At 33.8% G+C, this 72,089-nt stretch overlaps 3 protein-coding genes and 1 long non-coding RNA gene across 4 annotated transcripts; 1 reads left to right on the plus strand and 3 right to left on the minus strand.

Moving 5' to 3' along the window:
* Positions 1-20,958: 20,958 nt before the first annotated feature.
* On the minus strand, positions 20,959-22,295 carry LOC136807510 (uncharacterized). The gene is made up of 3 exons (XR_010846684.1): positions 22,090-22,295; positions 21,576-21,718; positions 20,959-21,317 (listed from the first exon to the last, which is right to left on the minus strand). It is a non-coding gene; the product is annotated as an uncharacterized lncRNA (long non-coding RNA).
* Positions 22,296-24,016: 1,721 nt separating this feature from the next.
* Positions 24,017-26,815, minus strand: LOC136807498 (recQ-like DNA helicase blm-1). Its single transcript, XM_067064082.1, has 3 exons — positions 26,795-26,815; positions 25,220-25,362; positions 24,017-25,007 (listed from the first exon to the last, which is right to left on the minus strand). Exons 1-3 carry the CDS (start codon positions 26,813-26,815, stop codon positions 24,017-24,019), a joined length of 1,155 nt encoding a protein of 384 aa, XP_066920183.1.
* Positions 26,816-36,035: 9,220 nt separating this feature from the next.
* LOC136807500 (uncharacterized) lies at positions 36,036-39,936 on the minus strand. The gene is made up of 5 exons (XM_067064083.1): positions 39,780-39,936; positions 37,322-38,311; positions 37,064-37,119; positions 36,627-36,834; positions 36,036-36,202 (listed from the first exon to the last, which is right to left on the minus strand). Exons 1-5 carry the CDS (start codon positions 39,934-39,936, stop codon positions 36,036-36,038), a joined length of 1,578 nt encoding a protein of 525 aa, XP_066920184.1.
* A 459-nt stretch (positions 39,937-40,395) lies between these two features.
* On the plus strand, positions 40,396-46,100 carry LOC136807501 (uncharacterized). The gene is made up of 5 exons (XM_067064084.1): positions 40,396-41,123; positions 41,901-42,172; positions 42,454-42,718; positions 43,208-43,320; positions 44,301-46,100. Exons 1-5 carry the CDS (start codon positions 40,396-40,398, stop codon positions 45,839-45,841), a joined length of 2,919 nt encoding a protein of 972 aa, XP_066920185.1. The 3' UTR covers positions 45,842-46,100.
* Positions 46,101-72,089: the final 25,989 nt, after the last annotated feature.

Raw genomic sequence — 72,089 nt, forward strand, 5'->3', positions numbered from 1 at the left:
TGCAATTTCAATATTCAGAATTACAATAACCATGCCTAATTAGGAGTATCATTGCATCATAAATTCTGAAAAATGTAACAAAGTTCTGAAATTATATTAAAACTATTATATAGGGCTGTAAAATCCTGATATGAAAATAAAGAAAATTCAGATAAAAAGAACTGAGATCAAAAAGCTGAGATTAAGAAAGAATTCTCCAACGGTTCTAGTCTAACTCAGGAAAGCATCTAAATTTTCCTAGCTGTGTATTTTTTCAAAGTTGGCAAATCTAAAGGCTCTTAATCTTAAGTCTGCTAGGCTACGTCATATCTTCCTTCGTTTCGAGCGTAAAACTCTTACTCTTGTAACACAGAAATTTTAAACAGTTAAAGTGCATCATAAAAATAATGTCAAGTTTTGTCGATGTATTTTGACATTTTACAAGTCATTACCATTACCAATAATGAAATCCTTTGTAATACAATCACATGTTATTGTTCTATTTCTCTCTGACCACTAATGCGTATTCATAAACAACAAACAACAACCACATGGATGTGGCCACATCATCGAGGGTTTGCCAAGCTAAAATTTCAAAAACAAAGACAAATGAACAGTTCTCCTTCCACTGAATGAGGGGTGAAATAAATTCTTCCAGGCTAGCCATATATCCAAAATATTTTTCTTCCCATTTCAAAACATACGAAAAGTCCGAATTCGTGTTGTGCTAAAAGGAATGGTTTTCCAACCATATTTATACAGTTCATTTTTCAGCATTGATCCTCTTCTTACAAAGAAGCAACAACTCTGTTGAGCCTTGTCTGTTGATGAAAGAATAAAAATTCCATCTTCTTTCTTCTCATTCCGCAAGTTCATGGTTCAGCTGCCTTCTTCGTTTCTTTTCAAGCACCACCTCTTTTTCTGTTTTTCTTTTCAAAACACCAACGTCTCTTTTCAAAACACCAACGTCTCTTTTCAAAACAACAATGTTTTTGTAACATTCGAATTTGGAAAAGTTCGAAAGCCTTTGCTCGAGTCAGTGCAATGACTTCTTAAAAAATGAGCGCCATTTGAGCGTTTTGAACGCTTCTTGAACGCGCTGATTTTCCGATCTCTTCTTTAGATATTCTAATTTAAACCTTAGGGAGATAAAAACAAGGCTTATCTAGTAGCGGCGACCGCGTGTATTATCCCGTAGCTTTTAAGAATTGGTATATTTAAACGCCCGAGGCGACACTATTTGAAAAAAACGAATTTAACCATCCGTAATTCCAGGTATCTCCGCCGCGATTCTAGGTTTGATCTAAGGAAGGGCGGATGGCTTCCTCAATTATTTCTGGGTTTGAAAGATTGGATATATTTAGTAATTTTTCATTTGCGCTCCCCAGCGTAGGTGAGATTTAAAGGTACATATACACGATAGCAAAACTGCTTCGCTCATGTATATTCGCTTCGCAAAAATGTTAAGCATAGATAAAATATCTAGCTAGAAACGTTTTAAAAGCGTTAATAAAGGAAATCAAACGGAAAAAACCAGCTATTATAAAATTCCAATACATTCTAATAGCAACCACCTTTATTTTAGGTATGTGACGAGAGAGCAGATATTAAAGCAGATAAAGTCCGCATTCGCTTACAAGGTGCCTTGTCCGATATTCATGCTGTCAATGGAAGGTATGTAGTTGCTTTTTGTTATTTTGTTAGCTCTCCAGCACTGCAATTTTTCTCATTATATTAACTTAGCCACTTACTTTCTCAAAACTGTCCAATCAGAATAAAAATCTTTTTTTTTTCAATTTCTATATTGTTTTTTTTAGGTACCACAAAAATTGCTATCGTGATTTCGCGAACAGAAGAAAAATAGAATCTGCCAAAAATCAAGCAGTGACAAAGATCCATTTAACTACCTCTTGAGAAGTATGAGGAGTGAAGACGAGAAAGTATGGACTTCAAAAGAGCTGCTCGGGTGAAACAAGGCATGTCCCAAATATATTTTGCGTGGCGCGCACCGCTTCCAAGTATTCCTTAACGTTCATATATAGCTCAAAAGAATCATATCAACGAGCGGATTTCAAAAAGTGCTGGGTCAAAAATTTGCATTAAACCAATCTTGATTGATTTTGACGTTATAAAATACATCGAAAAAACACGTCATAAGTAAGATTCAAATGACGTCATTATTGAAAAACAGCGATAACTTCAATTTCATTAATGCAATCAACACCAAATTTTGACTGGATTTGTAAATTAATGATTCTGAAATATTTGTTCAAAAATGTTCAGAAAATTTAAATGACGTCATTTGTTGTCGGGAAAAATTAAAATACGTCAAAAAATGCTGACGTCATCATTATTTTTCAAATTTTTTTTCATGAAATATTTTAGAATCGTTAATTTACATCTTCAGTCAAAATTTTGCTTTGATTGTAGTAAGTCAATCGAAATTATCGCCTTTTTTTAATAATGACGTCATTTAAATTGTCTTTTTGACGTCTTTTTTCGATGTATTTTATAACGTCAAAATCAGTTTTTGGCCGATATCTTGAGATTGGCTTGATGTAAATTTTTGACCCAGCACTTTTCGAAATCCCCTTGTTGATACGATTCTTTTGGGCTATATATGAAAGTTAATGAATAATGGGAAGCGGTGTGCGTCACGCAAAATATATTTGGGACATGCCTTGTTTCACCCGAGTTTGATGAACGCATACAGAAACAAAGGAGGATCTGAAACAAATAGTACCCGACTTGTTGATCGCATAAAGGAAAAGATGAACGATGAAATTTATTGCTTCAAAGCTCCTGGACTATCTACGATCATAATGCACAAACGCAAAGCATCCACTATTCTTGAGCTTGTTTCAGCAAATGAAGAAGAAGAGGAATTCCTTGAAATCTCCAAGATATCCAAGAAAGTGAAAGGCGAGTTGAAAAACATGACAGGTATTAAGGAGAATTACCCTGTGCTCGATGAAAAGACAATCGAAGAATCAATCATACCAACGAGACGAGACGAAATTCTTGTGGGAATATCTCCAGACTTTGCAACAAACCGACTGGCTACTGCTGTTATTAGTAATATTGTGACTTACATAGCTACTAGCAAAGTCTCAATGTTACAGGTTGCACTTGGACTATTTCTGAAAGAACAGAAAATTATAAATTGTTTTCAAGAGTTGGGGGTGTCTTCCTCGTATATGACGAAGTGAGGAGATTCAAAATATCAGCTGCCCATTACGCTAGCAAAGATGAAAATGTAAAACTTAACGCTAAGGATGGGCTAGTTCAAGGATCGTCGGACAACTTTGATGCTAATCTCTCAACCCAGAATGGCTTAAAACAAACGCACTCCCTGGCAACAGTGATTCTTCAAAACTCAAATTCCAAGCAAGAGACAAAAAGAGACCCGATACCTCGACTTGACAAAAAAGAACTCTCTTCAGTACAGATCCAAGAACCAAAAACTCAAATCTTCAAAGGAGAGAAGAAACCCCCAATGCCAAATGACTTAGCAAAAAGGGAAGTTCCTCGACTGATGTTGTTATGTAATCAGCTGTTGACGTCTTCGAGAAGTGATGTCAAAGATTTTGATTTCATGAAAGATACATTAACAAAACCAAATATTCCCGACTTTGGAGGGTATAATACAAAGCAGATGAGAGAAAATGGAGTATCAAAAAAAAATATGACAGCAGTGAATTACAAACCATTAATCAACAAGACACCATCAGATCCATCCACGATTCTAACAGCCATGTGTGATGTCGAAAGTGTTTCCAACAAAGCAGGTCAGAAGGAAACTGTGCTCACCTGTGATCAGCAGCTGTATAGGGTCACAATGGACATCATCTGGAATGACCCGGCAAGATGGGCAAATTTCTACCCAAGAATTGGTGGGATGCACTGGCTCATGAGCTTCGTTGGGTCGGTTGGAAAACTCATGAAGAATAGTGGACTTGACAAGCTACTGAAATCAGGTTTTGCAGGCGTTGAAAAGATGTTGACCGGCAAAAAATATCCCATGAATGTACGAGCACTCCGGATTGTTGCTTTTGAGCTCCTAAAGCATTTAGTCGACGAAAGTACTACCCGAGAAGACCTAGTCAAGTCCTTAGATGATCTATCAAAAAACAACAAGCTGGCACAACATTGGATAACGAATCTCATTGATCCAGTGTTCCTCATGATGAAATACCTACGTGCAGAGAGAGAAGGAGAATTTGGATTGCATTTGTACTGCTGTCAAAAGATGATCCCGTACTTCTTTGCTGCTGGCCATCTGAACTATGCGCGTGATGGAATCGTCTACCTCAGATCAATGCACAGGATGCCAAGCGATCTACTGAAACAGTTTATGAAGGGAGAGCATATCGTAAGACTCAAAGACGGAAGATTCAATGGTATATGGAGTGATATGGCAATCGAATCAACCTACATGAAAGTAGGAAAAGGTAAATACATTTTTATCTCAAACATCATAAACTACACGAATCTGATCTGGTACTGTTTAGTTAGTATCTCAAATTCTTGTTATCATATTTTCAAATGTTGCTGATTCAGGCTAGGCTGGTCAAACTACTTATCCTTGATAAATTTAACATTTGTAAATTTTACCTTCTTTATTTTCATCAGGACCAACTGGGATGATTGGTGTCACCACAAGTGAAAGGACAGTGGCAATCTGGGCAAATAGTCATCATATCTGTGGAGAGCTCTTGACAGAGCTTGGTGAGCAAAGGGATAAAAGGCAACCAGACAATAACAAACACAAGGATGAAGGAAATGGAAGAATCAAATCAGATAACAACGATCGTATGAAAATCAGAAAAGCTCTAGAGAAATGCATCCACCCACTTCAAATTCACACCCATGCCTCTAATACACTCGTCAACATCTACAGTGGAGAAGAATCTGACTCTTCTGTAAATGTCAATTAGGCTCGCGAGACTGGTGAGAAGTAGATGATCACCTTCGAAAATGATCTTCCGGATTCGTTTAGAGCCACTATCAGCTCAAAGGTGATACTCATGCAATCTGTGAACGACAAACGGTCAAAGAAAAAGAATGAAAAAAATGGATACAACACAGACGTCATTTTCTCCCGTGTTCTTTATCTTCTTGGAACAAATCAAATGGAATTCGAAGACATCTTCAATTACGAGCTCGCTTCTATTCCAACTGCACTATTCAAGGAATCTGGAGAGCCCAGGTACCCAAATTGCAAATCGGTCTTAATGAAAAATCTTAGGTGCCAGGAGAGTTCTCGTGGAATCAAACCTGAGGCAGTAGTTGTTGATGGAGGAGGAATGCTGCACAACATTTATTGGCCCTCGACTGGTACTGTAAAGGATTTGGTTGACAATGTCGAGCATTATCTCCAAAAAGCATCACCTTCGACAGATATAAGGCTGGTAGTATTAAAGGAGATACGCGAAATGCAAGAATCGGCATTTTCAGGAGGAATCATCAATTAACTTTGGAGATGGAATTGCCCCCAAAGGAAATTTGTATGTCGTCATCAAAAACGAAAGAAAATCTCATTGAGATCATTTCGGAGGAGCTGTGCAAACGGTTTGAACAATTGAAGACGAAGCGATTCATTGTTACATCAAAAAGTGATGTTCCCACTGAGGTAAGAAAACTATTTGTGTATTTCCAAGACCTCTTGTGCTAAGGATTCCTTTTACCGTGCCTGTTAGAATCTATTTTACCGGGCACACTGGACAAGTCATAACATTAAAACGATTGAGTTACAAATGTTCTGTCTATTAATTATTCCAGAATGTATTTTTATTTCCTTTCCTATACAGGTTTACAAAGGTGTCCGCATCAAACGTCACGATTTGACTTCGTACTACGATGAAGCCGACTACATAATACCCCAACAAGTTGACTGCATCAATAACGAAGAGAAAAAGGTGATCAAAGTTTTGAGTGCAGACACAGATGTTTTCGTTCTTCTATGTGGTCATTTCTTTGAGAGAAAGTGGTCTTCAAAGATCTACATGGATCCATTCACAAAAGAAAACAAAATTATTAACATCAACAATTCGGTTAAACGTAGCGGAAATCTTACCCAACATCTAATTGCACTCCACGCTCTCTCTGGTTGTGATACAGTCCTGATGCTGTTCAATATTGGAAAATCAAAAGCAATCAACGCCGCTAAGAATGTCCCTCTTTTGCATATTGGTGACATCAACTCTCCAATAAAATTGGTGGTCAAAGAAGGAAAGCAGTTTGTTGCAAAGTGTTATGGCCAAACTCACGAATCTTCATCTACAAATAGACGTAACATCTGGGTGAGCAAGACTGATGGTTCGAATTAGTCAACCAAACCACCCGCACTCAAATATTTGCCACCAACCGACGAAGCTCTCGAATTGAACATCATGAGAGGGCATTTTGTTGCAATCATGGGGAAAAATTGTGTCAGTGGCATTCCCCCAGACCTGGATCCTTGTGACTATGGCTATGAAAAACGTGAAGATGGAGTGTCGTTGACGCCGACCATGCTTCCAGACGGTGTCGATGTTGCTCCAGAAGAGATTCTGCAGATGACCCGCTGCAAATGTGCATCTTCAAAATGTATTAACAAGAAATGCCCCTGTAAAAAAGCTGAAGTCGACTGCACTGAATTTTGTAGTTGTAAAGAATGCGAGAACCATAAAGAGCCTGATTTTAAAATGTTAAACAATGATGAAAATGACGAAGAGCATTTGGATAGTAGTGATAACGATGAAGATGACGAGAATGACAATTAATTTTTGTGCTGTATCATTTACCAGTCAATACTTACTTGAGATTCTGATAGCTCATTGCATTATCACATTTGGAATTTCTTCATTTTTAACACTTTTTTCCAGTATTTTCGAAATATTTCAAAATTTATATATACGGAAACTTCTAGGATCATTATCATCGCAATCTACATAAAAATATCTTTCAAACGAGTATAAACTTGACTATGTTTGGACCATTTTTTGTTTTGTTTTCACGATTTTTTGACATTTTTTATGTCATTCCTTAAAAACCATGTAAAAAATTTTCCCCAAGACTTTGGGAGGGCAAGTTTGGCTTTCCGTAGGGAATTTCCCTTCTGTCCACTATTTCTCTCAGTTTGAACCACAAGTGATTTTGTGGTTTAGAGATGCTGGCTAAATCGATCTAGCCTGCCAGGGTGCAGTATGCAGTGCTGACGAGTCCCAATAAGGACGAAATGCATATGCTGCTCTGCCACCCAAATCTCCTGAGTGAATATAGTTGGACAGAAATTCTTATTTCTTCACATATATATCTTATCGATCTTATGATAAAAGGTCATAGTGCCCTTTTCTACATACCTTAGGGTAACAAATGTAAGCGGGGAGAAACAAATCCACCAAAATTTCTACCCTCAATATTTGTTTCCCCAAGGTAATTTTTGACATATATATAAGGTTAATGTTTACCTGTCGAAACCGTGTTTGTTAATTTTATGCTTGTCTCTGCCAGTTTTGGCTTTGTAAAGATAGAGTTTCTTGAAGTCACTGCGATCACACATTGAACATAAATAAAATTTTAATTTCTTTATTACGTTGTCCTCTTTTTCATTTCATTTCTGTCTGCTTTGAGCTCCATCTCGTACATGACTGTGAATCTGATTTGGTAATTAAAATTAAAATACTATTAGTAATTATGGAAACGGGGACTAGTCTTCACTGTACTCTCAAAAAAGGAAATCATGCAATATATAGTTATCCTAAAGTTTGGTTTGAAACATTTATTTACTAACCGTTTGAAAATTTCTTCCACGTTACTTTGTAACCAGTGATATTTTATTTTGTCCGAACCATTTTTGATGTCATCTGGAATGATGTCGTCTAAAGAAGGAAAGAACAATTTCATATTATTTTTGTTATTTATGTAGACCTAGTGTGTAGACATTTGATACGTTAGAAAACTAATGAAATCTTAAGTCCTTCAGTGTTTTAATAACATAACATGAATCATTCATACCATCAATTTTCATCTTGAAATGAGTCATCGCAGCAACAACAATTAATGCGTCGGTTTCGATGTCACTGAATTCTTTAAAGGCGTTAAAGTCTTCTTTTGCTCCCTTTTTGGCATTGGTGTTATGAGTTACATTCATGGACCATTCTGTCGTGCCGTGCTGTGCACCTGAATCTCGTCGGCGAAATATTGTCTATTTAACCTATTCAAATGAATGTTACTGATTGTACTCGATTATTTTCCAGATTTTTTAAAACGTTTTTGGGAACTTTAACTATTATATCATATTTCAGAGTTTTCTATTTATATAGAAGAATTTTATGTTTTGGACTTTGTTATTGTAAATAATGTAAATGTAAATAATGTATTCGATATAGGTTACCTCGTATAGCGTGCATTTTAAATGCCAATCCTCGTATACTGGTTTTAAACCTTGAAGCATTTCGTATGCGTTCCTGCAATCGACAAACCCCTGTTGTACATTGATCTTCTCCGAACAGTAAAGGTTTGATGACTTCTTTTATAACTTCCCCATAAAGACAAAAACCCACATATATATATGTTTTATAGTAAATATATTTTTCGTAACTATTTGTCCATAACAGCCAGGTTAATCTGAGTAGCTCAAAAAGATCTTTTTAATACCTACCACTTAGGATTTTTCAGACATTTCTTTCGTGAATGGGTGGGCAATGTGCCAGCAGACGTTCTTTCGAAATAATTTGAAGGCAGGCAAAAACGTAACGATACTTCTTGCGATTAACACCTTATACGTTTTGGCATGGTCCGGCACTCTTCCAGTGTTCTGTTTGCTGAATTTCAATGAAAGTCTTACATGAATATTACTCTTCTGTGCGTAATTGTAGGGGGTGTTCCCCCCATTTTGTATATTTTTTTCAGAACATCCACCTTCCCCTGCTTATTCGACCCCCCTACAATTACGCACAGAAGATTAGGGTAAAAAGCATACTTAATATACAAAACAAATTCAAGTAAAATCAAATTAAAGGTTTGACAGGCTTTATCATTCAAAAAAAAAATTACCTTTGGAAGGATGAACTCGGTGTAGAATAGCCATGTAATGAAACCAGTGGTTGCTCTCGTTTCGTTTGTTCTTACCCTGATGACGTGTCCTCTTCTCAAAGTCTAAGTTACCTCCGACAATCTGGGAACGTTAAAAAAGCATATCAAAGAGTAGAAAAGATTACATTTCGATTCCTCAGAGACATATTATAAACAAAGTCCCTTAAATATATCTGGGAGAGGTTTCGTTAAGCGCCGTATCCTCGATGCCTCCTCGAATGTAGACTAGTAAACCACGTCGTTGTATTTCGCTGCAGATTAAACTTGCAATAGGATCTATTTTTCTATATGTTCACTGAATACAATGACTAGTTCCAAAATGCGCTATTTACTAAATAAACAGTGGAGTGCTTTCTATACCGCGGCGGAGTGCTCACTAAAAACAGCGCACTCACTCTCGCGGATTGGAATAAAAAAGTAAGACAAAACTCTGTGCTATTTATGCTTTATTATTCTTATTATTTTTTTTAACTAAATTCAATTCACTCAAATCAAAACAAACTCGCATCCTGATTATTTTTGAATTTTAATGTATTATAAAAGAAGGTGAGTGCAATGTACAATGGAATATCAGTCAATTTAGAAGCTTTTTTTTTGAAAAAATTGAAAGTTCTTTCTTCCATAATTCATGCATAAATGCACTAATAAGATGCCAACAACAAGAGTTAAAACTATTCACAAAAAGTATGATATTTTTGTGAATGAAAAGAATATGAGCTGGACTGTACCTACCAGCTAGGTACCCCAAAACAAAAATATTCATATAAGGGGAAAAATCTTTTTCAAATGAAAAAGATGAACATTTTTTAGAAAAACGGCATCAAAAATATAAAAGATCAGGGGCCACTGCAGGCATAAGAAAACTTTTTCTTTTGTAGAAGCCAAAAAGAAAAATGTTTTAAAAAAGCAACAACTTTTACAAAACATAAAATTATATGTATTTGTTCATATTGACCTTTAATTTTGCTATAGAAATTATATATAGTACCTACATAAAATTACTTCCAAATCCAAGTAGATTTTTTTAAATTGGCAAAAATCCAATCAAAATTTTCATAAATTTCAAACTCTAGGTTTGAAAGACTTTCACGTATAAATTTCAGTCTGAACTTGTTCAACAACACCAGGGGACAACACAAAATTACAAGGTAGAAGTCTGCCGGGGGCACCTTGGCGAATAACCGGGACGTGCCACGCTGGAGTTTGAAAAGTGGACCCTGTGAGATATGAATGTTTGGTAAATTTGGAACCCTTTAAGAACGAAAAATGATTCGATCGAAAAAAATCAAAATATTTTTCCACTTTAAAAACCCTGTAAGTTGGCAAAAGTGACTTAAAGTAGACGAAAAATTCAAATATTTTTAAATTTCCACCCTAAAAATTGTCTACATCTTGAAAATTTTGGGACCATATCAGATATCTCAAGAGTCTGAAAAAGGGACCCTGGTCAGCGGTATGTCCCCGTACTTAATTTTGCCTAAGTGCCAACCCCTGGAAGTCTGCCAGTAGTGAAAACCCAAAACATCTTTGTACATCTACCATTTAGAGTCAAAGGTAGTGAAATCAAGATAAACGACGGGCATCCGAAAGCCCAGGAAACCAGTCATCTCAATGTAAAATGTTGTTATGTTCATTCACAACAAAGATGTGTCTCAGTTGTCAGCTTGTCAGAATATTGTTTCCACGTAAAAAGCATTCAATTTTTAAATTCCAAATCATAACTTCACTTTTCATCATTTCCACACCATCATATTGCACCACCAAAAATGTTATATAAATACCATACTTTCCATCTTAACCTTTGAGGATTTCTGTAACCATTTCGGAGTTACATTCTCTGGGATAAGGTTATCAGGTTTAACTTGCACCCATAGAAAAAAGCAGTGATCTGTTACCCAATGAATGTGAGCATATTAACATATTGAACATTCCCTGCAAATAGTATCCTGCACGCAGTCATGGAATCTCAGCTGTGTCATAACATAATGTCATAAATATTGCACTTGTACTATAGATTTACCAACGTACCAAGCTGACAAAATTTCAAAGATCCCAGTGTTAAAAGATGTCATGAATGTTTATAACCATGCATAATCAAAAATCTTTCAATCACAACAATCACATGAAAAAGTGAAAGTATAATCCATATATGCAGATATGAGTATGTTTGTTTTTGTGAATAAATCAACGTCCTAACCAAGCCAGAAACAATGTATGAATAAAGTATCTCAGATAGAGAATGCCAAGAAAGTTTAAATCTGTGTTTATAAACATTTAAAAGCATTAAAAAATTGCTCTTGCAAAAAAGTTGGAGAAGTCCTCGCCACGTTTTTCTGTTTTTGTGTTTATATCTTTTTTCTCATCCGTAACTCCGAGAAACTCAAATATTGCGATGAGAATAGAAGGAAAAAAAAGCTGTGTCCATTCATTTTATCTTCCCTCTTTTTCGAGGGAACGTTGCCTGAGATTAGATTGAAGCAAAATACCGTATTGCACCACTTGGAACTAGTCTGTCTTTCCAATCCACTCTCCCGCGGCAATTTCTATTTTTTATAAGAACTCTTTATTATAAGCACTATTCCCGCATTCCTGTGTCCAAAGATAGGAAAGATAGACGCTTGCTAGTCTACCTCGAATGTGATACCCCCGTCTTTTTGTATTTTCAAAATATGTTTTTTCCATCCCAATTCTTCAGCATCAAAGTTTGCCCCAAAATCCCCGTTTCGTTTCAAAGCAGTATTGTATCCATTTGACAGACCCATTTTGTTGAACCCTTTCGACGCATTTGACAATACAGGACATAACGCATCAACTTTCTTACACGATTGAGTGTCACTAAAATTTACAACGCTATCCATATCCACTGCTTGAAGCTCGCCAAGTGCATTTGGTACTTCGTCGTAGCATGCTTTCGAGATGTCGTCGAGGTCAGCAAGCTCAATTACGTGTTTCTAAAACAGCAGCGAAATTAACTCAATATGTATTTCGTTCCCCGTATGAGGCGAGTATTATTTTAATATATTGATAGTCCAACATACCGTTTCATTGTCAACCTTCCGTTTCTTCGTCCCAATAATCAGCTCACCGTCAACTTCTTCTGCTTTCCTTTTAATCCCAGTCCAGCTTTGCTTTATCCTCCCAACTTCTTCTATCTTTTTCACTTTTGATTCACATGGTTTACAGATCGATTCCGACAGGTCAGGGTCATCTTCGACGATGATGCCAACTACACGTAATCTGTCACTAAGTGAAGCGTTGCCGTTTTTTTTTGTTTTAGATAAATTGAACCTACATTCTTTAGAATTCTTATTCATTTTGTATTCTTGGAAACACAACCTACAGTAATTTTTTAATTTGTTTGGTCGTTCAATGTAATTGGAAGCCATTACGCACGCGATGATAATCTCATAATCTCTTCACGTGGTTTTTGTTGTGGTTTTGAAATCGAAAGTGAAAAGTGATTAGCGCGAAAGTGATGTAATCAATTCATTTCTGATTTTTTTCAGTATATTTAGAATTTCACAAGTTATCAAGAGATTATTCTTTGTAAAATATAAAGTTTTAATTATAGTCATTGAGATTATGTACTTTTTAGTCGGTTTTTGCAGTTATATGTTCAAATTTTAATTGAAAAAAGCTCAGTTCTTTTTATTAAGAATCGTATTTGCTTATTTACCATAGCTTCAATCTATCAAACCTTGGTCAAACTTTCTAGTGTTTTGCATGGTCGGGTTTTCATTCTTTGTTGGTTGTATTGATATTTTTGACTTTAGAAATGATTGAAGCGCATATTTTGCACTTCATTTTTACTATTTTTACAATGCATTAGTAGTGTTTTGACATAAAATTTCTATAATAAGGGGTTAAAGCATTTGTGTATGTTTGAAAAACACTTTTTTGATTGCCAAATCAGCTTGTTGTTCTCAGCTTTAAAGACAATGTTTTTTTTCATTTCTGCCATTTTGACTTATTTCTACCATTTTGATTATGTAAATTAATGCAAATTATCTCCTAATTATATTTTCGAAATCAGTGAAGTGATAAATGAAAGTGACAGTTGAAAAATTTGAAATGCTCAATTGAACCTGGCTATCCATTTTCTCTTTTGGATGTTGCAGGAAATAAGAAAATGGTTTGACAGCGTTTCCTGGCTAATTTTCAATATGAGATATAACCGTATATGAATTATTTTCTTAATTTTTCTGCAAAATTAATGTATTCAAAAAAAATCTAGTATTTTTTTTTTTTTAATTTTTAACACAAGTCATGAGACCGACAGAAAAAAAGTAGAATAGAAAGAGATCAACAAAAAGAAAAAAAATGTCAAAGAACATGGACAACCACAGCTATTCTCAATTTACTGAGTTTTCGAAGAGAGAAATTGGCGAAATGTTGATAGATGTTTCCCTCTCCTTTGCTAGAAAATTTGATGGTAAGTAGAGAAGCTAATGAATAAAAAAGACGTCAACAAAGAACGGAACAACAAACGATCTGAAACACAGCTCAACAACACAGAAACAAAAAACCAATCATATGCTGAAGTCACCAAAGAAGATACAAATCAAGAGGTGACCATAAAAAGTTTCATCAAATCAGTGAACGAAGATGAGCGTTGGCTCAAATCAACCAAGTGCAACATCATGGTGCATGATTTAAGTGAAAACAAGCACGAAAACGAAGAAGAGCAACGAGTTGGTGACAAAGATTTTATAGAAAGAACACTGAAACAACAAATGGGTTTCGATGTGACGATAATCAAGGTAGAACGCATAGGTGCTCGTAAAGATGAAATGTATACAAATGAACGATGGAGACCATTAAAAGTTACTCTCAAAAGTGAAGAAGAAAGGATTAGAATACTTGCATCAGCCCACAAACTAGATAAAGACGATGATTTTAGAGTATCAGACGATTTTTCAAGGAAAGAATGCGAGATAATAAAACAATGGCATCATAGAGCAAAAGAAAAAAACATCGAAAGAAGAAGACAAGAGTCATATATGGAAAGTGAGAGGTAGTCCTAGGACTAAACTCTATTTAAAGAAATTTACGACGGAAACAACATGATTGTAAGAAGAGTGGGTTAGAGGCCCAGGTGCCTAACTGTAAAACTCTATGACAGAATTGACAAACGAAGGGAATAGACCAGCGGCCGAGGTAGTGAATTGTGTCACTTCGTAGGGCACCCCTTAGATCAGGGCAAATTTTTCATATTATGCTCCTAATAGGGTGTAGAATTGACAAAAAAAATTTGCCCTTCGAATCTTCTGCAGTTTTCGAGTGAATCGATTTTTAGTTAATCGATAGAACTTATCAAGGGTCCCCCCTTTACTAACGGTTTTTTCGAAGTCTGAAAATCAAATATCTGATGCTACCAACTTATTCAGCTTGAAAAGTAGATAAAGAAAATGGGGTTATTTTTTAAGTTTCGACCACCTGGTGCCGAGAAACGGCATTTTTAAGGCGAAAAATCGACGTTTTGGGCATTTTCCGCTGACGTCAGCATTTTCCTAGAAGCATTTTCAGTAAAAATCACTCCCACGGCTGGATAGCCCTGAATTAGTAGTATCCAAAAATGGTATGGTTTGTTAACTTTCTATGTCTAAATCTCGAGATAATTCATTTTTAAGGTGGGTAAATATGCTGAAAAACTGCTGACTCAGCAAAAAATATCGATAATTTTCAATATTTAAACCAAAATATCTCGAGATTCTGACATCGAAAGTTAACAAACCATACCATTTTTGGATACTAGTAATTCAGGGCTATCCAGCCGTGGGAATGATTTTTTCTGAAAATGCCTCTAGGAGAATGCTGACGTCATCAGAAAACGCCCAAAACGTCGATTTTTAGCCTTAAAAATGCCGTTTCTCGGCACCAGGTGGTCGAAACTTAAAAAATAACCCCATTTTCTTTATCTACTTTTCAAGCTGAATAAGTTGGTAGCATCAGATATTTGATTTTCAGACTTCGAAAAAACCGTTAGTAAAAGGGGGGACCCTTGATAAGTTCTATCGATTAACTAAAAATCGATTCACTCGAAAACTGCAGGAGATTCGAAGGGCAAATTTTTTTTGTCAATTCTACACCTTATTAGGAGCATAATATCAAAAATTTGCCCTGATCTAAGGGGTGCCCTACGAAAACCATTATTAAGGCCTTTTCTGAACCTTGGACGCTGGCCTAGAATGATAAGATCTATAAATTGTAAAGATGTAAGACTGTTTCATAGCGGTCAATAGACCTGAGAAATACACTTCTATAAATAAATAGAGATAGACAAATTATGAATAAACGACAAGGTAGATACCCCTGCAAAATGAAATTTTGTGAAACAACTATTGATGTCAGTTTGAGAAAAGAATGGTCTGGAAACCTTTATAAAAAAACAGAATTTTAATTACCATAGCCCTTTTTCAACAGGTAAGAGGGGTTCAACCATTACGGGATGTTTTTTTATTATAAAGCTACTGTTAGGTTCCAAATAAACAGGCCCCCTTAATTTTTAAGAATATTTTCAGCTGGCAAAGAGAAGGTCATTTATTTTGCCTCAAATAGCCTGATTTTACTCTAGTCTATATTTACCTTACTTTTGGATTATTTTTAAAAGTACAATCTCCAACCCCCCCCCGTTTATTAAAATCTCGAAAATTTTCCAACCCCCCCCCTTTATTCGAACATGCTGACCTTTTTCTTTCTAATTTTACAGAGCATGAATTGGATGGAAATCTATTTCTGACTTTGCTCACATCTATTTGCGGATGAATTATGATTTTTCTAGGCATTTTCCTTGGGACCATTTAATAAGTGTGTTTGTTGCGGGGTAACAAAGAGGACAGAAGTATTGAGTAATGCAATGAGTGCAATGAATAAAAGAAATTTTTTCAATTCATCATTTACATTCAACAAAAATAATTCAAAAAACTTGAAAGAAGTGTTATCAATGTCTATTATTGTTTCATCAACCATCAAACATAGTGTAATACTAGGTACAAAATCATGAAAATTTGTCTCTCATCAAAAGTACGCAATCGTTTCAATTTTCAGGTTGATGTAGAGAATTCATCTGCCAAGACTTTCACTGATGACGTGGACATGACTGTATGTAAATTGAAATAATCCAATTTTGTGTAGAAAAAAATTAGCCATTTTGGTCCAGGTGTACCAAATATAGCGTGCCTGTGCCAATTTTGTACTTTTGTCAAACTTGTTTTCATCAAAGGCCCCTCCTCTAATAGTTTCACACTTCCAGCAGTTGTTCTTTTCTCCAAAAAATATGTTAGGGTGCTATGTATAGTTTTGACAATGATTTTATCCCTTAGATTTCAAAGGAAGGAAAAAGGAAAAATCAGACAACCAAATCACTCAGTGGGACGTCTTCAAAAAAATTAAGAACTGTAAGTTTCTAAGCTCTTATTGTTTTTATGTTAGGGATTGCCTGACCTCAAAGCAGATTATGGTTTCTGCATAAGAGTATGTTCAAGTTTGTCGCTTGAGTTATTTAGAAAAAGTCGGGGAAAAGAGGGAATTGACCTCTGTTCACCTCACTATGTTATAGCTGAGCAGTGCTAACATAATGTATGATTTTGAATATTATCTGAAAAAGCTAATTAAAATTCAGAAAACGCGTGTCAAACTAAAAATCAAAAACATTCAAACTGAGCAAGAAATCATTTTCCCAACTTAACGTGACAAGGACAAGAGTTGAAAACCAACACAACAAAACAGCAACAAACCTTAAAACCAACAGCAATAACAAAATAAAACCAAAGAACCAAAAAGTAACAACCCACAAATAAACAATCTTACAATAGACAAACAATAAATATAAATATAAAAATTCAGCGTAAAGAAAACCGGTAAGTGAATTTAAAGAAAGTTGAGAAATAAATGGAGTGCGGATAGATGAAGACCAAAGTCTGGCATCAGGTGTGGCCATGAGTAAGCTTGCCCTGCTACTCTAGAGTCACCCGTCATCTAACCAAAGGTTAGAAAGTGTTGATCAAGCACAATCTAGAAAAGAAAAGATTTAGAAAGGAAGACGCATAATCGAAAAGTTGGCCGAGGGCCCGGTTAGGCGTGCCGTATCCGAGTGGTCGTACGGTAGAAAAAGAAGAAGGAAATGAGGACTTCAAACAAAAAACACACAAATTTATATCAATACGTGTGAACTTCTTTAATCAAAATTTTACTAATGTGAGTCGCTAATCCACTAGACTAGTAAACCACGTCGTTGTATTTCGCTGCAGATTGAACTTTCAATGGGATCTATTTTTTTATATGTTCACTGAATACAACGACTAGTTCCAAAAGGCGCTATTTACTAAATAAACGGTGGAGTGCTTTTTCATCCGTGGCGGAGTGGTCAGTAAAATTATCGCACTCACTCTCACGGATTTGAAATAAAAAGTAAATAAATCAAAACATTTCATTTCAAACAGAAAAGCAAAGATGGCTGAAAAAGGAGAGGAAGATATTGCTTTGCTATACAAGACTTGAATGAACTTTGAAATTTAAAGCTTATTGAGTCTTTTTAAACTTCCATTGAACTTCATCATTTTTTTTTGTAATGAAATAACAATTTTTGAAAAATTTTCAAGAAATTAAAAAAGAGTTAATTAATAAAGTAAAGGCGTAGATTACATAGCTCTGACTGAGAAAAAGTGAACGTTTCAAGTTCTTCCTCCCTTGCATCGTCTTTGTGATTTCTGAAATTTATTTTCAGATATTGCTTTGCTATACAAGACTTGAATGAACTTTGAAATTTAACGAAAATTTTCTATCCTAAAATTTAGACATTACCATCAGCTGAAGCCAAAGCCTACAGAAAAGTCATAGCAATCGCACAGAAAGGAAAAGCAAGAGAGGTAGTCAAATCAGTTTGGAGAGATTTCCCAGGAATTTTCAAGGAGGCAATGGCTGACATCGTTCCAAAGGTTGTTCGCCTAGAAGCAAATTTATTGTTTAGACAAAATTGTTTTCGTCTGGAGAAAACAGAATCAATTTTAAATTTTTCATATAAAAAGCAAGACGAAATGGTAAAGAAGAATGCACCGTTCATTAACATGTTTTCTGAAGCTCTTGTAGTCAATCCAAGAATCAAAAGAAACAAAAAGAAAACCCAAGCAGATTGTGTACCAGGCAAGATGACTGGATTAGCAACCTTGTTGTTTCAAAGAAATAAAAAAAACAATGCTACTCAAGTCATAAATACTTGTGTTTTGAGAAGAGGCCAAGTCAAGAAGGAAGTTTATGGAAGGTATAAAAGTTAATCAGTCCAATGATATATTATATTTTTTGTTCGAATTCTCTACTGAATATCATTAAAATATAATATATCAGGTTTAACTATTAAAGGCCCAAACAGAAGCCTCCAAAAATTTAAAAGATTTTGTTTGGATTTTTGTATTTCTAATGTCAAAAAAATTATAAATGATTTCAACAGAAATTTTTGAATGCATTTATAAAACACAAATTGTAACAAAATTAAAAGAAAAAGATTGATTTTTCTTCAACAGTCAAATTAATTCCCCACCAAATTTAAAATATAGTTTGCAAATGCAAATGCATTCCCTTGATTCCTGCTATTTCAGGCATTAAAAATGGTTTAATAGTGTTTTTTGGCCAAAATTTTCCTTTATTCGCTAAATTTAAGTTTCATTTTAGAAAATTTAAATTATTTTTGCATTCATACAAATGTTGTTTTATAAAGGAGCATCGTTAGAAAATATCTATTTGTGCAAAAAATGCATTTTTTGATGCAAAAATCAGCACATTTGAGAAAAATTGACCCAAGAAAAAAAAATTTGTTCTGATGGGACCAAAATATAGAAGTCTCTATGTCAAAATGTACCCTAAAATTTTAGTATATTTGGAAAATAAGAAAAATCAGAAATAAAAATTGTTTATTCTGGTACAAATTCCTCACATACTACTTATGTTAGTGTTTTTAGTACCCATGGAGGGAGTACTTAGGCAAAAATGGGTGCTGGGTATGTGAGAACGGTAAGGGTCGGTTTTCAAAGTCTCTCTAAGGGTTACAAAAATCAGAAAAATTAAATTAGTCTCTAAGGATCAGAAAATTTATGATTTGGAGAATTTTTCTTGATTTAGAGTGAAAAAATTGTAAAAAAGTCTCTCCGGGTTCGGAATTTTTCAGAAATCATTGAACATTTTTCAAAAGTCTCTCTAAGGGTCAGCTTTAGGAGTCCCATCCGCACATACCTCTCATCCGCCAACCCTAGTACCCCGGGTTTTAGTACCTGTGACTGAGACCAAAAAAATCCAGTATATCACAACGTCTAAGTTTTAATACTGGGCTTGACTAACCCTCACTACATATGATATGTTTCTTCTATCCTGTATAAAAAATTTCTTTTCAAAGATTCAATAAAGTGGGATTGTGTTTGTCTTACACCTCAACAACACGTAAACTGGCTGAGCTTGGAGTTGACCATGACAAGACCGTCAAATCTTGGGGCAATAAAGTCAGAGACGAACAAGAATTTTTGACCAAAAGCGTCGAGGAACAGCTCCTTTCTCCACAGAATATTCCAATCGTTAAAATATCAAATCTAGCAAGTGAGTAAAATCTCGGCATAATAAAAACAGCATTTCTGATGATAGACAGAAATAATTTTTTGCTTTATAAATAAGTTTACTATCGTTTCCTACTTAGGGGGTTAATACAGAGAAAGGCAAGAATTATATTGTTTGGACACTGTCAAAGTGTATTAATTCTATTAAGCAAGAAAAAGTAACTTTATATAATTAGATGTCAATACTGACAAGTTATTTACAACTTTTTTAAATAAACAAAGCCTAATTTAGACAATTATAAGTAGATAAAAAGCAATCCTAAGGCTTTCGACAATATTCCCTTGTCAGAGCGTATATCGTCATTGAAAATAATAAAACAATAACATTTTTAGAGAAAACAAAACCAGATGATCAGAAGCAGCCACCGACCTAAAATTTGCAAATATCTGTTCTGATTTGCCAGCTGGAAGGATTTCCACGAAATAAAGAACAGTTCCTCGTTTTCCAGGCGAGAAATTTTTACTTCAGAACAGTTATATTTTTCCAGCTAGGAGGTAAAAAAACTTTCAGAACAGATACGAAATTACCAGGCGATTGATTTTACGCGAGTTAACTGTTCTTATCTACCAGGGCTGACAAAATCTTATAAGAACAGATCGGTAAATTCCAGCTTGACATTGAAGGACTTTTAAGAACAGAAACTTAATTTCCAGCTAACAGTTCGAACAGATCCACAATTTCCAGATGTTTTGTAGAACAGATGGAGAATTTTCAGCTGCCACTCCAGGCAACCACATTCAGGACTTTTTTTAAATTCCCTCAGAACAGATAGGAAATTCTTAGACACGTTATTTATAAATATAAGATATCAGACTATTTTTTCATAAGAACAGATCATATTTTTCCAGCTGGTCCCAATCTTCAGTAGAACAGATCATATTTTTCCAGCTGGTCCCAATCTTCAGTAGAACAGACCATATTTTTCCAGCTGGTCCCAATCTTCAGTAGAACAGACCACTTTTTTCCAGCAGACTTTTTTCTTTAGTTCGGTAAGAACAGACCGCCATATCCAGCTGGAACGTGCCTTCAGAACAGATATTTTGAAGTCCTCCTTCGGTGGATGCTTTCGGATGATGAACCTGATGAACAACAAGAAATTGATGAACCAGAAGGCGAACTTGACAAAAAAATGCTAGAGCTTTCCTTGTACAGAAACGACCTATCAATAATTGAATGTCTCAATGGCAGATTCATGTTGGTGGATGACAACGTTGATATAATGCTAAAACGTAGACATTATACAACATCAAAATCAAATCAGGATTTGCATTTGTGTCATGCTATTGCTGTAAGTCCAAATATGTATTGGGTTTAAAATTCATAAATTAGAAGTCGGTGTTGCAGAAAGTTTCATAATTCATTAATTTATAATAGTTTTTGATATAATTACTTTTTACTATTTTTATCTGATAAAATTGTTTTTTCTTCATTTTCAACCAAAGGTTAAATGTCGCATTCCGATTCCAGACGCTCTCAAACATTTAACCACTGACGACAACCCAGCACCAGACATTACGTTATGCTTTCCATCAGAGAAAGACGATATCCAACTTCGTAAAGAGTTCAAGATCTTGATGGCGAGAGACCTGATCAAAAACATCCCTGGTCTAAGTTGGATGAAGAAATTTGTTCCAACGTATATTTCGCACGCATATGATGAACTGGTTAAAAAGAAATCAGAAATAGTATGTTAGAAGCTGTTTGAAAGCATGTTTATTAATTTCAACTTTTCAATGTTTACAAAACGGTATTAAAGATAAACGATACAAGAAAACAGGTACTAATAAAAATACGAAAATCATGCATCAAGGAGGGTCAGACGTTCAGAATCAATTATAATTGGATATGACAAACACCAACTTACACTCAGATTATATAGACTATATTTATCAGATTAGAGTCTCAATTTTACTCCTTACCATTTAGACTTCAGTTGGTATCATCCAAGAAAACGAAAACACCAATCGAGGCATATACATGATCATGAAGCATTTGCACCAATATGTCCCTGGAAATGGAACATCGTCATTGACCAGAATATTTGCAGTTGGTGACTTGTTGACTGTTGAGAGGTAAAAAATAATTACTTTAAAAGCCTGTGGGTGACGAGCTTGGTTTACCCTTTATACACACTCTGCTAGCACAATTCTATATAAGATATATATTTTGTATCAATTTGTTTTTTAGAAGCCAGAATGTGCAATGTGCTGTTTCGGACAGTAGGACACCAGAGCATCGCATGGAAGGACTGATACCTGCCCTTGCTGATTTCCATTTGTATGGGAATTTTCTAGAGGTATATCAGGGTATATAAACATTTTGTAATTAAATGAGTATATATCTGACTATAACATAATATTGGGTTGACTTGTAAAATAACAAGCTATAATCCATATTTAAAATTTCTCTTTTCAAAGGTAATTTGGCACTTACTTTATAACATCGAGTCTGCTGGAGATATTGGTACATTGTCCCAAGCTAGAACGTTTCTGAACGCCAGATCTGTGCCAGGATCACCAATGAAAGACGTTAACGCATCAGAAGAATTGGTATTCAAATATTCTAAAGCACTTGTCATTGCAGCATTCAATACCATAAAATCGTAAATATTTTTTGAATTCTTCTGTTTTTATTTCTCTTTTTCTGTAATAAAACTGAATAAAATGAATTCGAAATGTGTAAGATGGAAAAACATGCTAAAATCGAATTTATTCAAAATAATACGTTCTTTTCAATCCCAGAGAAAAAGATATATTAAAATATTCTTTTCTGAATTTAGTTTCAAAAAAGATGACCACACTGAGGAGAATTTCAACAAAGTAATAGATCAAATTGTAGATTTCGCATTTCCGGACAAGGAAGCAAACAAGTCACTTACTTTCGACTGTAGTGAATGTGACAAAAAGTAAGAAAACTTTCTAATTATTAAAAAGTGATGGAATACTAGTTTCAATATATTTTTCTGATGCCTAACTGATAGCTGTGTTCTAATGAAGAATTACAATGAAAACATGCATAAAAAAAGCAATTATTTCTATTTTTTATTTACATGAAGACTGTTCTGTATAAAAAATGTAACATCCTAGATCTGATTCTTGGTTCTTTTTTACTTCAAATGTAATCAATTGACAAATTTATCTTTTAATAATTTCAGGTACACTAAACTTCGAAAACTCGTGGATCACAAGAAGAAGGAAAAACATCTGAAAAAGGATAGCAACATTGATAGTAAATTCAATTATTCAATCAATGCCTTAAAGCTTTGCTATCTTGCCAAAGATTTTGTAGATGCGAGAAAAAGAGGTGACGGAGAGAGGATCTGTCGGCTCTATAAAAATCTTCTAGTTTACTACAAATTGGATGGTCGAGACAAATATGGCTACCAAACGCTGCAACTGCTTGCACAGCTCAATTTCTTGCTCCCACCAGGTATGGCTCATGAGCTAAAATGGAATCGCTTCACTAACACAAAAGGGCGCCCAGACTCAAATGTCGAACTCGACCGTGAACTGGAACACAGAAATAAATACGTGAAGGAAGAGATCAAGTCCTTCAGAGGCAAAGTCACCGCAGATGCTATTGATCGTGCAAGTAAATCATATGGCCCAATGGAAAAGATAATTGAGAATTTTGATATAGAAAGTGGTCACAAGAAAGAAAGTGGTAAACATACCCCTCCTGACTGGAGTGATGATGTAAAGGAGCTTGCAGCTATGTTTGTAACTGAAAGGCTTTTCACTCCGGAGAATGGAAGAGGATTTACACATTTTCCCTCGATTCCAAAAAACTATCTCTCAAAGCTCAATACTGAAAAGATTGAAAAATGGGCAAAAAAGAAACTGGCCCAGTTTCAGCTAATGGATCTTTACCAACATAAGACAGTAACAATCAAAAAGACATAATCTGTCATTTTGGCTGACATTTACATGCACTTTCTACTGAATAATAACTAATTATATATGTTACACTGTTTAAATTCTTAAAGTATTTTTTGTATTTATGTGATTAACTTTTGTTTTTTACTTTTGTATTGTAGCATTTACAAGCAAACAAGACTTTCCTAGAAAACTAAGAATCAAAATTTAGCAAATTAAAACAAATTTGATTTTACATTATAGCAAGCTGAAGGATTTTGTTAATTTGCTTTTTAAATTGTAAGTAAAAAGCACTATTGATGAACTATTCCGAACTTACCTCCTATATTTTGTATATATTATATCACAATACCTATATTTTAACTGATAAGGTTTTATAAACTATCAATTTGTCAAAATTTAAAAATTTTAACAAGAACACAATCTTAAAAATTTGAACTCAAATGTATTGCAAGAGTAACCTGTTTCATTCATCTCTTAAGTTCTTAATCATCATCATCACCACCATCTTCTTTCTCTTTATCTTGTGATGATAGGCTTCCTGTTCTGCATCTATACTTATCCACATTGTCAAAATCTTCACACTCTTCATTTTCAGATTCAGATTCTGTTTCTTCATTTTCCTGCTGTGCTGATAAAATAAAAGGCTGAATATATGTTGGAACTTTTGACGAGCCTTCCTCCACTTCAGATTCACAGATATCGCAACATTCTTTAGCTGGAATATCATGACTATTTACATCAAATTGTTTCAATAGCATTTTTCTGCGGCAAATCAGTTTATTTCTAACATATTCTTTCATTTCAGGTTTCAACTTCTTAGAACCAAGACATTTAGGGTAGTTGATTATACAAGCGTAACTTGGTTTGCCATTCCTGCCTGCTCTTCCTGTCTCCTGAAAATAGTCTTCTGTTGCTGAAGGTGGGCCGTAATGGAGAGCAATATTGAGGTCTTTGCAATCTACCCCCATGCCAAATGCTATTGTAGCAATCAAAACTCTTACACTGCCTTCTGGATCCGAAAAAGATTGAATAATAAATTTCTGAATTTCTTCTTGGGTATAGCAATGAAACATGGCAAACGGTCTCACTGTATAATCTGGGAAATCTGATTTTAATGCTCTTTTGAAAGCCCCAAAAATAGCTGTAACATGATCAGTCAGTCTACAAAAAATGATACCTCTTGGTGCTTTGTATTTTTTCTGTCTTAATTCTTCAATGATATGCCCAAAATTTTCATCAGGGTCTCTAGTCGAGGTCTTAACAACAAAGTATTTAATGTTACTTTTATGTGGTACTGCAATGTATCTAGACGGATCTGTCATACCAAGGTTGGTTTCGATGAAGGATACTGTAGCGTTGGTAGCTGTTGCAGTTAATGCAATAAATGGAGTTTCTGAGGGAAGTATTGACTTTAACTCAACCAGCTTACTAAAACTCTCTCTGAAAGCCTCAGACTTTTCATCAGCTGTTCCCCTATAAATCAATCAGTATGAGATTATTTTTAACAGTACTACAAAAAAACATTTATAATAAGTAAACATAAATTCTAAACTTAAAAATTGGTCAGTTATTACTAAAGGTTAGCGCTATTAGGCAAGAGCTAATTCTCCCTAACAAGCAAAACGAGGAGTCTTTTTTCAATGCTTGCACTACATACTAATAGAACTTTAGAATTTATAAATTACCATTTTTGAATACAATGGCCTTCATCAACTGCAACTGCAACTATGCTTTTTGATGCTAGCTTGACAACTTTCCTGAAAGCACCATCGCCAGTGACAGATTCAGGTGAACAAAAAATAATGGGATAGATACCATTGACAACATCCTGAAATAGATACCGTAACTTGGTCTAATGTCCACATCCCGCCTCTAATTCCGACACCCTTTTTATCAGCTGAAATTGATAGAAAGGTTGAAAGTGTTTTTCTTTGCTTTTTAAAATGGTCAGAGAGGAGTTATTCTTTTTCAATCAGTGATTCAAGCTTTCATATTATTCCTGTCTCTAAAAAAGGGTGTCGGAATTAGACGAGGTATGTCGATATTAGACCAACTTACGGTACGGTTGTAATTATACACATTAATGAAATTTTCTGATAAATTTTAAATTCACTAATTTTATTCTCTTTAACTTTCTATATATTTGATGTGGTTGCTTGTTTTTGGAGAGTAAACAAAATTACAGAGTTATTATATAAATGTTATTTTTAATCTTTTCTTAGTCATTGCAAAAGCAATTTCATAAAATACCATAATTTGGTTTGCATTTGTTTTTTCATGTTGACTGCTAGACTGACACACTGACTTTTTCAAGGACACCACGACTGGTTTTAATTAAGGGGGTTTTTATTAACACAAAATTTTTCAATTTGTGTTAATAAAATGATTAGTAATGTTCTGGTATGACCCTGCCGGTGCACCCGACAGTCGGGTGCTGTCCGGTGTTTTGTCGGGTGCTGAAATTTCTAAATTTGCAAAAACACCCGACAATAGCACTGCATGAAAAATGATCTTTCCGACTGTCCGATAGACGGTGAAAAGGATTTATTTCTTCGTATTTACGTGCACCGTAAAGGATTTCTTTTCGAGTGCACGATAAGGACGAAAAGTATCCTTTTGAAGCTTTCCGAAAAGAATATATTTCCATTCTTTTCTGTAACCGAAAAGTTATCATTTTCTGTCTCGAAAAGTACTGGAAAGAATACCTGTTTCTTTTCAATTTACGAAAAGGATATCTTTTCGGTCTCGAAATTGCAGGGAAAGGATTAATTTTCTGATACACTTTAATGGAAAGACTATATTATTTTATGATTTTCCGAAAAGAACTACTATCAGACGTTGGAAATTCACGGAAAGAAAAGATATTCTGCTGGTAAATTTATATAAAAAGAAAAATTTCTTCAAACCTTCCAAAAAGAAGAACTATCAGAACAAGAAAGTGTACGAAAAGAACTAACTTTCTGATAAAATATTTGTTAAAGGAATAGGTTTTCATCGAAGCTCTTGCATAGGAAAGCTTTCTAAATTCGATATTGTACAGGAAGAATTGATTTTTTGATTTTTTTTGTTGGAATGACTAAACTATTTATTTGGTGTACGAAAAATACTTCTGCTAGACGACGAAAATTCACGAAAAGAAAAAATATTTTGCTGGTAAATTTATATAAAAAGAAAAATTTCATCAAACCTTCCGAAAAGAAATACTATCAGAAGAGGAAAGTGTAAAAAAAAGAACTAATTTTCTGACGTATTTTAAATACGAAGTTTTCATCAACCGACATTACTGCCGTTTTAATGAAATTAGACGATAGATTAAATTCGATATAATATTCTACTTGGATGATTTTCTTCTTTAAAATTAAAGTCAATATTAAATAAATTCATATTAATATATATGGTGAAGTTTAATATATATGTACTCATAATTCTTGTGCTATAATATCTATAGGGTTAGGGGGAGGCTATTTCTGACAAAATTTTACATTGTAAAGCATTATTCGAATTTAAGAAATGAGAATTAGGTTGCAGTTAAAAAAATTGTTTTCATATAAAAAAGGTTGAACCAACTAACAAAAGAAGTCGGACAATTACTTCTTCAATTACTTTCTCCGATTTTCCGTTCAAACGATCTGTATCTCCCCCTCATTGAAGATGTTTCTTTGGTTGTGTTGTCGAACAATGATATTTAATTCCTTTTCTTATAACCATAATATTCATATCTTTGTCTTCTGATGAGACGATTCATTCTGTGATAAGTTTTCTCCACACCTCTTTGACATTGCAGCGAAATGATGTTTCAGCTCTCTCCGCTGGGCTCGCAATACGTTTTTCGATGATTTTCTGTCGAGAGAAAATGATAGAATTATACTCTACTTCTTAAACAGGATTATCTAACAGATTAATTGCCGCTTTATCTTTATTTCAAATTGAAAATAATCAGTGGTAATCCAAAATGATTTGAAGATTACAAAAAAACATAATAGCAAGAAAGAAACTATGTTTTTTAGACAGGTTATTCCAAAAATAACTAACTAAAAAAGTGTACTTACATGATCATTGCAGGGCCTCTTTAGCATTATTGACGCAAATATTCATCGCAAAGTCTTTACTTCTTACATTTGTTACACTCTTTGGCTTACTATAAAGTCCGTGTGAAAAAATGTTACATAATTTCGTGACAAATCAAGTCTTTTCTTTCCCTCTTTAATTTCTGCCAATTAAAATCTCTTCATTAACATTTTTCTATGAGAGACTTAATTGGACTGCAATTGAATATATCGTAATTTTTCCACAATTATGAATGTGTTAACACAGGGTCCCAAAAGGAATGGTGTTGTTTAGCTCAAACAGTTAATTGTAATTTTTTTGATGAAACCGCCTAACAAATTTTTCAGCCTTTGAAATAGCGCCGAAAAAAGAGAAAGTATACGAATCGTTAAGAACATTTTAAGGCTTCGGGGACTCGAAAACACCCGATTTCTTAGGAAATAATGTGCGGGAAAATAATAACATGTTAAGAACATTTTTAGGCTGAAAAGTCAAGAACTCCCGAAAGCTTCAAAATTTTTGGATGTTCTTATAAAAAAAACGCGTATTTATGAAATATCAAAGTGATTTCTTTTCATATACTTTCCTGGTTCGTTATATATGTAAAACTCGTCAAACTCGCTGACCATGAAAATTATTTTCGGATGATAGGCGAAATATCTAATTCCCAACATTTTAATGCAATCTATAATGTAAAATACAGGCTTAGATGCAACCTACTAGCCGTAAGTGCAGCGTCGCGAGGACCAAAACAGTGAATCACTCAAACGAAACAAAAGTAGCTGCCGAAGGATTATACTATCTTCATTTTATGAAAGAATGCCTCAAATAAATTGTTCTTCTTTCCTTCTACAAAACGCCTTTGCACTTGATCCAAATCAAGGAACAAAAAATTGCCTTGCATTACATTTTTCAACTATAATGAAGTAAATCGAGATTAGCACTTCATTAAAAAACCTTCGTAGGCATAATGGCTAGCCATTGTTGCTGGACATTCGAAAAAAACTTTGGATAACTTTGAAAAGTTTTGCAAGTTTTATAAAAACACAAGATTTTGAAAATAATCTCAAAATGGAATGAAATGAAAGCTTTAAGTCATGTACAATGTCTTTGAAGAAGATTGATTTGAGCACGTCCAGTTTCCAATCGTTGGTTTTTAAAAACATCTTCAATTAGTCTAGTTATTGAAAATCTGGTGAAGGTGTACAAAAAGAGCTAATCATACCCCTGTGACAGTGTCACAGCCCCGGTGGAGCTTCTCCCACTGTGGGGATTAAAGTTTATACATGGCATTTTCCAAGCCGAGACAAAATTTTCAGCCAAATTTTGTAGTGGGTCCCACAAGGTCTGTGATACCGGCAGTACCGTGATGGGTTATAATCAATTATGGGGGACAAGCTAAGGAGACAATTCTTGAAGTTTGGATCTTTCAATGTAAAAAATATAGGATATTTCTTATATAATTCTATGGTGCGAAAAAGCAAAGCAGCACCTAATTTGGTCAACAAGGACGGCTCTTCTTTTTCCTTTCATTACTTTAACAGACATGGGGGTGTTTTATTGGACACTAAAAAATGATCTTGTCACTTTCTAAAGAAAACATTCTCATAATGCTCTCATAAAACTGAAAATATACTACTTTTGCCAAATCAGCTGCAAGAAAAGCTGCTCCTTACTTTTACCCTGACGTAGAGATTGTAATGTTTTTTAAATACGAAATTATTACCTTTCCTTTTATGATGATTGTATATTCGATAAGTTCGGCATGAAAATTTGATATTTTTATGAAAAAGCTTTTTTTTTTAATTTCAAGAAGAACACTTTGATATTTTCTTTGATAATCAATCTAGAAACATCAAAGTCTTACAGTTTAATGAAAAACGACAAAAGGAATTATCCACCTTTTCGGAGCCTTAGCTAAGAAGAATGAACTAACGGGTGTCACAGGCACAGTGAGAGTCCCCTACTCACTGGACACCCTGCTTCTGTACCCAATTTGTCTCCCATCCGCTGGTCACCCCAGTCGAAAAATAATTGCCAAAAAAGACTTTAAATCAGTCCCACTAGAAAAAAATAATAACCTCTGAGCTTGCCACGCTCGTACTTCTAAAAAGTTTCACTTTTGCTAAAGCTCTAGCCCTATTCGATGCCCTTTTGAATGAACATATTTTAGCTTGCTCGCAATTTGTGATTTCATGGTAAATTTTAGGACAACAAATTAGAGCAGAGATTGATTTTAGAGAAACCTGAAAGCATTAATTAAAACTTTATTAAAAACATTGTTTACGGAATATTACAGCTTGTCTGCACAGTCAGATCCCCTTTAGAAAACCCCAAAAAGATATCTTTAACGTTTGACAATAAAAGTATGTTTCAAAGTATGTTTCGGTGTTGCTTCACCGGCTGTTTATGTATTGTATGTATACTACTCTGGTCGGGCATTTATTTATTAAAAAATTCATTATTTCCACATCCCCACCTTCAGAAAAGGGGCTCTTTTTGGAAATCCAAAGCTGTCAAAAATAACTTCTTTACGAATCACAAAGACATAAAATCATAAAACCTTTCCATTTTTCTTTTTTCAGAATAGTGGCTCTTTTCGAAAGTCAAAAGCTTTCAAATTGATTCTTTACGATTTATCAGGAAAGAGAACCTTTCCATTTTCCTAATGTCAGAAAAATGACTTCTTTCGGAAATCCAAAAGTGGCGAAAATGACTTATTTTCCAATTAACAGGATAAAACACCTTTCCACTTTTTTTGTAGAAAAAATATATCCTTTCAATTATAGTAATTGTCCGAAAATAATTACTTTTCCATCGAATCGAAAAACAAACATTTCTCAATTTTTGATATCACGAAAACTAATTCTTTTTTGTTTCAAAATTTTGAAAAGATAATTTTTCGGAAAAAGGATTTGGAAATGTATAATTTTTTTATTTGATGTCCGAAAATCTTTTTTTTTCGGGCTTTCAAAAAATGGAAAGAAGATGGTTTTATGCAGTGATAGCGCACCCAACAGTCGGGTGCTAAAATTCCTAACTTTGTTACATGTCGGGTGATGTTAAAAGCGCCCAAGATAAAAAAAAGTCCAAAAAATGGCGATTTCGATGACGTCAGCACGATTAATGACAGTAAAAAGTTAAAACGTCGACCAGCTCATCATGTAGCCCTGATCATAGGCTTCAGAAAAGTATATGGTTTAGTAGTATGTTTAAGTAGCACCCGACAAAAGTGCACCCGATTGTCAGGTGTTTAAATTTCTAACTTCAAACACCCGACAACAGCACTCGATAAAATCATAACGTGCCTCATTCCACTTCTGCCTTTAATGGTAAATGATTTCTTTCAAAGTTGAAAAAACATTTTTTCAAAAGAGCATATAAAAGCGTCACAATGCACTCACTATATATATCAATTGTAAAAGGGGTTACGCACGATACGAAAATCTCGTGTTCGCAAGCGAAAGGTTTTTTACACTACATACCGTAGGATTGCTAAACTTCCTTATTCCCAGCGAAATGTTCCGATTGCTAGTGTACAACGGAAAAGGACCAAAACGCCACAAAAGTAGATTTAACACCGATTTTAGCCGGAGACGCCTAGAAGCAAAAAGATCCCGGAGACGGGGCAGGCATGTTTTCCCGGGAATGAGAAAGTTAGCCATTTTATGATACAATTTTAAAAAGTTGTACCCAGCCGTTTGGGTGAAATAATTCGAGGCATGATTTGGGCTATTTTCGCGATATTTGCATGGTGAACAAACCTTTTTTGGTAATTTTCATGATCGTCACGAGAGCAAGGAAAATTTCTATCAATGCATTTTAAACATGTACAAACTCTGGTGAACCAAAAGAAATTTGATTCTATTTTCAAAACAAACTGCGTTTTTGAAGTTTTTTTAACTAAAATATCTTAAAATTTCAACCTAAAATACTTTTTCTCTTTTCTCGTTTTCTTAAATCAGGGGGTAATGTATATCTACAAAAATTGATCTTGTTCATCAAAAATTGAGAATATATTTTACAATAAGAAAACCAAAGGAAAATTTATATTTTCAAAATAGATGAAATATTTTGCATATACTTTCATATATAAAAAATTGGAAAAAAGGTTTAATATATAAAATATTGGGAGAAAAGGTAAAATATATAAAATTTTGAAAAAAAGGTAAAAAATTATAGCATCCAAAGTTAATCCAAAAGTTATATTTTTTGAAATGCATGTCAAAAAGTAAAAAACTTTCAAAACAGGGAAACAATTTCATAATTTCAAACATACACTTTTTTTAATATAAGAACAATTTTATAAGAACAACAAGGCTCAAAATTGCTAAAAAATAAGAACAATGCTGAGCCTGAAACTACTCAATTTCAATCAATTTAGGGATCAAAGTAATAAAAATTGGGTATAATTCCTAAAATACCTGACTTAAATCCTTTTAATAAGAACATGATAGAAGCTCAAAGTGCAAAAAAAAAAAAGAACAGTCGAGGCTCAGAAAATTTTCACTGGTTCTTATATAAAAAAAGTGTAATGCAAAAGAATAAAAAAAAATCTCATATAATACAGTACTGGGAAACATTTTCATAATCTGAAAGAACGTCGAAAGGAAAAAATTCCCCTAGCAGAAGGCATTTTGTAATTTTCGAAAGCATGCTGCAAAAGCAAAAAATGTCATCATGCCAGGATATTGCTTGAAAAAATTTTCAATTGAGGCGAAAATAAAAAAATGTAGCCTTTCTGGAAACCAACCGGGTGAAAAATAATAATTTTCTGATCCGGCCGCAGACTATGGGTTCATCTATATAGTTCATTATAAAAAAAATCAAGTTGGAGCATTTAAGCTATAAAAGTAGTTTGGTTAGATATTCCCACTTGTAGATCAAGAATTGTTTGTTAGTTAGTATTTAGGGCTTACTTCATACTGTTTGTACATAAAAGTTAAGTTCTATTTCAATGATCTTATATATTACTTAAGTCATCAAAAAAATTAAATAAAAATTTTTTTTCTGGCCGGCCGCATCAAAGCTTTTTTCCTTCGCCCGCATTCCGGAAACACTACATTTTTTTTTATTTTTGCCTGACAGCAAAACTTTTCTACATTTTTTAAATGCACGTGGAAGAAAATGTCAAGTTAACCAGAGTTAACGACAAACATTTTCCACATTTTAAACGCACGGGGAAGAAAATGTCCAAGTTCACAGCAAAAATTTCCACGTTTTAAAAGCACGCGAAAGAAATATTCAAATTCACAACCAAAAGTTTTCCACGTTTTAATCGCACGTGGAGGAAAATGTCCAAATTCGCAACCAAAGGTTTTCAACGTTTAAAATGCACGCGGAAAAAAATGTCCAAATTCACAGCAAAAGTTTCCACGTTTTAAAAAACGCACGTGCAAGAAAATGTCCAAACTCACAACCAAAAGTTTTCCACGTTTTAAACGCATGTGGAAGAAAATGTCCAAATTCATAACCAAAAGTTTTCCACGTTTAAAACGCAGGTACAGAAGAAAATGTCCAAATTCACAGCAAAAATTTCCACGTTTCAAACGCAACGCACGTGCAAGAAAATGTCCAAATTCACAACAACCAAAAGTTTTCCACGTTGCATTTTTAAAACATCAATCATCAATCAGTAAATCTTGCTCTGGTTACATTAAAGCTAACCAGTTCATATCCAACCACAACCATTTCCTTGGGTGCCGCATCTACCATCTGACCATCATAAAAAAGTGAGTTCAAACTTTTTTGATGTCGCAAAATTTTTCAAATATAGCATGGTCAGATTTATCCACAATTATTCAGTCAACTGCCTTGTTAGAATTTGGGTAAATATACGGGCAAAATTGAAGTTAGTTTGTTGTGAAAGTTGATAAAATATCGACCGGATAAAATATCCTGTTTTCAAGAAGTAGATTGCATCAATCTCTCATGCCAAACCAAACGAAACATCAAATTCGGGAAGGAATAATAAGAAAACTTCATCATCAACCATTTCTTGTAACAATCACACAAAAATCATGATCCAATTCAACTCATTAAAGCATAAAAACCAAAGAAAAATAGCGAAAGAGCGGTAGCAACCAGTTGTTTATTTTTGTCGCCATCTTTGTTTTGACTGTTAAAAGGCAGTATGGTCCGATCAACAATACGCTTCCGAACCGAGCGACGTTTCCCGATCGAGAAGGATAGTTATATTTTCCTTCGACGTTTCTCGAAAAAATGACGTATTCATCGTCGTATGAAAAACATCCTACTGTTTTTCACGCCGGAGCTCGATTTAAAAAGAGATATAGAAAAAATCCATTACGTAATGCTTCCAACAGACAGTCGGGTACAGGCGATAATTCTCCAAATTGGGACTTAAGACAGTTGCACACGACGACGAAAGTCTGAATGGAAACGAGGCTGAGAAAGGGTAAAAATCGATTTTATCACTCCGCATATCAGCTTTTTTTCCCGCGCTTTTGCCAAAAGAATCGCACTCGCTCGCTGCGCTCGCTCGTGCGTAAATATGTTTTAAAGTCTTTAGAAATGGGTGTTTGAGACAAGAAACGAGGGTATTTTTAACTACTTCCTTTTTCCAGACTTTCCCACTTGATACAATCGATAACTTCCTACTGATACTGAAAATTCCTGTCATTTAACCCCCTATAGCTATACTGAATTTTTTATGGAAGAGCCCATTTTATAGCTAGCTAGAATGAAGAAATGTACCTCGGTTACAAACTCTTTGTCACCATCAATTGAAAGTGCTCTTCTCAAATTACAGCACTGATCTGCCATCAAACTCTTTAGAGGTGATATAACTAACACTACTTTCGAAGTTCTGAGAAGAACTGTCTCTCTAGTTCCATGTTGGTGCTGTTGACCATCATCATTATTCTGATAAAAAAAAGGAAGGGATAGAAAAATCAACGACTTCCCACTTCCAGTGGGTTGGCAAACAATCACATCCTTCTTCCCCAGTAAGTCTTGTACTGCTGATAGTTGAAAATCTTTAAATTTCTCCACTTTGAAAAGTCTTGCAATTTGATGTTCTCCCTTACCAAAATGCAGCATGCTCGAAGCATGTTTCTTTAATGCTTCAAGCATGCTTTTGCAGTACACTAAAAGCATACTTAGTGCATGATTCAAGCACATTGAAAAGCATGCTTGCAGTTGTGCATTTTTGGAACAATCCAACATGCTTTAAGCATACTTTTAAAACAGAAAGAAATTCTAGAAAAGCATACTTAAAGCATACTTTATCAAAGGGAATTAAAATATTTAAAAGCATACTGGAAGCATACTTGTGAACATTCTGTAAATTACCTCAAAAGCATACTTTAAGCATATTTTTAAATTATTTCAAAACCATGACAAAGTTATATGATAAATATTTCAGGGCCACAAATGTTTCCTGAGTGTCACTTTTTTGATACAACGAGAGGGATCCTTATATTTGGTCCTTTTCTACCACTTCATGATACTATTTGAAGACAAAGTAACAACAATGTAACCAAGACGATAAGATATTTCTTACTGACAATCCAGTTAGATGCGGGTTTGATATGTGTAGATTCAAAACCAGCCAATTTATCGAAACTTAAACATATCTTCTCCAGCTTCGCACATATTTGTTTTATTTATATTTATCTGTAGATGAAAATCATAAAGAGATTAAGATTATCAATATATACACCGAATGCTTAATATCAATCAGTTTGTCATTCTTCTAAATTCTTTTATAATCACTTTTACGTATCTAATATCAGTTTTCATACTAAAATTTTACAGAGGTGTAGGAGATATCAAGGCGACAAAAATTGATCTTTTCATATTCGATTATACGATTATACTTTGCTATTTACTTTAAAATAAAATGTTAAAAATTTAAGGCTCTATTATTTACAGTCTAGTTTTTTCTGTACAGCTCTATACCTTAATGGAACTTTTAAATAATATTAAAAAAAAAATGACAGCTTCAACAATCCAAGAGATTGTTTCAGTAATTTTAGTTCCGTTAAGGTAAAGAATGTTTACTTTGTGTTAAAAATATATATACTATAAGAAAATAAAAGCAAAAGAAAATTAAACTTATAAGAAATAATATAAAGGTCTGGAAAATTACACCTTCACTACCTTAATAAACGGGTGCAAGGTCAGTATAAAGAAAAATATGTGGCTAATATCTCAGCAGTAAAATTTAAGACAATAAATACTATAATGAAACTTTCTTTTTCTTTAACCACATCAAGTGTTAGTGATGGAAAGGTGAGTATTAGGAGTTCTTAAAAATCAACGGGATTCTCAGAAATCAAAGTATAATTAGAAAAACAAGGAAAAATGAAAAACATTAAGAGTAGATACAAATGTAACATAAAAACCACTTTGAAATAAAAACTTGATGAACAATAAAAACTAAATCTAAATGTTGAACAAAATCTTCGGTTGACAAGTTATTTAAATAGTTTAGTGATTATTATATTGTCCATTAGGAAATAACATTTTCTTTGCAGAGTCACCTTCCTCGTCATTACCTCTTGCTCGTAAAGAAGTAAATTTACTTCTTAGGGCAGCATTTAATGCAGCATCAGAAACTGCATACGAAGTGCCTTTAAATTTTTCACGACAATAATCTGAAATAAATAAAAATATATATTTTTGTGTGGATTAATTTTCACGGTTTTCGCAAATTTTGGTTATTTACACGAAATTTAGTCCGGATGCGAAATTATTTGGAATTTCACAATCGCGAAATCTAGATAACATATTACAATCAAAACATGTTATGAGTTGAACTCTTCATTTCAATTATAAACTCTAGTAACCTCCTAAAAGTAGTTTTTTGAAAGCTTTTGACTTTGTTCGATTAAAAAACACACATCTCTTATTTAGTCGTGAAATTAAATAAAAAAGGCCATTTTCGCGAAATTTAATCCACACAAAAATTATAAAGACCCTTGATTTTCTTGTCTCCCAAAAATTAGTACACGCAAAAATTTATCCAGTGAAGGTATATAACACAATGATAAAAACTATATGCATAACAATACATCTTACGCAATATGGCTTTTTTTAGGACCGGATCAACTGCCGCCTTGTTTGCCTTTGCTGAACCGTTCACAGTCATGTTAAATTGCTCCTCCTTTTCATAAAAGCAATCTATCAAAAACAGTTCTGATTTAGATGGAGTAGTTTTAGTCATCAGGAGTGAAAAATCGAACTGTGTAAGGTAGACATTTGGACATTCTGGATGAAGTTTTGTCATCTAAAAACAAGCAAAAATCTGGGAATAGATAAAAATGGTCACAATTATTAAAAAAGGGTGCAACACTATTAATAATGAATTGAATAGGCAGGTCTTTGAAAATTACATTAGCTCAAATTTTTTTTTAAATGGCTTTTATATTTTAGTATGGCATTTTTTATGTAATCATAACCATTAAAGGCAAAAGCAGTCAATTTTCTTCAATTAATAAAGCTTCCAAGAGACTCACCATGTACTTTTCTGCAACTTTAGGTGCCAACTTGCCTGATTTTGGAGCGCTATCATCTGAGGAAAAAAGTTCGCCAAATTAATGTTAATTTTCCAATTTTTCCCAACCCCAGAGACATAATTGACCCTGTTTATTAATCTTAAAATATATTTTCAGCTCGCTATAAATAGCCTGTTAGCATAGTTATGTTGGCATTTCTAGAAGTTCAACCAACTTTAAAAAATTCTGTGAAAATTAAATAAAGATGAATGCACTTACCCACATAACAGCCGCGGTCAATTATATTTTGTAACCTATTGTTTTCGGATTCCAGTGACTGAACTCTGTTGGTTTGGTCATTAATAATCTTTATCTTTTCGGTACATCCACTACACACTTTATTCACAGCATAGCGGTAAGGTTTTGGTTTAGTAGCACTTAGTGGCTTTCTGGGACTCTTTGGAACCAATTTTGGCGAGGGACGCGATCTTGCGGCTTTTGATTGGTTTCTTACCGGCGTTCTTGGTGATTTGAGTGATGTTTCAGCATTAGGAAAATGGGATCTTGGGGCCTTTCCTCCTTTGCTAGGATGTTTCTTTTTTCTGACCGGTGATTCAAAAGCATCAACATGATCATTGACTGTAGGGGAGTTGCGACATATCTCCCGGACATCAGCAATAAATGAGTCTTGTCCAGATTCCGAGTCGCTGAATTCATGATCATTTTGTTCAATGGTGGATTTGAAAGGTGACAATTCTGTTTCAAAATCTATAGATTTGTCACTCTGATTAAACTGTTCTAAAAAAACATTTTCTTTGTTTTTCATCACTTCTTCTTCCTCGCGTTTCTTCTCTTCTCTTTCATGCTTTTCTCTTTCCTTCTCCGCCTTTTCCTTTTCCTTCTCCACCTTTGCTTTTTCCTTCTCCACCTTTGCTTTTTCCTTCTCCACCTTTGCTTTTTCTCTTTCGACCTTTGCCTTTTCTTTCTCCATCTTCGCTTTTCCTTTATCGGTCTTTGCTTTTTCTTTTTCCAAATTGTTCTCATCTGTACACAACTTTTCATTCTCCTCTGTTATGTTCCTTGCTCCCTGCTCATGATCCTTATGTTTAGGCTTTTTAGCACTACTTGTCATTGCCAGGTTTATATCTTCGAAATCTTTAAAATCTTTCTTTTTCCTTTCACGTTTGCCATTGGCGACAGTTGTCGGTGTGGATGAGTGTTGTTGAGGGTACAGTTCATGATACCTCTGTTCTGCTTTGTTTTTAGAGCCTGAATAGATAATGAATATAATTTCTTTGTAGAAGAATATAGCCACATATATCTTGAGATCGGGTAACTTTGCATCTGAGTGCCTGACCTTGGTTGGTCATTAAAATACAAAATTAAATAAAACAATAAACCTTATTTTACAAAATAATGATCAAACATAAATATGTATGACATCAGTTTTATGATTAGGAGATTGTAAATCATAGGTTTGTTTTGATTTTAGCATTTGAGGGCTGTGCAAGTTTCTCTCCACTGATGCAAGTTGCCTGACATCACGGGATCTCCTAATCATAAAAGTGATTTCATGCATAATTATGTTTATAATAACATTATTAGATTTGAGATTACAGATCCAGCATTGATTGCTATACAAGTTTTCCTCCACTGATTCATAAGTTACCCGATCTCACGATACCTACTCCCCGAGCAGCATCGTGCTTGTGCAAAAGGATTACGATCAATAACTTAAAGGAATTATTTTGACGAGAACTTTATGGCCAAATCGGCAAGCGAACTCAAAATTCACCAAATTTATTTCCCGTCAAAATTAAAAAAGATCCTTGCTTCGCCAAAATAAATTTCTCGCCAAAACTAAAAATTTTGGTATTTCGTCTAAATTATTTTTTGAGTTCACAAAAAGCTTCAAATCTTTATAAAAGGCGGTCATCGAAAAAATGCTTTGTTCGCGTCGCAACGGGTGTTAAAAATGCATGCAGGCGGACGGGCGGTTAAAAACATTCCCAGTTTTTTTTTAATCACGCCAGTAACTCAGGGGCGGGTGGTAACGAGAGCAAAACTATTTTTCGATGGTCGTCAGAGCAATTGAGAAAAAAGCTATACTTTAAAAGAACAAATTGCTTTTCCCAGATTTTTTTTCCGCATCTCCGCACCGGAAAATCAGCGGAAAATTTGATGCGGGCGGGTGACGCGAATAGAACAATTTTTCGATGACCGCCTAAGGCAAAATTACACCAGACCCGATCAATCGAACTTGTCAAACCAATCGAACAATCGAACAATCGAACTAATCGAACTTCATCGAACGATTAAAGTTAGATTAAAAAATTCACTCGGCCGCGCGCAAAATTGCAACAGAGGGGCTACAGACTTTATTCTGGATAGACAAATATCCGGGTACAATAAACGTCAAGCTGTTAAGTCCGGATAACTGTCGAAATGGCAATCACGTGCCAGGACAAAGTTTTTGCAAACGAGGGAAGATATATGAGGATTTAATATCATCGAACTTAAATCAAACTTTTTAATGACCGAACTAATCGAACGGCTATTTGCTTCAAATATTGTGAGTTTAATCGTTCGATGCACGATGGAGTTCGATTAGTTCGATTGGTTCGACAAGTTCAATTGATTTATTGGGTCTGGATTATAGAACATCATCAAATACTGTGAAAATGAGACTAAAAAGACTATAAAGTGGAGCAGACAAAAATTAAAGATGTATACTTACCATGGATACTGGAAATTTTGCCAGTCCAACATTCTTGCCCTTGCTTTACATGGACCGTTTCTCCTAGTGCAACGCCGTTTGGTGCAATCACTTTGTTTGCTGACAATACATCGGATGTGTTTTCGTTGACCCAATCAACAATCAGAAAATCTGGCATTATTATTGACAAAATAAAACTCTGACAAAAGGCTTTTGTATAGAGCTTTGTATAAGCAGTCCCAGCTAGCAGTATCCCGCGTGCGATATTGTCCTGTTCATTTTGGAGTTTTGAAATAATGCGATCGATAAAATTACAGACCTTATTTACTATCTGAAAAAGTATACAAAACTATATAAACCTTAATGATTAAAAGATGAACATAAATTTTAATTAATATCAATTTAATATAAATATCAATTGGAACAAATAGCAAAATTTAAACTAACAAATCTACCATTTCTGAAAAGTAGCAGTCTGTAATTTAGTCATTGTTTGATTCCAGCTTATTTTTGTTCTGCAAAATATCGTTTCTTCGCTTTTCAAAATGGTACCAATGCTACAGAGAAGTGGAAATTAATGGTACGTTTTGTTCTCATTTGCTGGAGATATAATTGTAATTTAATTACTAAAAACAAAATGGAGAAGAACATTTTAGGAACTGAATCAGCAGGTAAAAAAGAAGGAAAACGTGGCTACTATAATCAGTACATGCATGGAGGTAAATCAGAGGCGAAGATTCCTAGAACAAGCAAGCAAAGATTGGCAAAGAAAATATTTGAAGTAGATCATCATCATCATAATCAACATCATATTGAAGAAGAAAATCAAGTAGATGACTATAATCCTACATCTTCAAATCAAGATACAACACAGCAAATAAATTTGATAAAAGGGAATAACCCATCATCCCCTTCGATTAACCCTGAAACCTTTGATCAATATGATGATAATGATATTGGATTGGAATGTGATGTTGTTGATGAACAATGTCAACGAGACAGCAGACTTGGTTTTGATAATGAGGAGGTTATCATTTCACTCTCTGACATAGACGATTTTACAGGTAATCAATGTAACAAACCTCTCTTAAATTTGCCATCAGAGATAAATGAGATCGCCGAGACTGATGATCCTGCATTGCTGAGTGACAATGATGATATTTGTAGTGAAGATGGTGGTGTAAGCGAGAATGAAACTAACCTTGATTCAGACAATGAACAGGACGAAGAAGATGAACTCTTCGAAACACATAATGCGAAAACTACTACGCTTAACAGTGAGTTTGGGGGTGATCAACCTGTATATGACGGAGCAAGACTTACTGTATCCGTCAGTATAATGCTTATCCTAACGTTTATCATGAGGTAATTTGCCCTAAATTCCTTGCTTATCAATTTCAAGTTATTATGGACTTGTTAACCGGTTTCTTTTTTAAAGCGGGCTACACAGCTTTTTGTGCAATGCAATTGGTTCTTTTCACATGACAACGGGCCTAAAACTTCCCAGAGTTGCCTGTCGTTAGGAAAATTTATTGTGACGTCACTTTTTACAAGGAAAATGAACAGTGCGTTGACATCATATTCTTTTAATTTGTATTTCTGACGTCAGGAATTATAAAATTTTTTTATCTATCGCTTGTTTTTTTCGCTTTATTTCGCTATTTTTTCTAGATGAAAGCGCTAAAAATTTAAAGGAAACGGTTAACAAATACAATAAACGACCGTTTTTTTCGGGCTGTACTGCTGAAAATAATGCAATACCATCAGCTAAAACGGCAGTTTAGGGACTTTATTGATCACGTTATTGTTTTTTTTACACAACTAATGTCAAATAGACCTTTTTTCAAAGAGGACGTCCTGTTGAATAATTATGTAGTCCAGCCATAAAAACAATGATAGAGCCATGCATAATTACTGTATCATGCATATTGTAATAAAAATTATGCATGGTTTTATCATTGTTTTTCTGCTGGACTAGATATAATTATTCAACAGGGTGGCCTCTTTGAAAAAAGGTCTATTGCTGTGAAGGATTTGGATTATATACATTATAAGATCAACTTTATCCTACCGGGAGTAATCCTGGTTGGATACTGGATGATATGATATTTTATAAAAGATATTGTTTTGCTTTTTGCTTAGACATCACCTCACTGGAGTAGCTGTTGAAGATTTGATTGCACTTATTGAAGCTCATATGATTATACCAAATTTAAGTAAAACCACCATGAAGTTAATTCGCAGATTTTTTGCAAAAATAAGAGAAAATGTTATTTTTCATTATTTTTGTGTCAATTGCCTTGCCTACATTGGACTACAAGACAAAGATTGTGAAGTTTGTAAGAAGAAATCTAATGGAAATCCATACTTTGTTGTTATCCCTTTGCTGGATAATTTGCAATCCTTATTCAAATGTAAGATTTTTTTAAAACTAATATAGCCAATTTTTAGTAAGTATTATTTCACAGAACTATTGTTGTGGTATACATACCTGAAAACACGAAAGTTAGTTTCCATGAAAATTAGTTTGTTAAAGTAGACATATTTGTTGAGAGAATTCTTCTTTGAATTTCTTCTATTTGAAGATGGAAAGCTATAATCATGATATAGAGTTGTTGTTTGTTATTTTAGGACATTAAAACATCAATTTAGAAATTTTTAAGATTCAAATTCTTGCTAACATTTTTAATTTTAGATAAAGAATTTTTGAAAGATTTGAGCTACCCAATTTCAAGAAAGAAGAAGAATCCTAAAAATATCGAAGACATCATTGATGGAGAGATTTACAAAAAGCATTTTGGTTTTGATGGCTTTTTACATGGTACACCCCAAGCTTCCAAGAAGAAAGAAATTCATATTTCGCTTCAATGTAACACCGATGGTGTATCTCTTTTCAAATCGTCCAAAATGGAAATATGGCCCATCTATTACACAATTAACGAACTTCACCCAACATTACGGTAATGATCAAATTTTAGGGGTAAAACTCCTAATATTCAATTGAAATGAAGGGCAAGTTTGTAACAAGACACACCTTCAAATTAAATCTATTCATTGAAAATGAAGGTTTTCTCAATGGCTAATGATCAAATTTTTGTGACATACTCTTTTTAAAGGTGCTTAGCCTTAAAGATAATTTTCTTTATGATATATAGACAAGGCAGATACTTTGTGCTGATACAGCAGATTTCGAGTCCCACAAGAACAAGGGAAGAAAATTTTTGTTTTTTTTGTTTCAAAAGGCTGAGTAAGCAAATGATAGAAGATACATACAAACATTATCTTAAAGGCTTTCAGAACCTATTGAATCGTAAAAACCTGTTTGTTAGCAGTTTTATTTTCAAGTTATTATGAGACAATAAAAGCCTACGTCTAAAATCTAAATAAGAAACTTTTAATTTACTCCTTAATAGGTTTTAAATTGTTTTTTGTATATGTTCTGTTTTTAGATATCGAAGAAAGTATCGATTATTTGCTGGGCTTTGGTTTTCAGACAAAAAACCAAACTTCAAAACTTTTCTTAAGCCATTTGTTGAAGAATTAAAGGAATTTAGTACATCAGGTAAGTTTGTCACTATTTTTCTTTGCTATTTTTAAATTTCAATAGGTCTACATGCTTTTTTTTATAAGCAAGTGTATGCCCCTTGGTCAGGCTCGTGTATGCTTAAGTTCTCAAAGCATCCAGGCTTATTATATGCTTATGAATCATGCTTATAATTCACCCCGAGTCAAATTTTATTGAAATCTTAGAAATTTTGTAAAAATTGTAAAAATTTGTTCTGATTTGGGAGCAGTGTAGCCGTGGAATGTCTTTTTTTACTTGACCTCAACCAAACCATTTTAAACTGATAAAAAATGACAACTTGAAAAATATTTCAGGCTGACACATATGCTTATGTTATGCATAGGAATTATACAAATCTGAGCCTTCATATGCTTATAAGCGTTATGCTTATAAAAAAAAACATGTATCCGCAAAGTTCAAAAATTTCATGGGGACTTAATTTCGCGGGCGGAACTATTGGGTGGCAATATTTTCACGATTTTGTGACTCTTACTTTGTCAAATCTTGCATGTTGGTTGTTGTAATACACATTATTTGCACCTCTTTGATGCAAGTAATCATTATTCAAAAAGTATTTATTTGACATATTTGGAGTTTTGTTTATAAATATTTCGCGGATGAGGCCCTCCCTTCTAAATTTTCATTGAGACTTAATTTTGCTTAAAATTATACGTGGAAATAATAACTTTTCATCAGGAATTTATGTTTTATTCACCCGGTCAAATATTCTGTTATATACATTTTTAGTACTAAACCCATTTTTAAAATCATGGGGCTTACAGAGAGTAATTTGTTCAACAAATTAAATATATCCACAGCACAGAGAAAAAAAAAGGCTGAAAAGCATTCATCACTTTGCTACAGTATTTGTTGAAAAGTGGTGTTGCAAAGCAGGTGTTGCACATGATGATGACACGCTTAGAGCTGCCTGTGGAAATTTAATGTTCTAATTATACCTCTCCCATCTCTTTTCACAGGAAAACCGATAATGACAGAAAAAGGTGAGAAACTGTTAAAAGTTTTTCTTTTTTCTGGTATCTTTGATGCACCTGCGAAAAGCATGTTCCAGAATGTTGTACAATTCAATGGGTTATACGGCTGCTCTTACTGCTTGGAACCTGGAGAAACCTGTAAAGCTGGTAAAGGTCACGTTCATGCTTTTCCTTTTAATTTTGACGAAAAATCAGGACATACTAAACTACGCTCTCATAACGATACCATTAGTCATGCAAAGAAAGCCCAGAAAAGTATTATTGAGACCGGAAACATAGTTCCAGAAAAAGGTATGAAAGGATTGTCTTGGTCAATGAGCCTTCCATGCTACAATGTTGTCAATGGTCTAGGTTTGGATTATCTCCATAATACGCTTCTGGGTGTGGTGAAAATGATAATGAAATTGTGGTTCAACAAGAAGTACAAAAATATGCCTTGGTTCATCGGTAACCATGTTAATGAAGTCGATAAATGCATTGTACAACTGAGACTTCCTAACCTAATCAGCAGAATACCAAGAAACATTGAAAAGGATTTCAAACATTTTAAAGGTTCAGAATTTCGGACATTTTTGTTATTCTATTCCGCTCCAATTTTATACAATTTTCTTCCAGATGAGTATTTCCAGCACTATATTCTTTTGGTAGAATCAATTTATTTGTTGCTGAAAGATTCTATCTCCCCTATTGATCTTGAAAATGCAGATAAGATGTTGCGTCATTTCTGCTGCAAAATTCCTAGATTGTATGGATACCGATATCAAACATACAATGTGCATAATCTCCTCCATATGGTTTTTTCTGTGAAACAACATGGACCTCTATGGGCCCAGTCAGCTTTTTGGTATGAAGATTACAACGGAGATTATAAACATCTCTACCATGGCACCCAGAACGTTAATATTCAAATTGTTACAAATTGTATAATACAACATAAAATTCCAGATATTGTACAATCACTAACCCCTGGTACTGTTGGTTTCGTTCTATACAATAAAATGACTGTTAAATGCCATCAAAGCACCCAAAAGCTGGGAGAAAAAATTTCACCTGGAATTTACTGTGTAGGAAATCAGGGTGTTGTAAATTGTTGTCAAACTGTTGAAGCTATTTTAAAACATTACTATTGTCATAAAAAAGATATATTTTCTTTCAAAAGGATCTGCTTCCATGGTCTTATTATTCAAAGTCAAAGTTACAAGCGCGTAATCAAAAGAAACACTTTCACAGTAAAGTATGATGGAAGATTTGGTGTACGCTTTGGCTTTATCGAAACTTTCCTGAAATTGACTGATGGTAAAAACATAATAAGGCATTTAGCTGTAATTCAAGTCCCTGAAGTCCAACAATACAAAATGAGTAAAGATTCAGTAGCAAAATTGAACCATATGATTCCAGTATCACCTGAGATTACGACTTATGATGTTTGTGATGTCACTGAGATAATTGACATATGTTGTTATATTCGCAGTAGAGATGGGTTGGGTTTTATTATGGAATTTCCAAATAGGATTGAGAAGGATTGAAGTTTTATTGTGATTGAGTTTATTAAATTTTTCTAAAGTCAGTTAAAGGTTCCATTACATGGAGCAATAATGTAATAAGACGATACTGAAAGTTATAGGTCTCTAAATGGCTTTTTGATAATTTCACGTTCGTCAAGACTCTGTCTAAAAATTATTTTTCTTTTCTTTTGCTCTTTAGTACAATGAGTATTAATTTTAAACAGTGCTGTTACTATATTCCTAACATTTCTTATCATTTTTTGCGTTTAATTCAAACATTGGCACGATAAATGAAATTATATGAAAAGATTTTACAAATCAAATCAAAACTTATTTATTCGCCTGCATATCATTAAAAATTTACATATTTAAGTTTGTATAAATTAGGGGAGGGGATGCAGGCCAGGAGTCCATCCAATAGACGTTTCCGTCTAATCATATGGAATGGCTACCTGGACGCAGATTTTTTTTCTGTGGGGTTGATATAACTATTAGAGTAACAATATTTCAATATTCCAAATAACAAAGTAAAAAAAAAAAAAAAAAAAAAAAAAACTATCGACAAAAAAAATATAGTTATATAAGTAATCTTTTGTTTTAATAAATCAAATTAGAGTATTTTTATATCTATATGGACTTTCATTTTTCTGGTATGCAAGAGGTCAATTTTGAAGGAACTCGCTTATCTTTTTTTTGATCATATATCCAGATAATGGTTGTAGATCGATTTTAGTATGTAATATTAGCTGGTTCCAGTTTAAAAGAGATTGGTACTTAATCGATTTCAATCCATAGTTTAATGTTTGGCTTTTGGGCGCTCCAAAAGTTTCAGTTCGTTATTTCTAGTAAGATAATTATGAGACAGAGTTTTGAAGTTTAAAATGTTCGTAACAGCTTCAGGAGAAAGATTAGTGAGAGTTTGATGTACGAGTCGGATATTGAACTTTGTTACAGTATGTGGCAAAGTTGGAATATCCAGGTTAATGAAAAGAGGAGCAGATTCTGCATTAAAATCTGAAAAAGTCAAGATGCGCACGCATCTTTTTGAAGTTTGCCTATTCTAGAGTTTTGAGTGAGACTTTGCCCCCATACGATTATTGCGTATGACAAATGAGAGTGAAAAATAGCATAGTATAAAGTTTTAAGAATGGTCTGTGGAACAAAGTGACGCAGTTTGGATAGAATGCCATTTGACCTTCTAAGTTTTGCGGATAAATGATCAAAATGGAAATTCCACGCTAGACATTCATCGAGAAAAAGACCAAGATATTTGACACATTTCGAAAATTTCAAGACATGCCCATCAAGATTGAGATTCATTGTATATGGTACAGGTTTATTTTTACTTCTAAACAGGATAACCTCAGTTTTTGTAGTATTAAGAGATATTTTGTTGGCACGAAGCCAAGAGGAGAGTCTGATTAAGTCAGAATTCACTTTCGTCTCAAGTGAATTTAGATTCGAATCTGAAGAGAGAAGACAGGTGTCGTCAGCAAAGAGGTTTGTTTCGCTATTCAGAATGGCTTCAGGAATGTCATTTATATATATTAGAAAAAGTAGAGGCCCTAGGACAGAGCCCTGGGGGACTCCGTGTCTGATAGATCGTTTTGAGGAATCATGCCCAGAAATTGAAACATATTGTTTCCTTTCAGTCAGGTAAGATCGAAACCAGAGGTTCGCAACGCCACGTATACCATAGTGATGAAGTTTTGATAGAAGAATTTCATGATCTACTGTATCGAAAGCTTTTTGAAGATCAATGAATACCCCGCAAGAATACAACCCTTTGTCAATATTTGACCGAATTTTTTCTGTTAGATTTATTAATGCGTGAGAAGTAGAGTGTTTATTACGGAATCCAAATTGGTTTTTGAAAATGCTGTTGTTAATGTTAAGAAAATTTACAACTCTGAATTTAATTAATTTTTCAAAGATTTTATCAATATTAGAGAGGAGCGAAATTGGTCTAAAGTTGTTAGGATCGTATGGGGAACCTTTATTTTTATACACGGGTATTACTTTTGCTACTTTAAGAGTTGTTATGAACTTGCCTGTCTGTATTGACAAATTGAAAATTTTAGCAAGGAGTTGAGCTACCTCACCAAGAACCGATTTTAAGATTTTTGGTGGAATGCTGAATGGTCCATTTGCCTTAGGTTTAAGAGCATTAATAATTTTTACGATTTCCTCAGCTTGTATCTCCTCGAAAAACAGAGAATTTATTGGTGAATTTACAAGAGTTTGATGAAAGTTCGCTTCCTCATTATTAACATTTATAGTTTGACGTATTTTATCGGCTATTGAAGTAAAATATTTATTCAATTCCTCGCTTGTTACTTTAGGATCAGATGTTACTTGTCCGTCAATATTTAGAGATATTGTTGTGCTACTACGGCATTTTTTACTTTCGATCAATTCGTATACGCTTTTCCAGATATTTTTACTGTTCTTTATATTTGTTTGAAAGTACTTTTTATAATGGTTATTCTTACTTCTTCTACAGAGCTTAACAATTTGATTTCTGTAGAATTTATATCTGATGTGGAGTTGGTGTTTAATAGTATTGTCCTTCTCTCGCGTGTAAGCCTTTAAGAGTTGATCTCGTTTAGCAATAGAGGTTTTAATGCCTTTAGTTATCCAAGATTTAGCTCCCTTTTTAATTTGCTTATTGGTGAGTTTTTGCAGAGGTGCGTGTATATCTATTAGGGTATTCATTCGATCAAAAAAGCTCTTAAAAAGAAGATCTAGATTATCCGAGTCAGAATGCAAGATGTCATTCCAATCTACTCTGTAAAAGGATTCTTTGAATTTATTGTTATCAAAATTTTTCCATCTCCTGTAATATTTTGTTTCCTTGCAGGAGTTAAAATGAAAATTCTCAAATATCAGAAATTGAGGCAAGTGGTCAGAAATACCTGAAAGAAGATTTCCTGTTAAAGGTTTGTATTTAGAAGGAGTGAAGAAAATGTTATCAATGAGTGTCCTAGACCTATCAGTGATTCTGGTAGGTAGAGTAAGTAAGTAAGTAAGTAGTAAGTAAGTAAATCATTTATTTGTCAACGAAAGCGAGACTAGCGACCACACTCATAGACATAATGCTAAACTAAGGAGGTGGCCGCACGATATAATTACAACAACAAGTGAAAAAAATACTAAGTTTATAAAACGATCATACTAGGGTAATAAAGTGAAATAATTTTCGTTTTTTTAATTTCGTTTTTAATAAAAACAGAAAAAAAAAACAGATTTAAAAAAGAAGAGAATCAAAAGAATAAAAAGAAAAAGAAAAGAAAAGAAAAGAAAGGAAAATGTTAAAATTTAAAATCAAACTCGAAAAAAAAAAAAAAAAAAAAAAAAAAAAAACACAAATCAAGTGTACGACGAGAGGAAATATAATTTGCTCAAATCTTTAAGACGATCCAATGCTAGTGTAGACAAATCATCGAGAGAAACGAAATTTTGAAGTTCATTCCAAACCAAGATGGATTGGTATAGAATTGAATAGTTACCATAAGTCACTGTTTTTACTTCGGGTATTTTTAGAAGTCCAGACTTACAACGAATTACTTCATGATGGTCAGTATCATTAAGACGTTTGTATTCAAGAGTTTGTAAAAGAGGAAGAGGTAATTTTCGATTCAAAAGTTTGAAAAGAAAGAGGATATTAAGGTATTTGACAAAGTCAAAAAATTGAAGAAGTTTAAATTCTAAAAACAGAGGAAAAGTATGTGCACGAAAGTCAGAGAAAGACATGATTCTGAGAGCTTGTTTTTGAAGAATAAGAACTCGACGGGCGTGGATTGTTTGGCGTTGCCCCCAAATCTGGGCTGCATAAGAGGCGTGACATTGGAAAAGGGAAAAATATAATGATGCTAGTGTTTTCTTGTCGACATAATGCCGAAGTTTACTTAGAGCTCCATTAGCTCGCTTCAATTTATTGCAGACAAAATCAATGTGGTGTTTCCAGTTCAGATGTTCATCGATGTATACACCAAGATACTTTACAACCTTGCTGGGTCTAAGCCGATGTCCGTTGATTTTGATTTTCAAGTCATAATCGATCTTCTTTCGGACAGGACGAAACAACAAAAGCTCAGTTTTACTAGTGTTGAGAGAGATTTTATTTGCTTTAAGCCAATTCATAAGAAGCTTTAGATCGATATTGGCTTGCTTAGCGATCGGTTTCAAGGATTCGTTCTCAAAAAAAAGCATAGTGTCATCAGCAAACAAATTGACCAAAGCATATCGAAGTGCAATATGGAGATCATTCACATAAAAGAGAAAAAGAAGTGGGCCTAAAACAGAGCCTTGAGGGACACCATGTTTCATATTTTTAGAAGTAGAAATTTTACCAGAGACTGAAACAAACTGTGATCTATCAGTAAGAAATGATCGAAACCAATCAAGAGCTTTTCCACGAACCCCGTAAAAATCTAGCTTTGATAGTAGGATAGAATGGTCGACGGTATCGAATGCCTTTTGTAAATCGATGAAAATAGAGCATCCATACTTACCTTCATCCAAAGCATTTGATATTTTGTTGATAGCATAGAGAAGGGCTGTTTCAGTCGAGTGGTTTGATCGAAATCCAAACTGTAATGGGTAGATCGAGTTTGATTGGTCGAGAAAGTTCATCAGTCGTGAATGCATGAGTTTTTGGAAGATTTTGTCAATGTTAGAAAGAAGAGAAATTGGCCTATAGTTCTCAGCATCGAATGGAGAACCTTTGTTTTTGAAGACAGGGATGACTTTCGCTTCTTTCAGCTGACTTGGAAAGATACCAGTAAAGAAAGAAAGATTAATAATATCAGTGAAGATAGAAGAAAGCGTGTCCAAGTTGGAAGAAATAATTCGATACGGGATGCTGTTTGGACCAGTTGCCTTATTTTCACTGAGAGACATGAGAGTTTTGATGACTTCTGGTTTTGAAGCTGGAGCAATGAAGAAGTCATTAGCATTTCGATTTTCGTTCTTTAGCCACTCTGAGAAATGATGACGCGTAAAAGGAATTTTTGAACGAACTTCACCTGCAATGGTTGAAAAGAAATCGTTGAAAGCTTTAGATACTTCTTCAGGGTTGGAAGATAAAGAATCATTGATGTTAAGAGAAATAGAGTTTGAAGAAGAAGGAGAAGATATAATCTCTCTGACGCCTTGCCAAAGTTTTCGAAGATTGTCTGAGTTTTGAAAAAGTAGCGAGAATAATGGAGTTTTTTACTAGCACGGATAAGAGATACAATGCGATTTCGGTAAAATTTGTATCTTTCACGAAGAAATTTCTTAAGATCGGGTGAAGAATCAGGAACTTTCAAATAGTCGTCTTTGAGGCTATCTCTGATGTTCATCGAGACAAGAATGCCTTTGGTGATCCAGGGTTTGAGAAGGAGGTTAGCTTGACGTCTGGTCAACTGTTTCAGAGGAACATGCTTATCATACAAAGAAGAAAAACGAGTCAAAAAAGAATCAAAAGATAAGTCAACATCCCCCCTTTCAGTTTTAAGAAGATCTTTCCAATCAACGCTGTCGAATTCATCTTTGAAAGTAGCCTCATCAAATTTGGACCAATCTCGACGAAAAGGAAGTTCAGATTTGTAGTGAGAATCACAGTCAGTATTAAGAATTAGAAATTGAGGAAGATGGTCAGATATAGCAACAGTTAGATTTCCAGAAGTTGATGAACAGTTAAAAGGAGAAGTAAGAATGTTATCGATAAGAGTACTGGAGGTATCAGTGATCCGTGTTGGCAAGGTAATAGTTGGAAGAATCTGATAAGCACCAAGAATATCAAGAAATTTAGAGTGAGAGATTACAGAGTCACAAGTCAAAAGATCTATGTTGAAATCGCCTAATAAAATAAGATTTTTGTTTTCTTGGCAGGCTTTCTTCAGCAAAGGAGATTTTTATTAAAAAGATCAACGTCAAGGTCTGGATGTTTGTAGATGCAACCAACGATATAGTTTTTCCTATTTTTAAGACGATTTCAGCAAAAGTTGACTCAAGATTACCACAGGCTGAGTGCACTATCTTTGAAAGATCTGTGCGAGGTTTGCTTTTGAGAGAGTTAGAAATAAAGAGAGCAGTTCCCCCAACTGATGAGACGGCTGGGGTATCAAAGGATTTAAAGCCGTTGATAGAAAGTTCAGTGTTTTCGATAGAAGATTTGAGTCTGGTTTCACTGATACCGAGAATGCTAAAATTATGATTGAGATTATGAAGTAAAGTAGTAAGATTGTCATGATGTTTTTCTAAAGAACAGATGTTGAGATGAAAGCAAGAAAAATTTTGTTTTTTAAGAGGAAGAGAAGCAAATTCTTGAGTACTATAGTATTTGCAGTCGAAATGATTAACGTGATCATCATAAGTAATATTATCAAGTTGATCGTCGATTTGTGAATCAAAATTAGAAAAAGAATTCGAGATAGAATTTAGATGTTTAAAATAATTTTTTAAGTGACTTATGTCTTTACCAATGGGTAATTTTTCATCGGATTCAAGATTAGGTAGAGCATCATGCCTACAAAGTTTACAGAGCCAAATGTTTTTTATGTATTTTGGTTCAACGCCTAAGCACTTTGCATGGGATCGTCTTTCACACTTGGGACAAAAATGAAAGGTTTTAGAAGTAATTTTTTTCGAGCAAACAGAGCAATCATCGTTTGTCATTACTGGAAAATCAGTGTGCAAAAGAGAAATGTTTCTCGAGCCAAAGTATAATAAAAAACAGAGCATTCAAAAACTAAGATATAAATAAGAAACGCTACAGAATGAAAAAATTATTTAGAAACAAAGAGATCTTTATGATCAGGAAAGAATTCAATTAAATCATTTAAATGTGTTACTTTCAAGACTTCATCTGTGTCATCATTAAATCTCAAGTTAATAGAACCATTAAACACCCAAAACGATTCAATAGCATTACGACCATACAACGCTTTAACTCTTCCCCAGAGAAATCTGTAGTAACTGCAAAGGTTATTATTAATGTAAATTTTATTTGTCAAATCTGCTTTTTCAAATACCTCACGTTTACTGAAGTCTTTGCCTTTTTTGATTAACTTTTCTGCAAGTTTTCTGTTTACAAATCTCACTATTGTGCGCTTTGGACCTTTTTGATTTTTTCTTTGGAACAGGCGATGACAAGCTTCGATTTCGTTGGGAGGAATATCAATGTTGACGGCTTTAGCTATTTCGATCACTTTCGATTCTAACTCGTTTTGTTTCACAGAGTCAGGGATACCCGCAATTTCGATATTATTCCTTCTTATGTATTGTTGAAGTTCACTGTTTTGTCTCTCTATTGTGCTAACGTCGTCCAAATCAACCTTTCCTTTCCCAACTTGATCCAGTTCAGTTCTCAAATCGTCAATAATTTTGCTTTTCGAAGAAAGTTCCTGCTTAAGTTCGTCCAGTTCTCTTCTCATCTCCAAGTTTTGATTTTGGAGCTTGATTGTAATATCTTCTTTTACACTCTCTATCTTTGATGCAATGTCATACTTTATAACCCTCATTTCGTAAAAGATCATTTCAAGTGTAACCCCTTCCATAGGTTCCTCCTCGAATGATTTATGAAGATTATAAGGTTGAGAAAAAGAATAAGATACATCACCACCAGGACTTGTCACAAAGTCTTTATCTGTGTCTTTTGTTTGAAGAGAGTCTTTTTCTTGGTGTGATGAGGTGTCTTGAGTGTCTTTTTGTGTTGGAGAATCTTGTGTAGTAGTGTATAAAGGTATATCTTGAAGTACTTCTTCGATGTTCTTTTGCTGCTTTCTTGTTGTCACATTCATTGTAAAAAAATGGCTCGAGAAACAAAACGCCTACTTTTTACGCGCCAAAAATTTTTGACACGTCTGCACTCTACGGAATGCAACTACAACGGTGAAATACTAGGTAAAAGAAAAAAGGACTCAAGAGAGTCTACGAAGTTATTTACATGTGGAGAGGTACCACATTCTAGCAAGTTGATATTAAAATCACCCATAAGCACAAGGCGCTTATTTTCCTTGTTAGCTTTTTGTAAGAAGGGAATGAAGAAGTCGTTTGTAAAAGTTTCGATTTTCATCGTTGGATGTTTATAGATACATCCAACAATTACATTTTCTTGCTTCTCAAACAAGAGTTCGCAAAAAGTAGATTCAAGCTCCTTTTCTGAGTTGAGAAGATTAGAAAGGTCTTTTCTAGGTTTGGATTTTAGCTTGTCAGAAATGAAGAGGGCAGTGCCGCCGGCACTCGCCTTTGTATTAGTAAAGAATGATTTATAGCCATCTATCTCGAGCTTGTGTGGGATAGACGAATCTGTAAGCCTAGATTCCGAAATTCCTAAGACTTTGAATTCGTGATTTAATGTTTCTAAGAGGTTATTATACTCATCAAAATGTTTCGGTAAAGAGCAGATATTTAAGTGAAGAAAAGAGAGGTGTGAAGATGTATTAGAAAAAGCAAAGTTAAAGTCGTCACAATCTAGATACCTACAATCAATAGTGTTTAAATTGTACTCTGAATTAGTTTCTCGAATTTCTTCTATAGTTGTTAGATCAGAAAAAGAAGGATGAAAATAGTTGAACCTGAAACTTTCGTCATCGATATCGTGACAAATACTGAAAGGGAATATATTGCAATTGCAGTTTACGCACGCGCTAACTTGCGGTGGCTTAATCGTGAAAGGTAGATTGCACTGATGATGAAACCATTTCTGGCATAAGTCACAAAAGAAGGAAGGAGCTCCTTGAGTTGAACCCTCGCATACCGTGCAAATTAGGTCCATGTCCTAGATATGAAGTTTTGCAAATGTTTTGAATTTTTCAAAAAAGACTATAGTTAACTTTTAACTTTTAAGAGTTTTTAGAGTTTCAGAAGTTTAGCTCAATTCAGCTTAGCAGAGTTTGTTTCTTAAATTTTGATTGATAAATTTGAAGATATCACATTATTATATATAGAAAACACTATTCGTAGCGATGCAGATTTTCGATTTCAAAAACCAGTTCTGATAGTTCATTCTCAGAGTAAAAATTGTGGACAAACCTTCCATTTAGTTGTTCTTTAAAGCGTACCTTCATGTTGCCGTGAACATCAGTATAGAAAAACTCCACCAAATCACTTCTTTCGAATCTATTTCGAACATCATTTAAGGTATTTATCCGGTATTTTGTTAGAGATGGTTTAACACTAATCTTCTTGGTCGATTTGCGTTTATAATAGATTTTTTCCACCAGAGAATGTTTCTTGAATCTCACGATTGTTCTTTGTTTGTTGTCTCTGATAGGGCCGATCCTATGGGTCTTGTCGAAGTTAGCATCTATTTCAGATTTTTCGATCCCTAGCTCTTTCGTTAGTGCGGCAACCACTTTCCCCTCCAGAGCCGGTATGGTTTCGTTGTTCGAAAGCGTTATTCCTTCAAGAACGAGACAGTTTCTTCTGCTGTACTGCTGGTTTTCTTCCGCTCGTGTCTTCAGGTTCTCTACTACAGAGGTGAGTACCGCATTTTGGTCAGTGAGCTTGCTGATTTTTAATTTCAGTGGCTCAACAGTATTTTCAAGAGATTCGACTTTTTGATCAAGAAGTTCTACCTTTCTCAAGCTCAAAATTCTTTCCATTAGTCGTTTTTCGGCTGCAGTACGGGTTACTGCAGGTGATTGCGGTTGTTTTTTTCCTTGTTTTCCCATGATATCTTCTTTTGTTTTGATTTTTCTGCTTTGCTGAATTGACGTTAAAAGTTTAAAAAATGCTCATAAATGTTGTTTTTCTCCACGAATAATTCTTCTTTTCGTCTCGTTTTTTCACAGCACCTTCAGTTCTGGTTACTTCTTCTTTTTATCCAGTTTTTGTTACACGGTAACAAAATTTTAAGCTCCAAATTCCACAAGAAGAACACTTTTTTCACTGTTTTGACGTTAGAACGAAGAAGAGCGTCTGTTCGTTACAAGAAGCTATTGCATTACTCTAAGACAGACAAATCTTAGGTTTTGTTTTGAATTCATTAGACACATTGTAGCATTGAAATGATGATCTCTATTGGTAGAGTTTTACGTTGCAATTCAGAAACTAATAAAGTCACAATCACAGCAATTCACATTCCCTTTGGTGGGTCTTTTATTTAGAATATTTAAAATAAAATTAGTGTTTATTTTCTCTATATGAAAAGCTTTTGATTTTTTTAAAGAAACTAGTTTTACCAAGCAGCCTCAGTGTTTTTTAAGAAATCGGCCTTTTGAGCCTTAAATTTTTCTTACATGTTTCTAAACTTTATCAACTTAAAGGACGCATGTCGATAATACAATGGTCCAATTGACTAATCTACGGTACTTTCCTATCTTCTATAATGATTTTCTGACTTTCTCAAGTGTTTCTAACTGTTATGTATGTATATTTCTGGAACCTTGATTGGAAGGTTCTTAAAAAAAACGAATTAAAAATGCTATTTTCTCATTCTAAGCCTCAGCATGTTTCTTAGATGTTTCTTAGTTTTTAGGCATTCTGAGCCTCATGTTTCTTAAAAGTGTGTTTCTTAAAAAAAACGTGTATAGCGTAGTAGGATACTTGCTAACCTGAACTTCTTTTTTTCAGAGAACTAATAAAATGATAAAATAAAAATAACATAGATGAGCCAATTCTATCAACAATAGAAGTTTTGGAAGGTGGCTATTGAGTTTGGCTTTTTATTGGTAAGTCATAGAGGCTTCGTTCGAGTCTATTTTAGTTTTATTTTCTGTTAAATTATCCCTTAACAAATGTTTTAGCACTTTTGGTTTCTTTGAACTGAAAGGCTTTATTTTTACATAAGTGTTCCCGTTTCATATCAGACACACAATTCATATTGGGATCAGTGTCATGCTATTGTTATACCACGCTGATATAAGCAAAAAATGTTTTTGTCTTCCTTTTTCTGACCAATCTTGCTCCACATTCTCGTCAATCCAATGTGAAAAAGCTTGCAAATAAAAATTGATGAGTAAGCAAACGATATTACTCTTATTTAAAAACAAAAACTGAACTTAAAAAAAAATGTTCACGAAATTTTTGAGTCAAAAAATATGAATCCCCATCTGAAAAAGCGGCATTTATTTACTTTTTTGAAAGTCTCTTCAACATTTCTTTGAAAAGTATGAAAAAAGCATGGCCAAAAAATGAATCCATCTCAAAAAGCAGCATTTTATATTTACTTTTTTGAAAGCTTCAACATCTTTTTGAAAAGTATGAAAAAAGCATGGCAAAAAAATGAATCCATCTCAAAAAGCAGCATTTTATTTACTTTTTTGAAGCTCTCTTCAACATCTTTTTGAAAAGTATGAAAAAAGCATGCTTTTATACTGCTCTTAATTCTGTTTTGGATATTCTTTGAATCATTTATAAGTTAAGCATGAAAAAAGCATGCTTTATTTAAGCTTTGTATTTGAAGCACAATTGCAGCACAAATTTTGACCTACTGCAATTGAGCTGTAAAAATCTAAAGTATGCTTTAAGTATACTTTTGCTGGCCTTTTTCGGTAAAAGCACAAATAAAGTCTATTTGAGACATACTTTAAGCATGCTTCAGGACTCTATATTTTGGTAAGGGCTCTGCTTACACTGGTCGCCATATTTTTGTTGTGTTTACATTTTTTTCTCATCCATAACTCCGAGAAACTCTAATTTCGCGATGAGAATAGAAGAAAAAATAAGCCGTGTCCATTCATTTTATCTTCCCTCTTTTTCGAGGGAACGTTGCCTGAGATTAGATTGAAGCAAAATCCCGTATTGCACCGTTTGGAACTAGTCTGTCTTTCCAATCCACTCTCCCGCGGCAATTTCTATTTTTATAAGAACTCTTTATTATAAGCACTATTCCCGCGTTCCTGTGTCCAAGGAAAGACAGACGCTTGCTAGTCTACTAATTCACATATCCTGCAAACAAGTGGAGCGCTACCAACCACTAGACTTTCTAATAAGTTCAAACGAGACATTCACAATTTTCAAACTTAAAATGTTAAAATAAAACGACAAATCAGATAAATGTTTTAGATGATGATGATTAAATAAAACTAGAGAAGACTTTCTAAGAATAGTATTATATTGCTAGCAAGTGAATGGAATACCTGCTGGCGTCCATATATCTTTTTCATTAAAACTCTACCCGCCAAGCTAAAATTTTCCAAAGATGAACTAACCCATGCTATCCGGATGATTTCAGCACCAAAACAAGAGTAAAACATGGTTAAAGGCAAATTACTAGTGCAAAAAGGAAGACCACAATCCCAAAGGAAAAACTGTCCCTTTTATCAAAAAGTCTAACACCTAGAAGACCGTTGATGTTTCTCAATTCAATGTCTAAGAAAGTAATTCGATCACCAGAAGATTTAATTTTAATTCTGGAGGATGAATTGACTCAAAATGGCTTTTTGAAGATTTTCTTTTTTCTAGCTCTTGATCCACTTCCACTCTAGTCAGAAAATCTGCCGTATACTATCTTCGCTTTCTGGTTTGAATGGTGGCGCTGCGATAGGACGTCAGAGGGAACCCCTCGACAGTTTTCTGTCAGCGCATGCGTCAACTTTTGAAAATAATTCAAAATTGCGCAATATCTGTGGTTGTTTAATCGAAAATAAAATGGCGGCATTGTTTGTCTTTAAATAATGTTTTTATCTTAGTGAGGAAAACCACAGCTTAATTATTGATTTTGACTAACTGTCGTTCAAAACAAAATCTAATTCCGAGAATCTGAAAGTTTATGAAGCAATTCTACAGTGAAGATCTAAAAGAAGAAAATCAATCTAATAACACACATTGAGAAAATAATGGAAGTCTTTCCTTTTGCCATTAAGAAAAAGTAATATTCTATGCTGTTGCTGATATGTATACTCGCTTTATCTTTCATATGCTTTCATACGGCTGGCTTCCTATAATTATCTACTTTATCTATTATCTATGTTGGTGTGCAATTTCTACGCTAATACGGCAAAAAGTATATTGAATAGAATGCTCTCTCATTCACTGTGTTAAAAACAAAATAGTGAGAGTTTCATGGTTGCACGGCTTTTTAAGAATATCCTCTCAATATTTGGATTTTGTTTGAGATATAGATCTTTAGTAGATACAACCAAGGGGATGTAAATAAACCTTCGAGAAGTCAAAGTCAGATACGGCAGAAAAGAACGAAGATCTTAGTCACTACAGTAGGATCAGTGGTAACAGATGCTTGTTTATTTTTAAATTGGGTGATTAATTTTACACTTTTTGAACAAAATCTTATGGTTTTTACATTTGAAAAACACAAGTGAGGAAGACATTTTTGTTCATTATGTTTTATATACAACAGAAAAAGTAAAAACACTTATAAAATAGTGATTTCTCTTCTCTTTTTAAAAATAAAAGTTCATGTTCAACTTTTATGTTTTTTTTTCTGCCATTTTAGAATGAATAATTATGGTGTCAGCCCCTCTAATTATGCGAGGACCATAGTTATAAATTAAAAAAAGAGGGAATTCTGATTGGTTTTAAATTCAAATTTGGTGTGACAGTTAATGGTTTCAATTACATAATTTGTGGGTTCCACTGGACTCTCTACTTTTCCCCCAAAAGAATTAGTAAAGGCAAAAAGTAGTTGAGCTCCAGCTCCTGGACTACTTCCACTCAAAATGATAAAGGAAAAGATTAGCCATAAATGGGGCTGGGTCCGACCCCATCGGTATTTCAATGATCTGACGAAAAACTTTAACCCCAAAAGTGAAATAACAATTCCCCATTAGATATGAGAGGGCCTCCTTGAAAAGATCTTTTGAAAATTTTACACCGGCATTACTTTTCTTTGTCACCCATCTTGCACTAGTACCAGAAACAGAAATCACATCATTAGCACCTCCTTGAAAACAAAAATCAGAAAGAGTGTTCAACTCATCAAGTAAACTTCCGTGTGCAATTTTGGTATAAAGGGTTGAAAAGTCAAATGTGGCCATAGATCTAAAAGAACCTCGCTTGTTCAATTTGTTAATGCATTTGATAACATCGGCATTGTTTTGAATAACCCAAAATGTTTTGACACTTGAATAGAAAAAAGCATTATATTTTTCTATCTGACGAAAGAATAATTTCAGAATTTTTGTAATTACTTTAGAAAGCGGCTTGATGGAACAGCAAGGGGCAGCTATATTAAACCTAAACTTTATTGAATTTTATGTAATATAGGCATCCAATAGATGTGTGGTAATTTTTTATTTTCCTCTGGTACTTTAATGCAGAAATTTTCATCCAAAGTTTTAATATTCCACTCTATAATGTCCGTAACTGGCTCAAAGATTTTCTCATAAGTGGCACAACCCTATCAATCCCATCTAATCCGAGTTCTTTAACCAAAACTTGAGCATAAAATCTCTTACAAACAAAAGCTATATTAGTTGCAGCTTTATCAATATGGCAGATGACAAACCGTATTATTGATATTGGAGGTTCATTGATATTGGAGGTTCATAACATAAACCTAATCACCAAAATAACAAACTGTGAGGACGTTAACGACAAATACAATCAATTTCATGAACATCTCTCCAGAGTCATTGATAAATATGCACCTTTGAAAGAAATTAAACCGAAAAATAACTACGATCTGAAGCCATGGATAAATGACAATATAATTTCTATGATAAAAACTAAACATATTCTCTCCTACAAACACTCCAAAAGTAAAGATCCGGAACACAAGAAAAGTCGTAATATCCTCAGGAAAAAGATCAACCATGAAATTCGCAGGAGCAAATACCAATACTTTAAATCATTCTTCGAAAGAAACAAAAACAACATCAAACGTCATTGGGATGCTATCAATTTAATTCTACATAGAAAGAAAAGGTCAATAACACCAACATCTGTTCTAAAAAATGGGAGACTTATTACACAGCCAGCAGAAATCAGTGAAATCTTCAACAAATATTATGTGAATGTAGCACCAGAACTCGTTAAAAAACTACCTAAGAAAAATTCTCATTTCTCTGAATATTTAAAAAAGATGGATCAACCTCTAAACAGTTTCTTCTGTTCTCAAACAACAGAAGAAGAGGTAAGTAAGCTAATTCAGTCTCTCGACCACAGAAAAGCTATTGACATCTACAACTTTCCGATTCGCATCATCAAAGACCTGAAAGATGAAATATCATTACCCCTTTCTAATATAATCAATTCTTCTTTCAATGAAGGTGTCTTCCCAGACAAGCTCAAATTGGCTAAGGTAATCCCTCTTCATAAAGGTGGAGATCAATCAATCCCAAAAAATTTTCGACCAATTTCTATTCTTCCAATATTCGACAAGCTTATTGAAAAGTTAATGCATAAGCGCTTAACTTCTTTTCTTAAAAAACACAAAATATTTAATAATTCACAGTATGGCTTTCAGAAGAACAAATCTACATCCATGGCTATACTGGATCTCATGGAAAAAGTATCTCTGGCTCTCACTAAGAAATATAAATCTTGTTGTATTTTCCTCGACCTAGCAAAAGCGTTTGACACAGTCAGTCATGAGATTCTCCTTCAAAAACTTAAATACTATGGTGTGAGAGGAGTTACAAACGATTGGTTCTGTTCCTATCTCAGTAACAGGAAGCAATGTGTCAAAATTTCAAATTCCTTATCAAACCCATTAACTATAAACTGTGGTGTACCCCAGGGATCAATCCTTGGCCCCCTCCTGTTCATCATATATATCAATGACATTTTAAAATCCTCTAAAACTTTTGAATTCGTCCAGTTCGCTGATGACACCTGTCTTTTCTTAAAAGAAAAGGATAAGAAATCACTTACAGACACTACAAACACAGAACTCTCGAAAATAAGTGACTGGCTTGTGTCAAACGAACTTAGTTTAAATGTTGCTAAATCAAACTTTCTCTATTTTAGTCCTATCAAAGCTGACGAACCACCATCATTGCAGTTACAAGGGATCGAAATTGAATGTAAAGAAGTGGTGAAGTACCTTGGTATCCTCATTGACAATAAACTAAACTGGTCTCACCAGACCAAAGCTGTAATGCTCAAGGTATCAAGAGGTATTGGTTTATTACATTCAACCAAGTTCTTAATTCCAAATTCTCTCATTTCTAATCTTTATTTTAGTTTCATCCAGTCGCATCTTTCATATGGAATATCAGTCTGGGGTTCACCTCTCACCTGCATGTCAGACTTAATCAAAATTTCAGATAAAGCTATAAATCTCGTCCATAAATTAACTAAAGCCAATTTCCTGCACATTAACCAACTTTACCAGCTTGAATGTTGTAAATTAATTTTTAACGAAAAACATAAACTTCTCCCACCTAATTTATCTAAAATCTTTGACCTTGCAAATCAAATCCATGAGCAGGGCACTCGCCAAGCTGCTCTTGGTGGCATGCATATTCACCATCTTAATCGTTACTTTCCTATCAAAGCTCTCTCCTGCAGATTTTGGAACATACATTGCCTTGACACTTTTGACATTGAACAATCCAAATCAGTCTTCACTGATAATCTAAAAAAAAAACTCTTGGAGCCCATTGAGGGACCTTACATTTTTTAAATTCTCAGCTAGGTACTTATTCACGTTTTAATCTCTTTGTTGAATCATGTCTTCACATCTTTCTTAAACTCTCTTATTTGGAGTATTTGTGTTGTTTGCTATCATTTCGACATAATTTGATTTTTTGTTTGTTTGTTTTGTTTTTTGTTTTTTTGTTTTCTTCTTTTTTTTTTTTCTTTTTTTTATCATTTTCTGATATAAATTTTTTCCTTAGATTTTAACTCTTTGTTAACATTTACTGTTCCATATTTTGTATTTTCATTTTCTTGGAACCAATATTTTGATCTTTAATCATATTATTTTTCTTGCAAAGTGTACATAGCACGAGAGCCACCAATGGTTAAAAACTTATGTACATAGTTTCTTTCTTTATGTTATTCAATTTGAAATAAACCTAACCTAACCTAACCTAACCGTTTTTGAAGTTCAAGAAGAGCTTAGCGACCACCATTTGAATTTAAAACAGAAATGCAAGGTTTAGCTTTATTGTTGCTTTTCAAACTTTCAATTTTCTTCACTTTCTCAGAAACTAGAGCAATCCATCCTTTAAGATACACAATATTTGTCTCGTTTTTGTTACACCAATCCTTTGCACAATTCCTAATTGCTGTTAACAGTTTTTCTTCTACAACATTCCAGTTTATAAATTTCTTCACCCTGTATTTTGGACCTTTCGTAAAAAGTTTTCTAAGCTTATTGTGCCTAACTATTCTCAAATACCAGAAATGATATGAACATGATGCTCATCCTTGAATTCAGAGTCACCACAGTCACATGGGAGAGGGAAAGGATCATCAAGAAAAGTTTCAACGTCTAAGTTGAGACATCTAAGACACAAATTGATTGAAATTGAAGATTTTCGATCCAATAGCTGGCTCTAAGGAATAAACAATGGTTGGTGGAGAAAAGGTGTTGATGATAGAAGGGATTGTTTCTAATACAGATCTTTCATGTAAGATGGATGGCAAGTTGACTAATTCTATTCCCTTGTTTGCAAAAATCTACATGTAAAACATTTTTAAGCGGAGGAGGTTTCTTTTTAGGTGGAGGAGGTGAATAAACACTTACACTCTCAATTTTTGTCTTAAAATACCTTTAGTCCTCATCTGACAAAGTCAAGAACCAAGATTCATCTGATAGCTCGTCAAATTCAAAACATGCCTCTGTATCCATAATGAGTGTAAGTTAATATAGTTAATTTAGTGTGTTATGCATTTTCGCTATACGCTAGATATTTTTTGACTGATTTTTTTCATTTTCATCCTTATTGCTATCTGACTTTCATCATCAGGTAGTTCCATCCAGCATCTAGCTTGTTTAGGTTTAAATCATAATTTTTATTATATATTCTGATTCAGATCTGAAATTCAAAAAAGAAAATGTCTCCAAAGACGTCTACTAAAATAGACTCACTTTCTGAAGAATTGGTAAGATTATACAGTGTTAGGTCCTTTTCTTATCCTAGTGACTGCGATTTTTGTTCAGTTGATTTCTGAAGTAAGTGGTACACTAAATCAACAGGCGTAACAGAAAATTTTGTTTGTGAAAAGATACATACAAAGATTTTACTTGAGTCTCGAATTCAACCGTTTCGTAGGCAAATTCGGGACTGTCTCGAATGCTACATTTTCGTGGGCCGATTCGGGACCGTCCCGAAAAGTTTAATTTAAAAAAGTGTTATATTTAGCCTGTATAAATAAAGATCTGCCCCACACTTCCCTGAGTTTCAAATTCAAGCCGCCGTATCCATCTTTTCAGTGACTCAGATATTAAATATGTATTATATATACTCTTACTTGAGTCCCGAATCCAATATGTTTGTAAGGTAAATCGGGACTAAAAGTTTCTCGTTACTATATATACTTTTACTTTACGAGTCCCGAATTCAACCATTTCGTAGGCCAAATCGGAAATTTTAATTGAGTCCCGAATCCAAACATTTCGTAGGCAAATTCGGGACTCAAGTAAAAGTATATAGTATACATCAAACCATCAAATTATTTTTCATCGATTTCGACTTCTTTACCACGTTGTTCTAGATCGGGACAGTCCCGAGCGGGACTCAAGTTAAATTAGGCCACATGATTGGTTGACACTAACTAGCCCACTACATTTTCCATTTTTTGCGTTGATTATATCAACTTATCTAACCTCGTTATCTTGATAAGAATAAAGCTTTTCATCCTTCTTTATAACAGGAACTTTATCTTACAGGTCAGAGAAAACCCATTCACATGGTCGCTTAGGCTGGTAAGTTTCATTTCCCTCTTTTTTTACATTTTTGGTTTCAATGAAAAGTTATTGAATTTTGCTGCTACAGGATAGCACAGTAGCAAGCATTGATGCTCTTTGTTTTTAAGCAGTCTTTGATTTGCATTACCAAAAAACTGATTACAATTATTGGTCAGCCCCGGTGACCCTTCAAATCTGTTCCGCGATTTTTTTCCCGCTAGTCGTCGTCGTTAAGACTCCTCAGTCTAATTCCGATTTTCCCGATTTGACTTAGAAAATCCGAAACAAGAATGTGTATGCGCCGAACTGCGCTTTAATTATTACATCAGCCGTTATCTCCCTTATATACTTCCCATATACTCTTCCGAAGCGTACTGTGAACTATTTTATTAAATGTTAAAGCAGCTTCGCACTAGTAGCTGGCTAAGTTGTTTCAAATCTCATGACCCTCATGGACAAGAAGCAAGAGGATCTCGATCAGTCTCAACTTTCATCATCTTCTTGAGGTGAGAGTACTTGATTTATTTCAAAGTTTATTATTGATTCCTTGCCAAAGTTATTTTCAAAAAAGATAGCATATTCATAGTTTATATTTTCTTTTTTGCATATAAATCTCGAATTTGGTGTTGAAATGAAAATGTTGGTAGTTCGTTGATTGTTTATTGTTGTTTTAGTATCTGGTGTTACATGTTTATAGTATCGAAAAAGTCCATGGCTTTGCATCGTTTGAGCTTGGTATTACCATCGCCTTCCTGTTTTTGTTGTTGTTTGGTACAATGTACTCAATCATTTCACTCATCATGGATAGGTACTTATAAACCATTGGTTCGTTTCTTCACACCTGCATACTGAAAGAGTTCATAAAAGTGATAGGTAAGCTAAAGGTCTCTTTTTGACCCATCAAAATTTGCTAACTTTAACGTGTGTTTCTATGTATATCTTAGAAAGCAATCGTTTTATATATAGTCCTTCCATTTTCATTTGAATAATGTCTTTTTACGAGGTTCAATTATTCGTCCAGCCACATCTCTCAAAGAAAGTTAAAAATCTATGATAGTCTTTTGTCTCAATGAATAAAAGGGATTTGTTAGCTAGTTAGCAAGCGCTCTATCTCATTACTTTAACGTACAAAATATTTGATAAGGACTATACCGTAAGCAATTAATCATGAATGATATAAGTTTTAAAGAGTGAAGTGATTTTGTTAATGTTGTTATTATTTACCTGTGTATGGGACTTTAATATCTTCATTGTTTTGTTGCAGATATGCTATGCAGCGATCAATCAATAACCAAATATCACGATTCTTTATCAACGACGGAAATATTGCTTCCCATTCAATAGTTCGTAAGTTCGAATATCGACACTACAAAAATCGAAACAAGGTACTATAAACATTGAGTTTAGTGGCTTCACTTTTCCTTGTCCGGGAAAGGTTAAAGATTTTGCTCTAGCCCTTCAGGCTTTAAAATCAATGAAGCCTCAAAAGTGACCTACATCAAAAGTTTGAATAGTGGTCAATTGATATTTTGATGAATAATATAATGTCAAAAAAGTGAGAGTTTACTACAATGATTACTTTATACATTCTACCCTATCAATAAAGTCAACTCTTGTTTTTAATTAGAAGAAAATATTTTAAAATATCTTTTTTATACAGAAATTCAATCGGCGACCATCTATTTGCAAAATTTTACCGCCACTATTATGCTGGTATAATTGAAAATACACACGTTCACGTATCCTACTAAATACTATCACGTTTCACGATTAGATTGACCAATGTTTTTTCAAAGCTTATTCGTTATTGGACTACCATGATGCTGCAATGGATTTTTGGTTCAGTTTACCTATCCTGTATCTAATTCAATGTCTTGTTATTGGAATTATTGCTGTTGGAATGACGTTGGTATTGGACAATAATTAAAGACTTTATTTCAACTAGAGAGTATTACATATTTTAAAGGTATTGCAAAGAAGTAATTAATATTGTACAATAGTAATATTGTTAATATTTATAGACAATATATGATTATCTAAAACAACATTGTTCAAAATTTATGTGAAAAATGAAATTTTTTCAAACCTTGTTACACATTTCTTTTATAAGCAACTCCATTTTTCGGGTCAGGCCTGGAGTTGCTAAGGGTTTTTCGAAATCCAGGCTCAAAGTTGCTAATAAGGTTGCTTAAAGATTTTCAAGCACATTCTTGCATTTTTCAACAATTTTTCAATTTTGAATGGGCAGTAGAGGCATTTTTCGAAGATTTTCAAGGCTTTCTTTCTAAGTTTTGTCAAAGTTATTTTTTATTGCTGAGGAAAAAAGTTGCTAATTTAGATTTGAGGCCTCAGGGTTGCTAAGCAAGGTCCTTATTTCTTGGGCCATATTGAGCCTGAGCCCTTAGCAACTCGGTTGCTTATAAAAAAATGTGTAATCGACCCTGACAAAATGTTGACGATTTTTGCACCCATTTTGCCTAAACCACCTCCAAGAGTAGTTCTTGTGATCACATCCTTTTTGCTACTCTCTCTTGATCCAGCTTATCCTTTGATCTATCTTATCCTTTAGGGCTGACCTTCCAGCGCAGCTGGTTTATTATCCCTAATTCAAACGTTTGTTTTTGTTAAAACTTTTCTCCTGGTGAAGATTCGCAGCAAATTGAAGATTCACAGCGAACTGAAGAGTCGCCGTTCAAACTACCTTGGGATACACCTGTTAAGGTAAGAATGTGTTTGCATTTTGTTTAAACTTTTTTTTTTTTTCATTCGGTTATATAACACAAGAAATGCTTATTTCAGAAAAAGTGTCTGCCAAATCAGGTGAGAATCAATAGTTGACCTCTCGTTGTCATTTTGAATTTAGAGGAACTTTGACATGAAGTGAAAACATCCAGGAACATCCCTGAAAACAATTTTAGTGCTGTTGTTTTAAAGAGGGTTTGTTTTTGGTCATTTCAGTGTCAATTCTTAAAAAGAATCATCATTTGCTTTCATCTACCATTCAAAGGAATTATTTTTGTGTAAAATAACACTTGTGCTTATTTCAAGCTATTTTCTACATATTCTACATGTTCTACTTTAATACTCATATCAAAAACAAAGAGAAGATAAATGAATCGGGAATACACATTGCGGCAAGTACAAAACACCTACTATCTACTACTTACTACTTACTACCTACTCTGCTTGTATACTTTACAGACCAGAACTCTCCTTCGCTTGTTCGAAATCTCTATTCTAAAAATATTGGTTTTATAATATCTGAATGCTAACAGGCCCCCCTAACACACAAGTCTTTGCTTTATATTTACTTGAAAAAATTGTTATCTAAAAGAATATTTAGCATATTTACGTAGTGAGTAAATATTCTCTTCGCCTCATATATAAGTATACTGAAGTATAAAACAAAAGGCGATTATCTTGATTTTTTCTTTTTCCTAAACCTACTCTCTCTTATGATTCTTATTATAAGAACTTTCCTTTTTCCTAAACATACTCCCTCTTATGACTCTTATTATACGACGATAATAATACACGTAAATGTCTAAAAAAGGCTCTGTAATATAAATAAGGGGTCAATCTATCTCTATCCTATTGTATGATCTGCATCATATCAAATGGTGCCAAAATATTTCTTGGAATTGGTTTGCGAAGCTTTTGATATTCAATAACTGTGTTAATATTTTTATCGAAAATTTCATTTTGTCAATACTTCGACATGGTTAAATTGACACCTCTAAAACAGCTCTTTGTAGTATTTTCCTACTGAAAATTTCTACCTTGCGATACTGAAAGCATCTTATTGAGCACAATAAGAATTTTTGCTACATAAAATGAAGTCTACAAAGGTCATATTTAACGACCCTGTCAATAGTTTGGTTCAAAAGGGTCATTTTGTCAATAAATGTCAAAGACATGTCAAAGGATTTCCAGCAAGTACCCAGTGAAACATAGGGCTCTACTTACTTAAAGTATTTTAACTTTTAAGATTGATCGATTCTTATAAATAAAACTGACATGAATAAATAAGTGAGTGAAGGAAATATTTTTCTCTTCTACGAAGAAGTGCGTCTGTAAACTTTATAGAAAAAGCGCGGGAAAAAGTCATAAACAAAATAAAAGAGAGAAAATATTTTGAAGTCTTCAAAGTACGATAAAAGAAGAAGTTTTAACTTTTTTACCACCAAAGTTTCAGATTTTGCTAATTTTAACATGCTGAATATTTTAAAGGAAATTTCGAGCCGTTTTGAGATATTTTACAGAAGGTAGTAAGTATTAAGTAGTAGGTAGTAGGCGTTTTGTACTTGCCGATACACATATGGTCCCTTAGAAACAGATACGGGTATAAACTGAAATTTTGACTACATCAGCAAAAGCATCCATGATATAATATTTTAGACAAAATTAATCATGCTAAAATTTATTTGCTTCATTAAAATTTTTTAACCGATTGTGCAATAATACAACATACTGTATTGTGGTGTTTTTTTGAGACTCTTTGACTTTTTGGAGCATGTTGTTTGTGAGATGAACTGATTTAAAATAAAATTTCTTTCCTCTTACTTTCAGATCGTAGACTTGTAGAAATTGAAGACTCACTGAAGATTTCACTGATTTTTTTTCGTACTTAACTTTCCTAGATCAGAAGGTATAACCACTCGCACTTTGGCCATTTTAGACCAACTTTAGTGTATTTTTAGATAGAAGAAAAATATTAATCTAGATGTTTGGAAGAAGTAGAGTATGAGCCTGCAATTCCAGTTTACATTTTTCAAACGGTAAAAAAATTATTTGTACATTTAGAGATATCGGAAATGAAGTTAACTTAATGTGACACCTTCTATTGAAAATAGAAGTGTACATTTGATCACTAGATATATCACTGTTTCTATTTTTCATCTTTCAATTAATGTTCGTTTTTGGTATAACTTTTACCAAAACAATTTATAGTTTATGAACCGTGCAAGCTGTCTGGTCAAATCGAGTAGGTTATACGTACTGATGTAAAACAGACGTTGTGTCGACCAGGTTTCACACACTGTAAAACTGTTCAAACTCGATACTTTTTTCCGGACACAGTGGAGACCATTAGTTTTGGCTAGTGAATCATTCTTAATTTTTGTTTTATTGGATATTGTTCATGAACAACTGTAGGCAATTTGTGTTTTTCGATTCTTCTGAAGCAAATTTAAAAAGTTATGTGCACTAATTTTTTTACTTCGCCTATCTTGCAATGAAAAAAAAATTTGGTAAAAATTCACACTATCTTGGGCAAAATTTGTCATCGATCCGTGATTCTTTTCACGGGTCATCCAGTATTTTGTTTGTGCGTTTTCAGGGATTTGTTACCTTTGTTTTCTTATCTTCGTATTTACAGTATTTACAAAGTGTCCCACAAAAAAATACCCTCTTCGGCTACTTTGAAAGAAAGTATAATTTTGTTTTCATGAAAAGTGACAACTTTCTCTTTTTCCCTCTATCGCATAAAAAACTTTATTATTTCGAGTTTTTCTATAAAAAGTACGGCGGTAAAAACGAACAAAATTGACCAATACCTTATAGTGGATGATTTTATAGTTTCTTGTCTCATTCAATGTTACTTTTTGAAACAATCATTCATTTCATGGTTAATTGCTTTGGGAAATTAAATAGGTATTCCCTAATGAAAAATGTTTTGATTTTTATAACCTCTAGAGGCCAATCCTTATTGAGCGGCTTTCAAAAGAATAGAAATTTATTTGTATTACGATGTCCATTGAAGGAACATGATTTCAGTATCTACTTTATTCTTTATTGAACTGTTTAGGAAATTGATCTCGAGAGATTGACAGATTGTTCACTTTTATTCACTTTGTTGAGGGAATAAATTGTTATTTCATCTATTCATCAAACTACTACTGATAAAAAGCTCATTATGTTCTACTTTCTTGAAAAAAATTTATTCCCCTTAGGAACGAACACTTTCTGGTATTGACAGAGAATGCTTTGTTTTTAAACCAATGGTACGATCCATTCTGTAAGAATAAGAACAATTTCGACCCGTTTTCTTGTTTTTAAATGAACAGAATGTACATGTGAAAAGTTGAATATATTCTGCGTTCATGAAACCTAGTTTATTCCCGATGAGATGGAACAATTTGACAATTTCTAGAGAATAAATTCTCATATAACCAATAGAAGGATTTGTTCTCTAGGCATGAGAACAATGTCTATCCATCTTTCTTTTCCTAAGAACAAAATGTACGCGTAAAAAATTCATATACATATTCTTATATTCTCTTCTCTTTCAATCTTGATTGTTCCCAAAGGTAAGAACAATTTCTGATTTATAAAGAGATTGGTTTGTTATTTGATAAATGATTGAAAGGATGATAACAATTCCGATCATTTTTTCTTCAACGCGTTCATCTAAAGTTATATGGACGTTGTAAAGTTCAATATTTTACCTAGTTTATTCCCAATGAGAAAGAACAACTTCTCATTTCTAAAGAGACTGATTTCTTATGGAATCAAAAGAATGATTTATTCTCTAAAAATGAGAATAATTACTATTCCCCTTTCTTAATTTTAAGAACAAAATGTACGGGAAGATTATTCAATGTGTTCTTATATTCTATATACTGTAAGTCTAGTTTTTTACCTAAAATGAAAGAACGATTGGATGAAAGATTCATTCCGTAAGAGTAAGAACAATTTTGGTATATTATTCTTGTTTTTAAAAGTACAGAATGCACGTTGATATTTTTACTTTTACGAAACCTAAATTATTCCCAATAATGGAGAACGAATTCATATTCTTAACGGACTCATTTCTTTTTATAATAGATGTAAGTAATTTTCCCTAATATATTACGAATAATTTCTTATTTTGAAACTAGAAGTTGTTTAGTTTGGGTTTGTTAGACCTAACTTAATATAAAACATTTCATTTCTATGAGTAATGTTTGATGTAAATTGAATTTAGTTGGTTGTTTTCAAATGAGCGCCAATTTCATGATGACGCCATGCTTTTGCGGATTTAAAGGGTGTTAAGGATGGAGAGTACCACCGCCTATCATTTTAACTTATATGGGTATTACTACTCTTCACCTTTGATTCTGAATCCTTCCTCTAAATCTGTATCTGTATCTACTTTGACTTACCACCTTTTCTAAATCAAACCAATGACCAGTAAGAGCATATAAAAAGAACAATAAGATCTACAAAGAAAGAAAGTATCAGACCCCCGTCTATCGTACAAATTATGTGTTTATGAAAGTATAAAATGAAATTAAATCCAACTTTGTAAGATATCAAAGACGGGCATGGCCCGCAGAAGAGTGCTCTTCGTAGACTGGCATTCGCTCAATGGATCTGCAAATGGAAAACGGAAACTGATTTTCAAGGAGAATGATCAAGGTAAATTATGTTTACATGCTGATTTCGGAAGCAAGCGTGGGTTGAGAAAACACATCGAGAATAAACATCCTTGGTTTTATTACTTTGATGAACAGCCAGAAGTTAGCAGAAATATAATAG

Source organism: Clytia hemisphaerica, unplaced genomic scaffold (genome assembly GCF_902728285.1).
Source record: "Clytia hemisphaerica strain Z4C2 unplaced genomic scaffold, Clytia hemisphaerica genome assembly, whole genome shotgun sequence".
NCBI classification, from domain to species: Eukaryota; Metazoa; Cnidaria; class Hydrozoa; order Leptothecata; family Clytiidae; genus Clytia; species Clytia hemisphaerica.

What these genes read in the sequence shown, in the direction of transcription:
- LOC136807498 (XM_067064082.1), bottom strand. Translation starts at nt 26,815, where the DNA reads ATGTCGGTTGATGAAAACTTC. An exon ending in TGTCGGTTGATGAAAACTTC is followed by an intron (nt 25,363 to 26,794) that starts GTATTTAAAATA and finishes TATCTATTTCAG; the next exon opens with GATGTTGTCAATGGTATCTA. An exon ending in GGCCATTGTATTCAAAAATG is followed by an intron (nt 25,008 to 25,219) that starts GTAATTTATAAA and finishes ATTGATTTATAG; the next exon opens with GGGAACAGCTGATGAAAAGT.
- LOC136807500 (XM_067064083.1), bottom strand. Translation starts at nt 39,936, where the DNA reads ATGCCAGATTTTCTGATTGTTGATTGGGTCAACGAAAACACATCCGAT. An exon ending in TGACCGCGGCTGTTATGTGG is followed by an intron (nt 37,120 to 37,321) that starts GTAAGTGCATTC and finishes TTTTTTCCTCAG; the next exon opens with ATGATAGCGCTCCAAAATCA. An exon ending in CCTAAAAAAAGCCATATTGC is followed by an intron (nt 36,203 to 36,626) that starts GTAAGATGTATT and finishes TATTTATTTCAG; the next exon opens with ATTATTGTCGTGAAAAATTT.
- LOC136807501 (XM_067064084.1), top strand. Translation starts at nt 40,396, where the DNA reads ATGGAGAAGAACATTTTAGGAACTGAATCAGCAGGTAAAAAAGAAGGA. An exon ending in TTTGCAATCCTTATTCAAAT is followed by an intron (nt 42,173 to 42,453) that starts GTAAGATTTTTT and finishes TTTTAATTTTAG; the next exon opens with ATAAAGAATTTTTGAAAGAT. An exon ending in GAACTTCACCCAACATTACG is followed by an intron (nt 42,719 to 43,207) that starts GTAATGATCAAA and finishes TTCTGTTTTTAG; the next exon opens with ATATCGAAGAAAGTATCGAT.